Genomic DNA, 72,089 nt, shown 5'->3' with positions numbered 1-72,089 from the left:
GTGAGCTGGATTTTCCTGGGTCAGACAGAGTGGGGCCGAGCTAAAGAGAAAGCAGGGACCGAAGCTAAGCTGGGAAGCAGAGCTGTGCCAGATCCAGAGGGACCAGAAAAGCAGCCCAGAGAGAGCAGACCCTGTCCTGGGAGCAGAGCTGCAGCCCCAAAGCCAGAGGCACAGCCCAGAGAGAGAAGACCTGCCCTGGGAGGAGAGTTGCAGCAACCAGAGCCAGAGGGGCCAGAAAAGCAGCCCAGGAAGCAGGTCAGTGCTGGGAGCAGAGTCACAGAATTTAATGGTTGATTAAATAACTTGCATTTGCTTTAACTTGTATGTAATGGTCAGTGGGTCAGAGAAGTGCCCAGTGCAGAGAGAGTACCCCGGAGTGGGGACACCCTAGCCCCTGTCCTAGGTGACCACAGCAGGGTTGAGGGTCGAGCCCCCCAGGAATCCTGGGCCCAGCCTTGTTGGGGTTACGAGGACTCTGCCAGACAGGAGAGTGGAAGGGGAGTCCTCAAGGGCAGGGAGGCCACTGGGTCAAGGAAGTGGGAGCGAGGACTCAGATCCTTTCGCTAGCCCACTTCACCGGGATAGTGCAGAAGCCAGGAAAGTTCCCCACAATAGCGGGACTATTCCCCCATTTACATTTAGATCATTGAATATCTCCTGGTTAAGACAGGGTGATCTCTTGCCATACTTACTATCTTTTCTATGCTCAGGGATAGTTTGCTTTTGTGTCCTTAATAATGTCTCTGAAAAACTACCGTCTTCTATTTTTTCCCCTTCGACTTGCTTCTCATGGGATCTTACCTACCAATTCCCTGAGTTTGCTAAAGTCTGCCTTCTTGAAATCCACTGTCTTTATTTTGCTGTTCTCCCTCCTACCCTTCCTTAGAATCATGAACTCTATCATTTCATGATCACTTTCACCCAAGCTGCCTTCCACTTTAAAATTCTCAACCAGTTCCTCCCTATTTGTCAAAATCAAATCAAGAACAGCCTCTCCCCGGTAGCTGTCTCCACCTTCTGAAATAAAAAAAATGTCTCCCCTACATTCCAAGAACATATTAGATAATCTGTGCCCTGCTGTTGTTATTTTCACCAACAGATATCTGGGGTAGTTGAAGTCCCCCATCACCACCAAGTCCTGTGCTTTGGATGATTTTGTTAGCTGTTTAAAAAAAGCCACATCCACCTCTTCTTCCTGGTTAGGTGGTCTGTAGTAGACCCCTACCACTAAATCACCCTTGTTTTTTACTCCTTTTATCCTTACCCAGAGACTTTCAACAAGTCTGTCTCCTATTTCCATCTCAATCTCAGTCCAAGTGTACACATTTTAAATATATAAGGCAACACCTCCTCCCTTTTTTGCATGCCGGTCCTTCCTGAGCAAGCCGTATCCTTCTATACCATATTCCAGTCACGTGTATTATCCCACCAGGTCTCAGTGATGCCAACTATGTCATAGTTGTGTTTATTTACTAGCATTTTATGTTCTTCCTGCTTATTGCCCATACTTATCACATTAGTATACAGACATCTAAGATACTGATCTGATTTCCCCCTCACATGCCTCTTTAAGACTCATTCATCATGGCAACTTACAAATTGACAATTTGATAGACCAACCATACACAGGTGTTACATGAGAAGGAAAAGGAAAGTGCCCCACTAGTTGCGTCCAAATTACTCTTAAATGGTGGCTGAGAGCAAGAACTTCTTCATTTAGGTGTTTTGATAGGAGTGGAGAATAGATCAGTAGGTGTCTGGGCACGCAGTGTGCAAGGGAGCAGACTGGAGTAGACAGCTGTAAGGAGTGAGGAGGAGAGGGAATAGAGAATGAGAACTAATTTTAAATCAAGGAAGCTAAGTATGAATTAAGATCAAAGTCCACTTTGATGTTATATATCTTGAGTCCACATGTAAAATTCGCTAAGGTTCAGATCCTCAAAGGTATTTAGGCATCTGACACCTCTTGATTTCAGTAGGAGTAAGGAGCCTAATAACTTTGGGGATCTGGGCCTAAGTGCTAAAATCACCAGAGAAGGGTTTGATATCAGGAATGAAACAGTGATTGGAAGGCAGGCAGGTCAATGAGTCTTCCCACTGAAACAGAGGGTTTGATGGCCTTAAAAAGCTTGAGAAGCCCTGGGAAAACATATGGCTTATGGATCAGGACAAGAACATTCAGCAAATGTGTTAAAAAACCCTCCAATTGTGAGACTACACAATGCTGAGGGAGCAAGAAATATAAAACTAAATATCTGAGATTCATTAGACTCAAATGTCATTAAAACAAATGGGTTTCATATATGACATGGAGAAAGACTTACAGAGCTGATAGGAGAATAGCGGACGTCATCCTTTTTTCATTATTATTTTTTGGGCCATAGTTATTTCTTAGGCAAATAATGTCTTCTTGTTTCCTTATCTGTTGGGAATGGCTTGAAAACCAGCTTGAACCTTTGAGACACTGAGATCTCTGGGAACCCAGGTGTCTTGTAAAGGCCATTTTTCAGTATAAATTTAAAGGAAGTATAATGGAAAAGGAAAAGATTTGAATTGGCCAAAATTAAGATGGGCACTCAACAAGCCGTAACATCTAGATGCTTACAAAGATGGAGGATTTTCTGGCATTCACTGTGCTTCTTTGTGCCTCCCTGAACTACAGTTTAGTGATGTGATGGCTCCTGCCTGACCTTACACTCTACTTTTGACCTGTCTCCCTCTGTCCAGTCCTGAATTTCAGCACATCTCCCTGACATTTCTTGCCAGATGTTTCACCGCCTACTTAAACTTATGAGAAAAACTGAACTAATCTTTCCTCTGAAATGGTCTCCATTGCTCCCACTCTCTGTCACTGCTGACACCACCATCATTTTTACTCTCAGTCCAGTAACCTAAGGTTCATCTTCAACTCCTTTTTCTCTCCCAGCTCACACAGCTGTGCTGTTTCCATATCTTGCCTCTTCTCCCTCTAGGACATTTCTAAGATATGATCTTTTCTTCCTGTCCAGCCAACCAGAGTCCTCAGGAATGAAGAGGAGGTGATTATGGCCCTAATCACCTCATCTTCATTATTGCTGCTTCCTTCTCTTCCCCTCCCTAATACTGATATGACAACAAACTCCTATATTCAAATAGTTAAGCTGAGTGGTAGGTCGAACAAGGGGCTGAAGGGTATTTTGGGAAATCCCATGCCAGTACTGTCAACCAAAATGCTCAGAAATCATGAGTCAAAAAATCATAGATTTTTTTAAAAATACATTTTTGATCCTCTTTACTTTTTTAATCCTTAAGGGTACACTGGGGTCATATTTTCATACTTTTCTCTACACTCTAAGAGCTAGAAAATTACTTTTAAAAAGCTGTAGCAGATTCTCATGTTTACAGAGGCTGAAGCTGGAAATAAAACAACAATTATCATGAGATGCGTGAGAAAAAAAATCACAAGAATTAGCAACACTGCCACCCCTTTTTTTTTTTTTTTTTTTTACAATTACAATACTAAAAAAAATGCAAAAATGTATATTTAAAAAATGTGGCCAACATTTTCAAAAGTGATCCGTGATTTGGGGGTATCTGTCTTGAGATACCTTTACAGAGGCCTCACTTTCAGAGAGACACAGAGATTCAAAATCACTAGTTACTTGAAAAATCTTTGCCTGTATATATTTGATTATATCCCTCTCTGCTATCCTCTATACATAGCTTGGCATCTTAATCCCTGCCTCAAAGAATTTTCAATCTATTTTCCTCTGTTCACAGCACTCAGCACATTAAGGCTGTTGATAGTTCCTTTAATATAAATATATAATATTAATAAGTATGGTGGACAGTAGGTCCCCATAGTCCTGTCAGATGGTTGAAAATAACCTTTCCACTATCACAAGGCAATGCTAGTATCTTAAGTGTGCTGTCTGAAGGCACACTGAGATGCACTGTGCAGTACATCAGGCTCTACAGGAGATGCACAGCGAGAGAGAAATCACACAACCGCACCACGTTTCAACAGTGAACCAGATGTCTTACTTAAGCACATTTAACTGTTATGCTGCTAGGAAAAAAATCACATACTGCATACAGTTCAAATCTAGTGGTGATTAATTTACTTGCTTTTTTCCTTTCAATGTGGTAAACAGAGTGACACATGCAGGTAATATATGCTGCTGCCACCAAGCTGGGTTATAGCCAGAAAACATTAAGCAAGAACATATTTTGTATTTTGCTTTCATTTAGAATTTGCCCCAGCGTTTCCTTGGCAATATGACATTTTAAACAAAATGAATATCTATGATTAAAGAAGAAATGGTTTCTGTTTAATTTAGTTTTAAATCTGATTATTCTTTTCTTCTATTACACAAACTTTTCTTGGTCAAAATTTGCAAGAATAATTACTGTATGGTTCCCAGCTAAGGTAGTTTTTCTTTCTGTGAAGGCATATTATTGTTAAAAAAAATTATGCATGAAGAAAGCATAGACACACAAGTATGTATGGTTGGAACTGTAAATAAAGAGCTCCTATTTGGCAGAGTTTATATATCTGATATATACTAGCCTCTGCTAATATGATCATATCCTGTAGTCTTTACACAGTTAATCTGTGATCATGTGAAATACTGAGTAAAATCCTTCAACAGCACTGGAAATTGAGACAGCACTATATTCTGTATAGTGATATGTGTACATATGTGTGCATTTATTTAGCTTAGTTGTAACTAGGGATGTACTGAACCTCAAATTGTTAATCAAGATCCCAGTTAGAACTCTGTCCTAATTTCACTTCCATCTAGATCCAGGGTTCTGAATCAGACCATTAAGGTGTAAGTTCCAGACAGAAACTTTGAATCCAGACCCAAATGTAAATTCTTTCAAATATTGAAGATGGTATCCATGATAAACAAGAAAATATCTGTGTTAAGTTGCATATACTATATGTAGACTAGTAAACCTATTTTAGAAAACACTAGACAGTAGTTCTTCCAAATTGCTGCTGATTATTACCACTTACGAAGTATCCCACCTGAATATTGTTAATTTCACAGAGAGTGGATTTACAATTTTGAAAACAAAGAAAATTATAGCGTATTAGTGGGATGTCTGGTAGCACCTGTTATGGTTAAGGCTGAAACTCAGTTGCCATTATAACACACTCTCTTTTTATATGCTTATAACTCTCTTAAAAGTTCATCTTTAGGCAGAAATTTTCCATGCATGGTCAAATCCTTTCACAAACGTTTGAGTTATGGAAGAGTGGAAGAAAATGTACCTTTCCTCTCATAAAAAATTCTGAGCAGGCTCTTCTGAACAGAACTCTAGTAACAATGGCTGACATCTGATATTTAAATCTGCACATAGACAAAACCCTCAGTAAGCATAAGTACTTGTGCTTGATTTTTGGTAGAAACTTAAAAGTTATATATATATATATATATATATATATATATATATATATATATATATATATATATATATAAGATGGCATATTCTACATAATATATAAAGTGTGAGAATATGCCATCTCCTCATAAATAATATAAAAGGGAAAACAAGGATAGACTCTAAAAAGAACTTAATACTTACTGACTAAAATGCAGGGAGCTACAGCAACCAGATGCTGCTAAATTGAAGTGGTTAGTCAGCTGAAAGGCAGGCTGGGGGAAAAAACTTTCTATAGAAGCACAACCCTGCAGCTAGGGAGAGTTTATAGGAACCAGGTAGTTATGATGAATGGTGTTTTTATTATATATATATATATATGACTGACAAGAATTGTTTTTGGAGCATACTCAATGAGTATTTTTTCTGAGGCATTAGAAGAATCTAGTGAAATTCTTATCCATTTTGTGATGTTACTGCTCATGTTCTCTTTCTTATCTGATCAGGGACATGGGGCTGCTGGTCTTAGGTTACTATTAAGATAATTTACATGAAAAAAGTTTCAAGTATGTCACTGAAAGACACATAGTAAACTTCTCAAATTATTTTAATATTAGAGACAGAAGGAAAATTCAGTTCAAAGGGACATCAAACTCGAAAATCCTTCTCTTTTAAGGGCTCTCTGCAACTTCTGCTACCATTTTACAATGCTCTGCTAATTCTATAGTTTCATTTCATAATAAAGAACTTAATCATCGGCTGGGGCAAATCACTTTCACTCCACTAAAGTCAATGGAGCTATGCTGCTTTAAATTAATGTAAATCCTGTCCCAAAGCTTCTACCATATTCTGTTGTGAATATATAGCCAACACAATGTAATGCAGCAGAATCCCCACCCAATTAGCAGCAGGAAAGAAAGAAACTTACCCATCCCCATCAAATTCATCTAAATTAGGTGTACATTTCAAAACCAAAATAGATCCCCTATTCTTCACACTGATCCACATAGCCTGCTCTTGTGCACACCTGAAGATCCAGTGAAGCTAATGGGGCTCTAGCCAGATGCAGCAATCTGCTCCTTCAGGCTAGAATGAAGGACTAGTGTCCTAATTAGGACTATTTATGTGCTAACATTATGTACATGCATTTTTCTTCTTTCCTTACAACAGAAACCAAGGAAATTAAGTGTAAACAAATGACATTTATGCAACATTAGAATTGCACAGTAAAACTCACAAATTTACGAAACTCTAAAGTTTAAGGTTTCTGCTGCAATTTTAGTTCAGAAGCATTGCACATATCAGAAGCCACTTTACTCGCTAAATGTGTAGCTTTATATATTACTATTTCAGCTGTAAAACATATGGTATGGAATATGCAGAATGTCATCATTGCTAATGGAGCCTTAACTTTTATATTCCTGATCTTTGAGCCTGATTCTCATTTACACTAAATGTAAATGAGAACCTGATCCTTTGTGGTTTTAACTATTTAACTTAAGGATATTTTAATGCAGGATTGGGGGGTGGGGAGAAGAGTTTTGTGGGAGGGGTTGAGGGGAGAAAGGGATCAGTAGGGTTGGATTTAGTCTACTAATTTGATTATGATCAGATTTTCCACAGAATAACATTGAAAACATTATTCAGACATGATATTTGGCTGCGGGAAAGAGGAGTTTTAATTATCTCACTGTCATGTACAGTAATAGTGCATAATTTACAAAGCTGAGTCACAGCCATATTTTTTATTCAGTTATAATATATATGTCCCCAACATTTGAGTTAGTAGAGTTCAGATAGTAAGGTGTTATAGGACTCAGGGCTAAATTACCATTTTTGCTCTAGCCCCTCATTATCTGCTATCATCACACAGCCATCATCAATACTGCTGTCAGAACTGACACCAGAATCTGCAGCAACAGTAACAAGAGTATGGGACAGAGCCAACTGTAGAGGAAGGTCTATGTGTTCACCTTTATAAATGTCATAACTTGCATACTTTTAGTATTAAGACTTGCTAGACAATTCTGGCAGCATCAGAGATGGATCCAGCAATTTTAAAAGAGGGGAGAAGCTTAAATTCCTAGCTGCTCTTAAAGTTGAGCCAGGCTTTATAATGTGTTTCTAGAGTTTAGCCATCAAGATGAATATTCCCATATATCCTGTGATCGACTGTATCCAAACTAGTTTCTACCAAACAAGACATTGAATATATTTCTGTTGTTGTGGGCTGGTTACTGCGGACTGACAACATTAATTCAAAATCTGACAGCTCTAAATTCCAAAATTAAGAAAGAGAAAGAAATGGTGGAGTTAGATGTACAAAAGTGGATAGTTAGGCTTCAGGAACTGGGAGCCTAATTCCCCCTTCAATTATATTTGTATAAATCAGAAGCAACTTCAGCAATAGCAATTGAGCTAGATGAGTGTACAAACATGCGAGGAGAACCAGCCCCAGTCTATATAGTTTTACTTTATTATTAATATATGGTGATAATCACCCTAGTACAGAAGGCCTATGCAATGTTCTGTGCAAAGCCTTGTTATTGTATAGGCTTGTTTGTCAGCCTGAAGTAGAATTTTGGATTTGACTTTTTGATACTCTTATATCTTCTACTAATATGTGTGAACAAGGGACAAAGACACTGTATGTTGCTTCTGCCTGGCCAGATGGGTTTGTTAGTATAATGGGAAGAGATAAGAGATAGAGCAGCTAAAGTGTTACAAGGCATGGTGGGAGTGTAATGTATGAGCATACATTGAAAGGCTGCCTCAACTCCTATCTCAAGGCAAGGTCAAGCAACCAGTCGGCAGGGGCAAGAGGGGATTGGAGGGAAAGTATAACAATAAAAGGCCAAAGAAATGCCTGTTCCTGACATAGCAGAACCTCACTCCTTACCCCTCCCACAGGATACAAAAGAGGTGGGATGAAGATCCAAAACCCACGACCCCCCAAAATGGAACATGACCATAAATTGTAAGGGACGGGACTGTGGGCGTGCATTGCAGATATATTTGGGCCTGCTAAGAAGGAGGAAGTGGGAATGGGGAACAGGGACACAGGGAAGGCTCTGCGGCATCAAAGCTGGGAAGGGGGACAAGAGGTAAAGGCTCTGCAGCATCAGAGCTGGGAATGGAGCATTGGGAAACAGAGTCTGCAGGCATGTAGAACTATGGATATGCTTGTTTGGAACTAACCCCAATAAACTTTGCATTGCCTGCACTTCGGACCTTCTGCTTTCTGTCTGTGTGACAAGAACCAGGGGAGAGGGTGAAGGGAAAGCTCTCTAACAAGCCTCGCTTAGTCCTTTAACACAGAAGTACTTAGGACCATATTTTGTCCCTCTGCATTCAGGTGAATTTCACTTATACCCTTCACATTTTGAGTGTTACCACAGCTGAGATTCTAATGAGGGCCCTCAGAGTTCCTAGGCAGCATCTCTATGATGGGAGCCAAAAGTCTTCTCCTGAAACTATGTAGCTTTAGAAGTGGACTGACAGAGTAATGTTTGGCTCTGCATTAGGTTTGAGCTAGGTTTCGTGTGTTAGAGTTCAGATACGATGGCTCAAGTTTTTATAAGCTGTTTTTTGTGACATTTTCGCCATATTAAAGCCAGCACTAATTTTAAGTCTTTGATAAAATTCTACAGAGATACCTCTCAAATCTGGACGCAACTCAGAAACAGCACAACAGGGGAGGGTTCATGTTTGTTCACAGCAGCATTAGGTATTGTGTCTTCGCTCTCTCTCTGGTTCCTGAATTGATTTATACAAAAAAAATGTATATTGCCGTCTGAGACAGTCTCATATATGCAGAAAAGCAAGCCCCATGTAGAGGACAAAACACCTTCTTTCCCTGATACTGAAAGATGATGAGAGACCGTTGAAAAATTGGGATTATTATCCAAGTTTGTGACTAATAAATTCAAAACCAAAAATATTTAGAAAACAATACAGTGAAATGAAAATATTTAATTTCCCAACACTAGTTTTTTTCTCTTTTACCTCCCCCAACGTTTTCCAGTGGGGGGGGGGGGGCTAATAAGGGAGAGAAATAGGGGAGCCCAATATCTTACCCCACCATTTTTTTCTTTAAAATTTAAGCAAATTATTTATTATTATTATTATTATTATTATTTGCATTTTGAACTGATTCAAAGTTATTTATTTTTTTGGTTGGTGGATTGGTTTGAATTGTTTTATGGAAAATATAGGGAATTTCAAACAAATTCTTCAATGAAAAATGTGCAATGAGACCTAGATGTGATTTTTATATTACTCTTAAATCTTGTCAACAATATGATTTATGGTGAATCAGAAACACCTCCTATAAGAGTGGAATATTTTAATCCCCTTTAACTATTGTTTCTTCCACAAATATTGGGGTGGCCTTATTTTATTTGGTCGAGTTTAGTCTTGTGTGCTCTTGCTTTGTTCTGTTTTGCATTGCTCAGATTATTCTGGAATATCTTAATTAAATCTGAATGGAGTTATATGTACGTCATATGTTTTCTCCTTTCCTATTGTTGCCGGCACCCAGTGCCGAGAGGCTGAACAACAGCTTGAGTTGGTTCATTACCTGGTGTGCTACACCCAATTATCACAACGGGGTGGAGAAGCAGAAAAGTTTATTTGAAGCTTCAAATAGGTACAGGGAGATTTGAATCTCAAATCCTGTACACAGAGCAGGAAGTTACACAGGCTTTTATACATCCTTTTTCCCAGCATACTTATCCAATAGCAAGCTGCCCCAAGTATCCATATAGCCAGCCAATCCAGTTCCCAGCTAGTTCCCTGGTTCTCTGTAACATTTGTTAAACCATACATAAAGCTGCTTTATTCAGCATTGTTCTTCCATATCTGCCCTGTTTGGCCTTGCTTAGTTTCAGGCAGTCTGACTCTGCAGCATATTGTTGCAGATCCTCAGCATAACTGCTGTGTGTGCCTCCAGGCGGGGGGGCCAAGGATACTTGTGACTAGTATGCAGAGCTGCTGCGAGTGCCTCCAGGCGGGAGGGGGGGGCCAAGGACACCTGGACCTAGTGCGAGTGGGCTTCATCGACACTCATGGTCTTCCATCCCCTCGAGTTACCTAGTGGCCATGCCCCAGTGTCCCCAACACTATCATATGAATATGGAGAATAGGCCAAGACTGAATATTTGTTCTGTGGGAAAGTTCAGATCTATGCTGTGGTAGGAGTAATATCTGCAATCTGAAGGGGGGAAATGTACATTAGACAAATATAAATTATTTTTCTCTTTGAGTAATGTAAAATTTTTCAGCTCATGTATAATTCACATTTTATTGTTTGTTACTCTTATATGGAAAATTCAATAAAAAATTAATTAAAAATAAAGAATGCAGTGCCATAAAACTAGACTTGAAACAAATATGTAATCTCAGAGAGACATATTCTGTAAACTTGTATTCAAATGACTTACAATTAAGGCAAGAATAGAAATATTAAAACTGGGACTTTTTTCTTGTGTTATCCTATGAAATATTAAGTTAAGAGATACTCATCAATTTCACCATTTCCAGTTGTTGAACTAATAAAGTAAGTGATGTTCTAAAATATTGTGAAAAATTAAAAATGAACCTTCCTAAGGAGAAAAAATAAGTTAAAAAGAACAATTGCATAAATTATGCTATTCCAATATCATCCCTATAAAAGCTATCAGAGCTGAATCAGTAATATGCACATTTTATGAAGCAGGCACTGTGGGAACGATACTATAAATTGAACAGAAGGAGTCAAATCACTTGCCAAGTGATTAAACTATTGCAATTTATTATAGTTTTAATGTAATATTTTCCTGGGTATTAAAAAATTTTACAACATGTAATATAGCAATTTTACTCCTAGAGATCAATACTGACTTAACTATAATAACCTGTTCTAAGATTTATTATCTTATTTTCCATTGCATTTATAGTTTAAGCAAGGTTTAAAAAAATACCTTGACTCTACTTATTGTAAGAAATTCCATCAAGAAACTAATGTTTTCCCATTGGTAAATAATATTTCTTATGTTCTTTTGATATGGTTCACAAAGTGGGATCTGCTGTTGTTTCCACTGAAGTCAATGGGCATTTCCTATTGATTTTAACGCCAGCAGGCTTGAGCCCATAAACAATATTATATGAATGTTTATCTCAGTGCATTTTTTCTTTATTCTTGATGCTTTTAATATTATAAATATTTTATTATTTGAGCTAAGCCTGTACCTCCAAGTTTGGCCCTGGATCCAAAAACCATGAGTTTATATCTGGGGTTTTGGTTCAAATTCATCTTTATCACTGACTTTGTTTTGCAGTGTATAAGATAAAGGCCCAGTCCTGCAATAGTCTGAGCACCTCCTGCAAAGTACTAGCAATCCTTAATTATCATTGGTTAATGCAAATTGAAGGTGTTGCACATCTTATAAAATCAGGCTGTCATATAGGGCATGATTCTGCTACCTTTATCATGGTGATTAGTATCTTACTCTCATTAATTGAAATCAGTAGATGGCAATATCTGGCTCCGCGTAATCAATACTAGAAAAGAAATGTTCAAAGGGATGGCTGGTAGGACAAGATCATTGCACAATGCTTAGTTCCTTCTTTTATCAGCAATATCAAGCTTTAAATTCTATGTTTTTATTGAAAAATCTGGCTACCGGTTATACTGAATTAAACTCACACATTACTTGGGCAGCATTGTTGTTTCTAATAAAAAGTAATGCCATGTGATAATGTTGATTTTTACTTCATGCCATTTTTCCGAGTAACTTAAAAGGCCTCTTTGAAGATGGTTTTACCTTGTGGTCTTTTATTTATTTATTTTTAGTGATCTCTCTTTTTTTCTTGCTAATGCAAGAAATTTCTTGTTATGACCAACATCTCTGAGCACCAGTACAATTTACGTAAAGCAAACGATTAATGCCACAGCTGCCCATGTGGCCCCTCCATGGTCAGATCTCTCTCTTTTTCTCTAATACAGTGGCACAATTGCCAGGATGACACAATCACCTTCTTCCCAGGACCGTGCAGAAATATCTCTAAATAATTTCTGACTTGCATATGGGCTGCAGGTGGGAAAGGGAAGGATACGGTGGTGTTGAGGAAAATACATATTATCTTCCTACCAACCCAACAGATGCCCAGAAGTAAATATATTATTACACTGTGTAAACATCAGAGGCAATTCTCCTCTACACTGTCAAGTCAGACCATTTTAAAGAATTTCCAGGGGCAGCAGCCCTAACAGTACAGTTCCACCATGAACCTCATATCATTGATCAAATCTTTTATTTTGGGAGTACGTCTATTTTTTTTTAATATTAGATTTTTGGCAATTAACAGAGCTCTCAAAACCCATTGTGCTTGGTTATCCATTACACTCTTCCTTGGAATCAGAAATCCTGGAATAAAAAGATCAGATCATAGTGTGAAAGGACAGTAGATATTCAATAGTTCTGTATTCTTAGTATTAGATACCATTTGTCTAGGACTCCCCCTACCACCTCAAGAAAAAATGAAAAGAAAAGAAAAAAAGAAAATTTGTTTTCACCTTCCCAAATTTTATGTAAATATGTACCTTTCTCATGAAATCTCCAGCAGTCATGGCATATATATACACGCACACACCCCTTTTGTTGCCATATAGGTCAGATTCAAAAATCAGCTGTAGACTTTTAGTTTTTAGATGTAAATTCTCATCCTTGGTTATGTCGTATGTAAGCATTAAGAACCAGTTCCATAATTTTGATAGGCATGTGTGGTTACAGACTATTTCAGAATGTAGATATTCCAAGCACCTCAATTCACATGACATATTGTTTGAATTTAGAGATAGGCCTGCACCAAAACCATGGATCCAAACATCCACTAATTTTGGAAAAGTTTGGTTACAGGATTTCTGTTTGGCTCACAGAAATAGGGCCATCTGGGGCACATGAGGATGAATGGGTGGAAATGGGACTCACTTTTTGCTGGTTAAAAGTCATTGCTTGTTTGTGTGTGTGTGTTCTGAGTAACTGTATATTATCTTTACCTCCCCACACATATCACTGAGCTAAAATTACATAGGGAAAGGATATTGTAATGTTATCAATGTACATAGCATTTTTCCTAATGTTATCAATGTACATAGCATTTTTCCTCTACATTTCATATAGGTTTTTTTTGTTTGTTTTTTTACAAAGGTGCATTGCTATCTCCCTATACAGAATGGTAACAAATTTAGTGACTCGCACAACATCATACACTCTGAGAGTTATAAACATCAAAACTCAAGCTCCCTGATTCTAAGGAATGTGCTCCTCACAGTTGTCCATCTGTTAGTGTCTTCCTTTCCTTTTAATATTAACTAATGTGAGTCTCAGCTATTTCTGGAAAGAAGTAATGCAGTTCCTGTTGTAGTAAGAAGAGGAGAAATATATCAAGACATGAGAGAATCTGAAACCTCCTTTATGGTTAATTAAATTTTGAGTAAGGATAATTTTGGAAATATTGATTAATCATGTGTAGGTATTAATATCTGGGACGATTTTCATTGAGATGATTTTATTTGTTCCCCATAAGGATAATATCAAGTCTGTCATATTGAGAAATAGGTCTAAATTACAACACCAGTTCTGAAACCCTCCCACAACATTTTGTGAACATTCATATCCAAATCTGAGTTTCATAACTCAAGTCTACGTATACAATTGCTCTGTAACAGTTAATGCCTGTTCTAAGCCTCATCCTACTTCCAAAACACAAGCATGCCATGGGTTATTGTCTAAAGCTTCCCCTTGTCCTCTTCTTGAGTTTGTCTTCTCTTAACAAGTAACAAACATACATAAACCTTACCTGGAGTTTCCTTTTGAGATGGTGGTTAATTCTGGTCCCATTCCTTTCCTTTGCCTTATGTGACTAAGTTACTGCTAATGAGATTCAGTGGGTCTGGTTGCCAGGTCAAGTCAGCAGAACAGCTCAGCACCTCCCTCCAGGTAGTAAACTAGAACCTGACATTGTCACAATTTCTGAACTAAAACACATCCCTCTGAACTGTAGATGCAGCTCTGTTCCAGTTCTGAACCCTGAGCCCATTTCTAGTAATATGTAATCTGATGTGTCTGTTTATGGCTATAGGCTAAATTTAATGCGATCTTTTAATTTTGTAGCTATTAGGAGGCCTAAGTACTACAGTCTTTGGGAAGATAGTTTGAAAATCAATTTAATAAAATGGAATTGAAAAAAAGATACATAATATTGGTTGTATTTATGACTTTTGCTTGTTTATTTTGTACCCTGATATGATGCCATATTTCTCAGTGCAGTTAAGTTGAGTTTGGATAGTTACGAATATAGAATGTTATTAGCAAATACCAGCGCCTCAAGTATTGTATTCTCTACCTGCACTATATTAATCAGCTTATCTAATCTTGTTTTGGCTCCTAAGAGCTACATCGGAAGATTGAGCAAATCATATGAAAAATATTTCTTAACATACACAAATGCAAATATTATTATATTTGCAATTTTTTCTTGTTTACTTGCCATAACCATTGGAGGATTTGAGGTTTACTGGCACTAATGTAAAAAGTGAAATTGGAACAATAATGCTGGAATATTCACCAAATGCCAATGATGACTTGCATAGTTGATTTTGAAATTTGCAATTTGTTATTCACAATTTCCACTATGTTTGCTTAGCTTCATTAGTCCTGTGATATTGTTTCTGTTTCCTTGTTAGAGAACTTGTGTAACTAAACAGCTCATGTTGAGTAGCTGGCTAATTGTATATTAATTTGTAAAATTCAGTTTGCATTGTGTTAGCTACATAATTCATCCAGTCAGGGAACAAAATCAACACCAAATGCCTTATGCACTGTAAACAAGCTATGTCTGTGAATAGTCATAATTCTTGTTGTAGTTTCAAAGAACTATTGTTAGAAACATTCATCAAAATCTTCAAATAAAGTATACATTTGAGAGTTTCATGATCTGTTCATGGACAACTAGCAAACAGGAAAAAAAAAGACCAAATTAATGATTTATTGGCAGTGAATTTATATTGCAACTGTACTACACAGCAATTTCAAAGTGAAGGAATAAAAGAGGATAGCCATGTACTATTCTGCTTATTATAAGTAAAGATTTGATCATTCTAGTTGTTGAGTCTTTTCAAAGTCCTTCCTATACCTGTAAACTTTCCAATATTGTAAGTATCATTTCTCATCTTGATCATTTGTTCTGTAACTGACGGTACATATGTGAGTTACAATGGAACAGAACACCTCTAGCCCAAAGAAATGCAGGGTAAAGGTCCAAGGTCAGTTTCTATAGAACATTCCTGTGTATTTGAATAGATTTGAGGTATGTATGGAATGGGAGCAGTCACCCAGTCCCATGGATCTATGGGAAAGAGCACCACTTTACCCTCAAAGAAAGGACCCATCCTGTGTGGGTGCCTGTCCTGTGTGAAGTACTGTTGGCTCCTCCTGACATGGCAACACATCTCCAGCTTGTAGTTCCATGGGCTGAGCAGGGGAGGGTGCTGTGAAGAGAGGCGACTCCAAGCCCGTTTTAAAATATCCCTGAGTTCTCTCTATGCAGAGCTCCTGTAGAGGGATCCTAAAAGGTCCAGGAGCATTGAGGATATAGCTAAAAATGCAGCACTTCTTCCTTGCATGTATCCTTAGGAGTATGTTGTAGCTGAGTAGAGTCCCCTCCAATCAAACAAGCACAGGGATAAACCAAGCCATTGTCAATAGTTAACATCAGCTTAAGGATCAATGGATGTTTCTGGTGGAGAGGGGAGTGAAAGTCACTGGATATATCTTAAATTTTCCTTGCAATATTTATTTTACAAAAGATTACTGATATTAAGTTTTCAGATTCTCATGTCAGTTATGCTTACAGCTGGCTAGAAAATTGGAATTTTTTTCCCTGGGTATATTAATAGGAAACTCACTTTTTTTGAAAATTTCCCATTGGAAAATAACAGTTTTCTGGTGGGAAAATATGAAAAAAAAATGTGAAGAAACTGACTTTCCCCCACTTTCTTATAGTTTTTTTATATGTTGCCAGTTGATAGAAACATTAACAAAGTGTTAAAAGTGCATTTTTTATATTTTGCAACTGTTTTCGAAAAAGAAAAGGCAAAATATTACTTTGTGTGACTTCCTGTTTCTAAAAATTGAAAGTGTTTCTTTTCCAGTTAAATATTTTATTTCATTTTCCCCTCAACAGTTTTCATTTAAAAATATTTTCTAAAATCAAATCATTTTGCAAACAAGGGGTGTTTTGTGAAAAAAAATAGTTTTCAATAAAACTCTATTTTCTGATTACAATATTTTTGGTTGACCAAAACAAACAATCAAACATTCTGACCAGGTCTAATTTCACTGATTTATATCATAAGAGTTTCAGAGTAACAGCCATGTTCGTCTGTATTTGCAAACAGAAAAGGAGTACTTGTGGCACCTTAAGAGAGTAACCAATTTATTTGAGCATAAGCTTTCGTGAGCTACACCTCACTTCATCGGAGTTAAGGTGCCACAAGTACTCCTTTTATCATAAGAGTGTAAATCTGTGGTATTTCTATTGACTTTACTGAAGTGACTTTGGATTTACACTGGTGTGACTGAGATCTAGACCGGGATGAATAATTAATTTGTCAGTTTGGTGGCAGTTCTGAAAATTAGAACAAAAAAATTGGTTTGGGTCAAAACTAATCTGATTTTTTTTTTTAATTTTGTGGGAAGCAATAAAGTCCATTTGGGGTTTGTTTCAGAATGGGGATTTGAATCTCAGTCTACCATACCCCAGGTAAGTGACCTAACCCCTGGTTTAAAGATTATAATGGAGGGGAAGAAGAGCAGCAGCATCTCCTCCTTCTGCTTCTCTGGCCATTTTGTGAATGATAGGAGTTATTCATGTCAAATTCGCAAACACTTTCAGATTCACAGAAACTGCATTTTTCCTAGCATAGATTGATTTTTTTTATGAATAATCACCTCTACTGAAATTAGCATCAGATCCAGAGTCTGCTATGTTAATTGTGTTCTGTTTATGTATGTGTATACTTTAATCAGAGGTATATAGATAACCTACCCAAGAGGCGGTAGCTAGGTCGACTGAAAAATTCTTCTCTCAACGTAGTGCTGTCTACACTGGGGGTGATTGTTCTATATAGGCCGTCTGGTAATGAGGACCAGAACTCATGTGCAAGAGGATTTGAATTGTGAGACTGCAATACAAACCCTAATTTTTGTTACTGAAAAATGTATCACAAAACAGCACTCTTACGATCTAGGGATTTTGCTATCCAGATTGGAGTATTGCAATTTTATATTTATAGGCCTCTCCCAGAATATTGTCCATAAATTATAACTCATGTAAAATACAGTTGGTTAAGTACTTACTCCAACACAAAAAATTGCTCATATTTTTTCATCTTAGCTGCATTGCACTGGCTTCCTGTTTGACATTATATTGATTTTTAGCTTTTATTAACTGTCTATTATTGTTTATTAGCTAATGCTCCATCTTATCTGTCTGGGTTGATAAAGATCTGCTCTCCTGTTTGTTCATCACGATCCACTGCTGACTCTTAGCTGCTGGCAATAGAGTTTTAGCATTTAATGGATTAAAATGCTAAAATTACAAATCACAGAGCAATTCTCACTTATACCAGTTTTAAAAAGCAGACAGAAAAGCCCACTTTGTAGTCAGCTGCTAAATATTATTATATACTTAAACATGCAGAGCTTCTTACTCCTGTTCTAATAAAATCTAGAACTTTAGAAGCCTTGGAGAATTAAATTTTCTTGACAAGCATTTCTATCTCCTATTAAATGTTAACTGATATTATCTGATACCTATATGTATTTTTTTCATGCATCACAATATATAAGAGCCAGAAACACTGGGTGACACCTCCATTGCGAGAATATAGACTATATGTTTGTTAATGATTAGCATTATAGTGTTTTTGATCTGATATCCTACTGCTAGATACAATGTAACAGGATATTAACTTTTGACTTAAAGGAGTATTCAGCAACTACTTTAGAGTCTGCTGCAACTCCCAGTCTAACCTGTGGCAAAACTCCAGGTAAGGCCTGGTCTAAACTGAAAATTAAGTTGGCTTAGCTACTTCACTTCAGGACATGAAAAATCCCCCCCTCCCCCCCGAACAGTTAAACTGACATAACCCCCAGTGCAGACAGCACTAAGCTGATGAAAGAATTCTTCAGTCAACGTAGCCACTGCTTCTTGCGGAGGTGGATTACCTACACTGATGGGAGAGCCCCTCTAGTAGTGTCTACGCTGAAGTGGTGAAGCTGTGTCATTGTAGCATTTCAAGAGTAGACAAGCCCTAAGATTAGGTGTTTTATTGCCAGGCGGAATGGGGCCAGCTGTGTAGAATTTTAACTCTGATCTCAGACATCCTCATGGGAAAATGGCGCATCAAACAACACACAATTCATTAATGCATGGATATCTAAGAGACATGCATGTTAAAATTCCTGAAGCTGGAGCTAAGGTTTTGCATAACAATATGAAGTTGAGAAATGCACTATGAGTATTGTGTTATTGTACATGCTGTACAATGGATTTATTTACCAAGGAACCGCGTGTCATTGAAAGTGGTGTATGAAGGTGAAGGATGCTAAAGAAGGATACCTTATGTTAGGATCATGAAAGGGACATGGGTGGTCAGGCCTAATGGTCGGCATCATGGAGGTGACCAGCCTGGATGTTAGAGCAGAATGGAGCCAGAGTCAAGATTCAGGGCCATGGGACACCCCAGGGGCATGACTGAGAGCAGAATTGTGGGTCAGAGCCAGGAATGAGAAGCCTAAAGTGAGAGCCAATGGGTATAATGGAGACATGGTTGGGAAGCAAAGCTGGGAGTTGGCATCAGGGAACAGAAGCCAAATGCCATAGCCAATAGGTGAGACAGAGACATGGTCAGGAAGTAGACCCAAGGGTCAGAGTCAAGGGCATCAAGGATGGAGAAAGACAGGAACTGGAGTGGGCACAAAAGCGGACTGGGGAGGGTCAGGGGCTGGCTACGAGCAGAAGCAGACCCAGGAAGAAGGATCACGTACAACTGTATTGTACAACACATTAAGCAGCCAGCGAGCTCCTGATGTTACTGGGGTCAAGTAATAGTTTAGCTCTGCCCCTACACTCATCAGGAAGTTCAGTCAATGAGGCAGCCCCTGTTAGGATCAACTAAGCCCAGTGTATTGCTAGAGACTGACCCTGCTGCAGCAGACTCCCTGACACCTTAGCTGGACAATTCCTTGCTTTTCAGGGTTTGTGTGGCCCCATTAAGCAGTCTCAGCTATGTTTTCAGGTTTATCTCTTTGGCAATTAAATGTATTCTGAGCATAGTAAAGCACTTACTTTACTAAGTTACTTACTATCTTAAAAGACTGAAAAGTTGGGAAGTGTTGACCTGAATTGTAAAAGATATGATGGGAGAAAGTTTGACTTTATAATACTTTGCATTTATGCAGCACCTTTCATCTCAGGATTTCAAAGTGATTTGAAAAATTAGGTATTATCTCTATTGTACAATTGAGAAAACGGGGACACCAGCTGAGGGTCAGATCCTCAGTTGATGTATATCAACATAGCTCCATTGATGTTACTGAGAGCTGATTTATACGGTTTGGGGATGTGGCCTAGAGAAATTAAGCGATTTGCCCAAGATTTCACTGAGAATCATTGACAGAGTCAAGGGCTGAGCTCAGGTTTCTTGATTTCTATTGCCTAGTTTTAAGCATCAGACTACATTGTTTCCTTGCCTCTTTAGAGCTTTGTCTTCACTGCAGAGTTAACTCTACTTATAACTTTTGTGTTGCCCCTAACTTGAATCCCATCCACACACACAAATCCTTAACTTGAGTTTGGTAGTGCTTTTAAGTCAAGATGGCTAGCCCAATAGGGGATATAGGCTTGAACTCAAGTAGACTTCCCAACATTCCCAGTGGCTAAACTGGAATGGGTCTTGGATGGTTGCTATTCCTGGGGGGAGAAAGTCCTAGGATTGAGGGAGTTGCATAGCGAGCCTGCCTTGCACTCACCCTGCAGGGCTGGCTGGCCTCTGCTCTGGCGTTCTGAGCATGCACTAGGCTCAGTGAGGGGAGGAGCCAGGAAAGTCCCAAATGGGAGCGGGCGAGGGCTGCAGATGAGGAGAAAGTGGAGAGCAGGGAAGAGAGGGCTTCCAAAAGAGGAGGAGTGGAAGGTGGAGCAGATAGCAACGCCTGGAGCAGGGCCCAGCCAACCCCACAGAACAGGAGCCGCTGCAGCCAGGACAGGGGTTTTGTAGGTCAAAGCAGGACAGTCCCACAAAACCTGGGACTGTTGGGAAGTCTGCTCAAGTGAGCACAACTCATCATCTGCTAACATACTCACTGTGTCTTGTGGGTGCTGGCTAGCTCCACTCAGATTCTCCATTGCCTTCCCACAATTCCGCTCATGTGCCCAGAAGAACAGACTGATTGTCCCATAACTCACTGGGAAAGAATTCATGGAGCAGCTCAGCTTACTGCTGCACAGAAAACTTTGGAATATGTTCTAAGAAGTCTTATTGTCACATATGAATGACACTGTGTAAGGGATATATAGCACAGATATGCCTGAATTATTAGTAACTAATCATTCCTTTTGTTTCTCAGTAATTAGAAAAAGAATTCATCTCTCTTTATCCCAAAATAGAATCCACCTACAAAGTAAAACAATAAGTCTTTCGTAGCATGTGACACACTTTGTCTAAGGACCCACAATTGAGCCAAAGTCAAGAGTTCCTCTCCTTAAGAGTAGAAAGTAAAAAGACTAAATGAAAGTATTGTATGCAGTGTTGTTGTCGCTGTTTCTGTCCAAGAATATTAGAGAGACAAGGTGTGTGAGGCAATATCTTTTATCGGACCAACTTTTGTTTGTGAGAGAGACGAGCTTCTGAGCTTACATGGAGCTCTTGTTCTGGTCTGGGAAATGTTCTCAGAGTGTCACAGCTAAATACAAAATGGAACAGATTGTTTAGCATAAGTCGGTAACACATATTTCAAGGGACCATTCAAGCTGAAGTGGCCAGTTAACATCTCTACAGTCATGGAGGAAAAGGAGAAGGGGGAAAAAATCCCATTAGTGTGGGTAGGAAGAGGGTTTAGTGGGTTATAGATTGTTGTAATAAGCCATAAATCCGGTGTATCTATTAAGACCATGATTTTTAGTGTCTAGCAAAGTTAAGAATTTAAGCTCTCAGGCTCGTCTTTTTGAGGTTGGTGTGCAGGTTTTCTTTGAGGATGAGGATTAAGAGGTCAGGTATAGATTAATCACTTTGTGAAAAGTGTTCATCCGTAGGTAATAGGTATTTTCAGCTTTTATCATTTTTCTATGTGAGTTCATTCCAGAGCATAGTGATTGTCTGCTTTCATCCATAGTTGTTACTGGGGCATTTAGTGCACTGGATGAAGTACACCACATGATGTGATAGGCAAGTGTAGGACTCATGAATCTTGAAAGGTGTGTTATGGGGTGTTGTTGATTTATCTGACCCCTCAAGTATCTGACCTCTCAATCCTCATCTTCAAAAGAAACCTGCACAACACCTTCAAAAAACAAGCCTGTGAGCTTAAATCATAACTTCGCTAGACACTAAAAATCATGGACTGAATAGAGACACTGGCTTTATGGCTTATTACAACAATCTACAACCCACTAAATCTTCCCACCCCCCACTTTGTGTGTGTGCGCGCGCATGGTCATGTTAACTACTTATGCTAACCAATCCATTCCGCTTTGTATTTAGCTGTGACAATCTGCATACATTTCCCAGACCTAAAGAACAGTTCTTTGTATGTTTGAAAGCTTATCTCTTTCACCAACAGAAGTTAGTCCAGTAAAATAACTTACCTCACCCACCTTGTCTCTCTGAAGGAGAGTATTATTAATCACCTAGGAAAGAATCTGTTATAATTTGCATAAGGATAAAACCTCTTTCTCCCTCCAACTTAACTAAAAAAGAACTCCTAATGAACAAGCTCTGGCCACATCCTGTTTTCCTATGAAAAGGGGCCCATTGCAAATTGAGTAGGTCAAGAAGAGATGGGTGGGGAAGCTGCAAGTAAAGCAAACTAGAAATGTGCCTGTAAGATTGAAGGTCAAATTGGGGAAACTATTACCTCAAGAACACAAGCCATATGTTTTCACCCCAAATTATAAACTATACATTGTTACCTTGAATACCATGAATAATCTGTGTCCCCAGATTAAAATCTTACAGATCTACAGACTTCTATATGTGGAAAGTGTCTCTTATTTCAGTGTATATCCTAGATCAGTGGTTCCCAAACTTGTTCCGTCGCTTGTGCAGGGAAAGGCCCTGGTGGACCGGGCTGGTTTATTTACCTGCCGCATCCGCAGGTTCGGCCGATTGTGACTCCCAGTGGCCACGGTTCACTTCTCTAGGCAAATGGGAGCTGCTGGAAGTGGCGGCCACTACGTCCCTTGGCCTGTGCCGCTCCCCAGAGTAAAGAGGATAAGAAGTACTGAGATTCCATTTCAGAGATTGCATTTCCCCTTCCATTTCTCTAATATGTAGATTATCTTGCTAAGTCTACACTCTCTATTGAGACCTCAAGTAGAAATATTTTATATGTTAACAGCTTTATAAGTCCAAGCAAATTAGCCTAAAAGAGACTGAAAACAATAACTTTAAGCAATTGCTTTAATATTCTACATTTATCCCTTTTGGACCAATCCATTGAAAGTGTACTAACCAGACTCCTCAAAGTGCTTTAAAGACAAGTGCATCCTTGGAAGTGTGGTAAATATGTTAGGTACTAAAGAATTGTGAATTTATGTTCATAAGTAAATGTACCGGTAATAAGAATTCTTGGTAATTTGCATTGTTCCTTGATAACTGCTGAACCTCAACTCTTGTCTGTGACAATTGTTTGCATGACTGCATTGTGTGTGTAGTACACATCTAGAACATTGGTTGTATCTTCATTTGAGTGGTGAAATGTTGATTATATAGTATTGTGATTATGTGCCAATTCATAAATTATTGGTTGATTAAGAATGAGTATTTGTCCTGATTTGAGAAATACAATTCAAGTTAAAAGTTGACCTGGAAAGAACCCAGCATTAAAATGAGTAAGCTAATACTCCCTAGACTCAATAAAAAAGAGGTTATCCTATTGGAGTCTACTATATGTCGGCTATAACACTTATCCAATTGGCAAACCTAGTTTGTTAGATTTCAGCTTTAAAATCTAACTAGCATTCTGGCAAATTGACAAAAAAATTATCCCCTTTCATGCTTACAACACAGCAGCTCAAGTATTATTTTGCAGCACAGCCACTCTTACTTCAGCTAGAAGAGGGCCTCATCCCCCCTGATTGAACTAACCTCGTTATCCCTAGCCTGATTCTTGCTTGCATATTTATACCTGCCTCTGGAAATTTCCACTACATGCATCCGACGAAGTGGGTATTCACCCATGAAAGCTTATGCTCCAATACGTCTGTTAGTCTATAAGGTGCCACAGGACTCTTTGCCCTTTTACTTCAGCTAGACTACCTGGAAGGGAATAACTCAAGTGTTGATAACCTGAGTTACTCTTCAGTGAAGAAATACCCTAGGTTGGATTGGTTGTGCCCAACTAGACTACTTTAGCCATATTCTTTAGGGGTGCCTAGAACTTTGTGACCTTTTGTCTAGAGCTGAGTGAATAATTAATAATATTGTATCAACTAATATAAGTCTTGTCTACATAATGTGTAGATATCTATTTTTACTGACTTAACTATGTCAAAATACAGCACTGTTATTCTGCAGACTTACACTGAAATAACTGGAGGTGTGAATTATAACCAGTTTAGTTATTTCAGTTCCAGTTGCCACATAGACAAGACCATAGACATTATTTCTGCTTGCAAAAGATCTGATTTTCTCAAATGTATTTGATATTTAAATGTAACTGATGAATATCCTGTTCGGTGTTATACATTATGGACTGGTCATGAGCATGCATAATATTTGAGATTTTTGCTTATTTGTGATTAGTCATATAAGTCCTGTAGTATTATTTCTGTTCCCTGACTATATGAATCTATGAGCACTTTCAGCATGAATTCTTGCATATATTAATTTAAAATTTAATTACTGTGAACATTGTACCCCTAAAATTCCATTAGTTGAACATTTTCATAAACTACACACAAAAGGAGATGGGTGCATCTGAACAGTAAATTCATTAGAAACTAAACCAAAACTTATTCACCCAACTCTGTATTTGTCTTATTCAGGGAAAAATAGAAGAAATTCATTTTCCATATCTGATTTACACTGATTTTAAATCTGCTTTATTATATCTTGGGAGATACTCCATCAGCCTTGAAAAATAAGCAAGGACACATTTCAAATCTGTATAGTGGGAAAACGTAAGCGTATTACCATATTATGGCTCAGGAAGGACAGTCTTACCGAATGTTGTACCGCAAAAACCTTGGAAGAAATTAAGATATATAATGCAATGCAATACAGCACAGTAAGCACACATTAGACAGAATTAAGACCTGTTCATTAAAAGATGATACCTAGTGACTACACTCTACATATTAAATCCTTCTCCCCACCCCCAGAAAAAAAAAAAGGAAAAGGGAATTAAGACATTGAGAATTGGGAGGCTAGATGTAATGACTTAATTCTTTTGAATTTTAACAATACCTTTTAAAGCTTTAGATGGATGACACTCTTCATAACTTGACTGCAGCACAATAGCCCCCTGCCTTCCTCACTATGGCATTTCTTTGTCTGCTTTGAAACCGTTGCTTTATACTTACATGCAATTTGTGATTTAATTTAAAATACTGACATTATGTTTTATTATAATATACTATTATAGAAAATGGAGCTTTTAGATGATACAGCATTTCATTGACATACCATTGCTGTGACCGTGCAACTGATTGTTCTAGCCTGATTTTTTATGATGAGAAAAATACATTTACAAAGATTAAAACTATCCATGGATCTGAACTAAAACCCTGATACCATACAGCCCCAGATTTGCCCTTGTTCAAAAGTCCTCTAAAAATTAAGAGGGATAAAACCAGTAAGGTTCTATAGAAATTTAATAGGGATCTATAGAAATCACTCTTATAGCCTACAGAATTGAATTAAAATTATCACTTTCTTTGGTATTTTTAACCACCCATGAGATTCCATAGGAACGATAGAAAAATTCTGTAAGATGGATCAAAACCCCTACAGAAAGATTATATTTTAAATTCTAGAAGATTTAAGATTGAGGACAATTCTGAATTCTGATCCTAAATGTACAGTTAATAGCTAACTTGATCATGGATCAGACTAAAGCCTTGGATCTAAACACCGCTGAACTCTTAAGGATTTGAAGTCCAGCATGTTATGTGGTAGCACCAGACCAGGTCTAATTAGAAATGTTTTGAAAAGTGAAATCTTCACACTTTACAACATTTTTTCCTCAGCTTTTACCTTCTTCTTGGCAGAGGTCTATGTCTTCCATCATTTATTTTTATTTAAATAAAGCTTCTTTCACACTCCAGGTATATATCCTAATGATACTCCTTGATCAGCTACTGAACAACAAGACACTCCTCCACGAGGACAGAGTGGGACACCATGTGGTGCTGCCATTGACCTTGGAAGTTAGCTTCATTATGATAGGGTACACTTATTTGCTTCTATAGTACAGTGACTGCTTCAACTACAATCCCTTTTTTGCTTTATTCTAGTTACAGTACACAGCAAGTTGATCTGGAAACAGTGATAATATCACCTCTTAAAATGCTTATCAGCAGATTTAGATCAGTTTATTCTCACTTATACATTTTAAAAGGAACGGGGTTGCTGTGTTATCTTCCCAATATAATCCACTAAGAAAATGGGATTTAAAAAGTAGCAAAAGTGTGTGTGTGTGTGTGTGTGTGTGTGTGTTATGTAATAGTAGTTTGGATTCAATGGGATTCTGAGGAGGAGGCAATTCAGCCCTGTAAGCACTCTTTTTTTAGGGTGCGGGGAGAGTATTTTCCAATCAGTACTATACAGAAAATATTTCTGATTCTGTAGTAAAAAAAGTGAGATAACAAAAATGGCAATATTCACCTTTGCATTATTTAATTAAAAGCACATTACAATAAAGTCCTTATTTTGTGTGTTTATCATCTCTAATTTTTGAGAATACTGCTTTAGCTGATAGGTGTCACAACATTTCTGAGGAACTACCATTTTGATTTTAAATTGATATTAGGAGTGAGGTTTGGGCTCTCTAAATAGAATGGTAAAATTGAATCCAATTTACCTTTTCTATATTATCAAGTTTTCACCAAACCCCATTACTTGCAGTACCTGAAACAAAATGATAGAATTAAATACAAGCCTTTTTAAAATGTAAAATATCACTTTCTCTTTTATATAAGTGGCTTTCACTTATATATAAATTATAAATTATATAAGACTCCAACTGACATTGCAAAGACTTAAAAGCCAGAAACTACCACAGAGAAATCTGCAGCATCTTTGCCTTTGAAGTTCACAGGGGACCTTTCTCTTCAGCAGAGAGAAACCGGGGTTTGAAAAAAAGATAGCCTTTAAAACTACGCACAGCCTGGCAGCTTTTGAATACCTACCTATACAGAACCTTCTGAGGTTTGCCCATCACTACGCATTATTTACCGTTGTTTATGTAGGTAAATTCTCACTTGCATATTCAATTGAAGTATTAACTTTAGGATTCCTGGAAGCTGAGAACAGGTTAAGTAATGCCGTGACCTGAGGAAGGAGCTATGTACTGAAGAAGGAGAGTGAAAAGGCTGTGAACAACATTTCTTTGAAATCAGTCATACTTGTCTTATACCCAGTGTATGGAACTATGTTTAAAGTAAGGTTGAGTGAATAATTGACAGTGAATAATTTATTTGACAAATTTAGCCCCTTTTTCTACTCGTGGTATGTCCATGAGCAGCTCTCAATTTCCTCTGATTTATTCATTATGTAAATTTATCAGTGAGTAATTTTTACAATATTTTACTCCACGGATTGATCTCGAGCATTCCGAATTACAGCCAGGTCACTTTGCTATGGTTGGTGAGATAAGTCACATGGCATTACTTTTGTTCCCTGATTGAATTAACATGCCAGCGCTTCTAGCATGACTACTGACATTCCCCTTGAAATTCTTTAAATCCATTAAACTGGCTCACTGGGATATTTATGGAGAGTAAACAAAATAGGAGGTGTAGTTACGGTTCAAGTGAATTCATTTAAAAACTCAAACCAACATTTGCAGGCAATATTTTTCATTATTCATCTAACTGTAGTTAAAATAGTTATTTAAGGCCTACAGACTTATTTTTTTCAACCTTCTCTTTTGAGAATGAAATCATCTTAGCTTCATTGCCCGATGTTCCCAATGAGAATAAATAAGTTGTCATTTCTCTACAAAAGGACTTTATTGGGAGTTTGCCTTTAGGATCAGACTCTCCATTTTTAAGGCCTGATTAAAAGGAAGCATATTTCTTTGGACTTCGGATATTTGTCTGAATTTTATTCCTGTATCATTGGATTGTTTATTGTTCCAAGGCCTCATGCCTGCTGCACTTGAATATCTCTGTCAAACAAGTGCTTAAATATCTTAAAATTATTATATAGAAATATAGTAATTGCCATAGTAAATCGACTAGTCATCCATCTAAGCCAGTCAGATATGTTGGCCTTGTTCATAAATTGTACACCAAATGGGGAACTGACATCTCTGGAGGAAATAGATGTTCAAAATTAAAATCAACATTCATGAACACTGCTTTTGATGGGGAGGGGAGGAGAACATTGGCATTATGCCATTGCACCTGGAGAAACTCTTCAGTGTGGTTGCTAATCAGTTTCAAAGTACCCCTTTAAACTGTTGTGGCTTTATGGAATAACATTATCCATGGCATGTGGTTGGGGTGAGATCCCATAGTGTTTATTCAGGTAACCTAGTCAATGGGACAAATCTTATCATGTCTTCAAAAGGACTTTTGCCTAAGGACTTGAGGAAAGCCAAGGGTACAGTTAGAAGAATATAGGCTCAGTTTTAATTACAGCTATCAAAGGGAAAGAGAGAAAGTAGGGAGGGATCATTTTTGGATACAATTAGTAAAGAGAAAGGGACAGGGTCTTAAAGAAGAAAGAATCAAATTAGTCAATTCCTAATTAACTTTGGAAAATAGTGTTTTCATTACACACATTTTTATGTTCCCTGCAGTATGTCAGATCAGATATTTCCTATCAAAATTAACAGCAGGCAAGTTTGGAATCAAATCAAAAATAGAACTTTTTAAAAAATCCCAAATGTACTGAGGCATAGTAAAGTCATGACTCTTGACATATGGCCAAGCAGTCTATCACCTGCATAGTTCCAGTGTAATACAACACAGTATACTAAAAGCATTTCAATTATTTTTCTTGAGAAAGGATGCTAAATTAACTGTTGAATACAAATAAACTTTTATCAGTAGTTAGCAGATGAAGTTGCTAGTGAAAAGTGACAACAAATTGTTGTGATTTTTTTCTCTTATTACCGATGGATGGATTTGGACAGCAGGCATTCAAGCCCCAGTGCATCTCTGCTCCTGATTAAATGAAGCATTTTATAGGAAACTCTTATAAAAGTCCTCAAGCTTAGTCATCTCTTTGCAAAATAAAAGTGCCCACAAGGGGAAAAGATGCTTAACATATTACTCCAAAGCTGGGAAGTGTAAGCTGTATCCTATCTCTCACAAACACACAGTCATCATCTCCATATATATTCAGAATGTGAGCAGCAAGCTAAAGATATGATTTAAGTGAGGATGGGTGCCCATATGAAGCCCCATTAAACTCTCATTGAAGCTAGTGGAGACTTCCATTGATTTAGGGTATGTCTATACTGCAGCACAGAGTGTGACGGCAGTTTGAGTAGCTAGCTTGGATACAAGAGCTAGTGATGCTGTAGCAGTGAATGCCTCAGTGAGGGCTTTTAAAGCCCACCCAGCACCCTGGGTAATTACTTGCAGAGCTAGCCTATGGTGAAGCAAATCTGGTCATGACTTCACTAGTCCAGTAACAAAGATAGCTAGATTAAAGCTATTTTAGGTATGTCTACTCAGCCTGTAATCGCACAGACATATCCCTCATTGGAAGAAAGAAAGAAAGAAAGAAAGAAAGAAAGAAAGAAAGAAAGAAAGAAAGAAAGAAAGAAAGAAAGAAAGAAAGAAAGAAAGAAAGAAAGAAAGAAAGAAAGAAAGAAAGAAAGAAAGAAAACCAGGCCAAGCTAACCCAATAATCCTTACTGAGAGTGGATGGGAATCTGGGAGGCAGTGACCATTGGTTGGTTGAGTTCAGGATCCTGACGCAGGGAAGAAAGGTAAGCAGCAGGATACGGACCCTGGACTTCAGGAAAGCAGACTTCGACTCCCTCAGGGAACGGATGGCCAGGATCCCCTGGGGGACTAAATTGAAGGGGAAAGGAGTCCAGGAGAGCTGGCTGTATTTCAAGGAATCCCTGTCGAGGTTACAGGGACAAACCATCCCAATGAGTCGAAAGAATAGTAAATATGGCAGGCGACCAGCTTGGCTTAATGGTGAAATCCTAGCGGATCATAAACATAAAAAAGAAGCTTACAAGAAGTGGAAGGTTGGACTTATGACCAGGGAAGAGTATAAAAATATTGCTCGGGCATGTAGGAATGAAATCAGGAGGGCCAAATCGCACCTGGAGCTGCAGCTAGCCGGAGATGTCAAGAATAACAAGAAGGGTTTCTTCAGGTATGTTGGCAACAAGAAGAAAGCCAAGGAATGTGTGGGCCCCTTACTGAATGAGGGAGGCAACCTAGTGACAGAGGATGTGGAAAAAGCTAATGTACTCAATGCTTTTTTTGCCTCTGTTTCCACAAACAAGGTCAGCTCCCAGACTGCTGCGCTGGGCATCACAAAATGGAGAAGAGATGGCCAGCCCTCTGTGGAGATAGAGGTGGTTAGGGACTATTTAGAAAAGCTGGACGTGCACAAGTCCATGGGGCCGGACGAGTTGCATCCGAGAGTGCTGAAGGAATTGGCGGCTGTGATTGCAGAGCCATTGGCCATTATCTTTGAAAACTCGTGGCGAACCGGGGAAGTCCCGGATGACTGGAAAAAGGCTAATGTAGTGCCAATCTTTAAAAAAGGGAAGAAGGAGGATCCTGGGAACTACAGGCCAGTCAGCCTCACCTCAGTCCCTGGAAAAATCATGGAGCAGGTCCTCAAAGAATCAATCCTGAAGCACTTGCATGAGAGGAAAGTGATCAGAAACAGCCAGCATGGATTCACCAAGGGAAGGTCATGCCTGACTAATCTAATCGCCTTTTATGATGAGATTACTGGTTCTGTGGATGAAGGGAAAGCAGTGGATGTATTGTTTCTAGACTTTAGCAAAGCTTTTGACACGGTCTCCCACAGTATTCTTGTCAGCAAGTTAAGGAAGTATGGGCTGGGTGAATGCACTATAAGGTGGGTAGAAAGCTGGCTAGATTGTCGGGCTCAACGGGTAGTGATCAATGGCTCCATGTCTAGTTGGCAGCCGGTATCAAGTGGAGTGCCCCAAGGGTCGGTCCTGGGGCCGGTTTTGTTCAATATCTTCATAAATGATCTGGAGGATGGTGTGGATTGCACTCTCAGCAAATTTGCGGATGATACTAAACTGGGAGGAGTGGTAGATACGCTGGAGGGTAGGGATAGGATACAGAAGGACCTAGACAAATTGGAGGATTGGGCCAAAAGAAATCTGATGAGGTTCAATAAGGATAAGTGCAGGGTCCTGCACTTAGGATGGAAGAATCCAATGCAGCGCTACAGACTAGGGACCAAATGGCTAGGCAGCAGTTCTGCGGAAAAGGACCTAGGGGTGACAGTGGACGAGAAGCTGGATATGAGTCAGCAGTGTGCCCTTGTTGCCAAGAAAGCCAATGGCATTTTGGGATGTATAAGTAGGGGCATAGCGAGCAGATCGAGGGACGTAATCGTTCCCCTCTATTCGACATTGGTGAGGCCTCATCTGGAGTACTGTGTCCAGTTTTGGGCCCCACACTACAAGAAGGATGTGGATAAATTGGAGAGAGTCCAGCGAAGGGCAACAAAAATGATTAGGGGACTGGAACACATGAGTTATGAGGAGAGGCTGAGGGAGCTGGGATTGTTTAGCCTGCAGAAGAGAAGAATGAGGGGGGATTTGATAGCTGCTTTCAACTACCTGAAAGGGGGTTCCAAAGAGGATGGCTCTAGACTGTTCTCAATGGTAGCAGATGACAGAACGAGGAGTAATGGTCTCAAGTTGCAGTGGGGGAGGTTTAGATTGGATATTAGGAAAGACTTTTTCACTAAGAGGGTGGTGAAACACTGGAATGCGTTACCTAGGGAGGTGGTAGAATCTCCTTCCTTAGAGGTTTTTAAGGTCGGGCTTGACAAAGCCCTGGCTGGGATGATTTAACTGGGAATTGGTCCTGCTTCGAGCAGGGGGTTGGACTAGATGACCTTCTGGGGTCCCTTCCAACCCTGATGTTCTATGATTCTACTGGAGGTAGACATTGGAAGAGGAACAGGATTTTTAGATTATTTAATTTTATAGATTCCAATTCTACCTGGTAGGTTTAAAAACAGAACTGATCACCTGTGTAAATCTTTTCTAGTTCTTGACCTATTGGGATTTTATGTCTGTGGGTATCTGGAAACCCTCTATGTTCTATATGATGGATGCAAGACCCTGGAGGAAGTGCTCTTATTTTCACCTCTGCCTTGTTCATTCTGTAACCAGAGGGCCTGAGGAAATCTTGTATAACCTGAAAGACAATTGGTTCTAATATATATGGTTAAGTGAGACCTATAACATTTTTTTCCTTTGATATCACATCTATCTATATTTATGGTTTGTTTCAGAAGGTTATTGTGTATCCTGTTAACCTGGTATTCAGTTGCTAAGGCAAGTAGCAAGGGACAATGGGCACTCTTGTCACTCCACTGTTCAGCTTTAAGCCTTTCACTTGAACTGTGGAAGAACGGACTGATCATATGCCTCTGATCCATGACATAAATTCAAATCTGACTCCCATGTGGTATAATACTATAAACAGGACTGACCATTTTATTCTTATTCTAATGCATTCATAAAAGCCTCGCCTAATATTGAGTGAGATTGATCACACTGGCTTTTACCAGGAAACACTGAATGCAAGTGGGAAGGTCAAAGAGATCTCTTGCTGTTCAGTGTGGAGCATTTCATAGCAACTTGCAAAGGCCAAAGTAATTTTGTTGGCTATTTTGTTTTGAGCTGTTTGAAAAATGTCAGGCATTGCTCTGGAGGATTACTTCTTCCTCTATACAGAGCTGAGAGCCACCTGGGCATTCGTTATGGCATTGGTCAGAATGAAGTGCCATAGTTTTAAGTTATTTAAGTTTCCACCACCAATATGGAAGGTAGAAAACAAAATTCTAGCTATTTCCTCTTGTTCATTCCTCTTCTGTGTTTCTCCCTCTCCTTGTTTTCATTATCTCAGCTTTATTCCCTAGGATGATAATACTTTATAAACCCATTCTCCTCCCCTCTACTTTCCACACATGATAAGTGCAAGACACCTGCTTGTTTCCTTATCTTTGTCATTAATTTCAGGAAACAATTTCTTATAGTCTGAATGCCTTTAACTCTATTATATCTATCTATCATAGAATATCAGGGTTGGAAGGGACCTCAGGAGGTCATCTAGTCCAACCCCCTGCTCAAAGCAGGACCAATCCCCAACTAAATCACCCCAGCCAGGGCTTTGTCAAGCCTGACCTTAAAAACCTCTAAGGAAGGAGATTCCACCACCGCCCGTGGTAACCCATTTCTGCAATTCAGTAACCCATTCCAGCGCTTCTACTTATCAATCATTTGGAATAAACCTTCAGCAAGTAAAAGACTCCACGTCACATTATCCCTGCATCAGTATAAAGCACTATGAAAATACTGTTAGCTATTTACCATACTGTTCAAACAATCTTATTCTTAAAATCAGGCATAATCAACCATACTATATCTTACTGAGGGAACTCATTACTAGAGTTCCCAAAAAAATTAGCATCAGTATTGTAGGCTTTTCCTAAATATTGACCCATGCAGTAAAATTCACTGTTTGAGCACAGAATATAATTGTCAATAACCAACAGATCTTTATTTTCCTTCTATCAGGTTTATATCATCCACTAACTAAAGAGGGGAGATTTGGAATCTAGCCAATTTAGGATTTTTTTTTAGGAAAAGCACACACAATTCAAAATTACATCTAACTTTTTGATTGTAATAGAAAATTAGGGAATGAGCATTTCTGCTTCATTTATAGATATAACTTCAAGAAAGCATTACACCTCTTGCTGTGAGTAATTGTCAGTGAACAGCTTCACTTGGGGTGATGATTAGTAATCATCTTATTACATAGATTCAGGACACATGTAGTTGCTAACTAGATGCATTGCCAGCATATAAATTGAAGGATGGACGCCTTGAGGAAACAAGGACATACGTCCTCTGGGACTGGTTCACATTACAAGGAACTGCAGATGTTTCAAGCATGTTGCTCAGGTTACATTGCTATTTTGGATGAGCGTCTCTACATAGCAACAAATCAGTTGCAACATGAGTCTGTACATAACAATCTTTAACAAAATGGTCATTGGAATGCTTAAGGAACATTTCTACACTTAGATCCACATCATGGATCTCAAGTAGTAGGCTGATACTCACTGTGAGTGTAATAGCAGCAGTCTTTGCAAAATTGATTTTCTACACTTTGTCATGCTGAAATCCATGCAGATTCTAATTTTTGCTAACATCTACAACAGGGTGTGATTTAGTGAGACAAGGGAAAGTTAAGGGAAAAATGAGTCACTCCCCATTTTATCCCCACCTTCACACAAAAAAGTAGTGCTCTAGGAAAGACAATTAATATTGAACTGGAAATGAGTAACTTTAACTTGAAAGGAAGAATTTTCTCTTCTGATGGATCACCAATTAGAGAGCTCTATATTCCCAAGTGTGTCTTCTAAACTCAAGCTCCCAAAGCAAATTATTATGTAGATTGGAGACTGTGGCTTTTATTGGTAAGGTTTTAGCTTACAAAGTCTTTTTTTTTAATGCTTCTCACAACAAATTGTCACACTGGGGAAATATACCCTGCTTTCACATATGTTATGCTATGCACAGGAAAATCCTGCCCATTTTCCCAGACCATCACTTTGCCTTTCAAAATATTGCCTGTCATCTTGGAAAAAAATATCATAATTACAGTAGAATCCTGTTGCAAGAATCATTTGGGCAACATGCATTCTTTAATATTATCCACAGAATCACTATATTCAGATCCATATAGCAGTGAAAGTTTTTAAAATAAGGTATGTGCACAGATGCATAACCTCTACCTTGCCAGGACAAAACAAATTCTGCCAGGCATTTTAGTGGCAGGTCAGGCTGGTTATGATTGAATCTTATTGCCACTCTTTCAGGCTGCAACACTCTTGCCTGCAGGTGAGAGGGAGGTGTTTGAAAAGGTCTGAAATTTTCTTACCGATGGAAACAGCAGAGAAAATCAAAGCAATAATTTCTAATCTGATCCTTAAATACAAATATCCTGTGATCACTGTAAATGACAGGCAAACACACTGGAACCTGTAGGAAATGGTTTTGGGGAAATTAGGGTTTCCATATCACAAATGATCACTAAAAACAGTAATCACTAACACTGAACCCTATTCTGTGTCTGAAAGAGCATTTCGCATTTTCCTCATAAATGTCAGATTTCATTAAATAAAGAGTAATAAAAAAGGAAATGCCAAATTTTGGAGATGAGCAGTATGTATTCCATTCACTCATTTCTTATCTCCATATGTTATAACCCACAATAGAATATTAATAACAAGAGGGAAGGAACACAAGACAGAATAGGGAAATAATAGTTGAAGAATAAGAAGTTAAATGTATTCAAGTCAGCAGGGCCTGACAAAATTCACCCTTGGGTACTTAATGGACTAGCTGAAGCAATCTCAGAATGATTAGCAATGATCTTTGAGAATCCAGGGAGGATGGTTGAGGTCCCAGAGGACAGGAGAAGGGCAAAGAGGACCCAGGGACTTATAGACCTGTCAGCCTAACTTCTATCCTGGAAAGATAGTGGAACAAATTATAAGCCATCAATTTGTAAGCACCTGGAGGTTAATAGGGTTATAAGAAATAGCCAGCATGGATTTTTCAAAAAACAAATCATGCCAAACCAATCTAATTTCCTTCTTTGACAGGATTGCTGGCCTAATGGATAGGGGAAAGCGGTAGACGTGATATATCTTTATATCAGTAAAGCTTTTGATACTGCCTCTCATGTATTCAGTTTTCAGCATCACACTTTAAGAAAGATGTAGATATTTAAGAGAATTCAAAGGAGACCAACAAAAGAGCTGAAAGGTTTAGAAAACCTGACCTATGAGGAAAGGTTAAAAAAAAACCAAAAAACTGGGCATGCTTAGTCTTTAAATAAGATGACTGATGAGGGGACCTGATAACATTCTTCCAATATGTTAAGGGCTGTTATAAAGAGGATGGTAATCAATTATGGTCACTGAAAGGAGAACAAAAAGTAAAGAGCTTAATCTGCAGCAAGGGAGATTTAGGTTAGATATCAGGAAAAAAATTTCTAATGACGAGGATAGTTAAGTATTGTAATAGGTTACCACAGGTTGTGGAATCCCCATCAGGTTTTTAAAACAGGTTGGACAAACACCTGTCAGGGATGGTCTAGGTTTACTTGGTCCTGCCTCAGCACAGGGGGCTGGACTAGATGACCTCTCATAGTCCCTTCCAGTCCTACATTTTTATTATTCTGTGATTTTTTTATATACTCAAAACATGATCAAATCTTGCTGCATATTCCCTTTCTTTGTTTTCAAATCAAGGTCCTTGGTGACTGTAAAGAGAGGGACCAGCATAGTTTTGGTCTCATTTGTGATATTTGACTGCTTTTGAAAGTACTGGGATAATGTCTTGTGGAACAATATCCAGGTTTCCATTGTAATTATGACCAAGGTGCAAATAGCCAAGCAAGTTATTTAAACTATATAATGCTTGTGCTGTACTTTCTATTAAATGTACAGTCTCAACTAACACTCAAGGGTCTGGACTATATTTACTTGTCGCTTTATTTATTAAATGTTATGATGTTCCTGTGCCTCTGTGTCAACTATACTAGAGGGGCAGTTTTATAAACATTGCTATAGCTCTAGGTAATAATACACAATGGTTTAGATGTATTAGTTCCATTCCCATTTCACTCAACTTGTAGTTTTAGATTGCTGGGGGAGGGTGGGCATACATTTTTACAAACTAAAGGTTAATGAAATGTTTTCAGTGTTAGGTTAAATTGGTTGTATTTGTCGTAAAAACCACACCAAACTTCACAATTTAAAATCTACCAGCTTACCAACATTAAAATATATATTTAATTTAAATGACAAAAACCCTGAAAATATTTACATTTGAAATTTAAAACATAAAGCCTCGTGTTTCTCTGTGACGCATTGCAAACTATGTATTTTAGGTCTATTTCCTGGGTTTTAATATTCAGGGATACATCATCATCCTTGAAGTTCAAGAACAGAAGTAGTTCCTGCTTCAAGGACATCCCTGCACTTGACAAAGATGTTACTCTGGGCTGCATTGCTTCCATAAAGGCATCTCTGACCAGGGTTTGGATCATTCCAACCACAAACTGAATTTTCTGTTCCTTAATGTTCTTGGACTCAGAAGCCTTTTTTAAAGGGCTATGAGTTCTTTCTGGGAGTCCATCCATATCTCTGGTTCCCCAACTTTGTAGCTAAAGCAAAAATCTGACTGTGACAGACAGGCCAGCAGTAACATCCAGGTTAGCTAAAATCAATACAAGTCATTGGATTGGTCCAGAGAGATAACCATGGATAAGGCTATCATTTAGTCACAGAGATCACAGAAGTCACGGAATCCTGACTTTCAGCGACCTCCCTGACATCAGCCTGTGGCAGTTGGAAGCCGCAGATGGAGGGGGTACCCCACAGCTCCTGTCTGCCACAGGCGGTGGGGGTAGCCTGAAGTAGTGGGGAACCCAGCAGGGACCCCCAGAACTGCAGGCAGCAGTGGTGGGGGAACTCAGCAGCTCCCAGCCACCCCAGGCAGTGGGGGAACCCCTGGGCTCCTGGCCACTGCAGGCCCCTGGAACTGCGGGCAGCAGGAGTATCCCACAGCTCCTGGCTGCTACAGGAGGTGCTCCTCCCCTCCCCCCCTCAGCTCCCAACCGTGCATGGCAGGGGAGCCTGAAGCTCTGGCACCTAACCTACAGTGCAGGCACCCGCAGCTCCTAGCCGCCATGCAGCTGCCCCGCTGCAGGTGGTGTGGGGACCCACAGATCCACATTTTGTCACAGATAATTTTAGTAAAAGTCACAGACAGGTCAGGGCTTCCATGAATTTTTCTTTATTGCCCGTGACCTGTGCGTGACTTTTACTAAACATATCATGACAAAATCTTAGCCTCAATCATGAAACTTGTCTGAACTGCCCATTTTGATGGTTTGAAAATGTAATTTATGTACTTAATAGTTCCTTTCACACTTGATGACTCAGCATTGACATATACTTAAAAAGGAGTATCTTGCTTCTGTTATAATGCATCATTAAGCCCTTTATGATTTACATCTGTGTTCAGAATACATGGCAATTTCCAGCTGGCTAAAGCCAAAATAGGGAAACATGTCAACTCCATTGTTATGAGGATGAAAGCATTTTGGAATTCAGCGGTCCATTTCCCACTGATATCTGCAGTGATCCTCCCTTGATATCCAACATTTCAGACTCAACTATACTTTTCCAAAAGATCACTCAGGGATTTCATATTGTTCAACTGCTCTTCCACAAAACATTGAGAGTATCCAAGAAAATAGCATAGATTTTCTGTAAGTTGAATGGCCTTTGTTACCCTTTGAGTGGTAAGGTTATTTCTAGATCTGATATAATTACCTGTTTGGAGTTCATGTGTCCAAAGGATTGTATGCATCTGAGGGAGGGAATTCATACTTTGAAATGGAGAGAATGAATCCACAATCAGCTAAATGATGCAACAACCACAGAGCTATTTCACTAAGTCTGACAACTTTTTGCAACCAGAAACTTTCACAAAAACTTTTTGATTTTCCCAATTTTACATTTTTCAAAATGTTCAACTTTTTTGTTTTTTTCCCCCCATATCATTTTCATTGACGGTTTTAATTGGTCAGCCCTAATCACATGCTGGGATCTTTCAAAGTCAGAACATTTCAATTTTCCAAACCTGGCGATTTTGAAAAACAACATGTTTATAAACAAATTTGATAGGGTAGTTTTGAAAAATGAGGTTACTTACTTTGTACAGTAATTGGAGTTCTTTGAGATGTGAGGCCCCTAACTTATTCCACTGGGGAGCACATGAGGTCCATGAACCTGAGAACAGAAGATTTTTGAAGCAGTGTCCATTGGTCTATGCCTGAACCCTTCTCTTCATTGTGCTCTGAACCGAGGCCCTAAGGTGCAGTGCAGCCCAATCACCTCCCCAGTTCCCTCTAAATCTCAAATCATGTGTAAAGGATCCAGAGCAGAAGGGAAGGAAGGCAGACAGTGGAATACAGATAGGAACCACACATCTGAAGGAACTTCAGTTACTGTCCAAGGAAAGTAACCCCTCTCTCTTGCTTCTTCACATGGTATGTATTCCATATATGTGTATTCCGCTGTATGTGGCTGGCAAGCAGTGGCTCAGCAATGACCACCTAACATGACACTACTGCTTTGGGAAAACTCATGTCCTCTTGAATTGCAGTATTTGCCTATTCTTCCATAGTAGAACCCTGGCAAGCCATGAGTACTGGCTGTGAAGATTTCCATCAATTAAACCATCTTAGAACCTGCCAAGGTGGTCTGGCATACCCAAGTCACATGTGCCCCACTCCAAAAAAGAACTGAAAAGATACTTTGTACCAACAAAGAAAGCAGAATTTGTATTCACTCAGCCTGCCTCAAACTCCTTAGTAGTCAAAATAGCTACTGAAAGAAGCAGGCAACATCAGTCAAAATCCACCCCCATCCAGTAAGGAAGCAAAGCATTTGGACTTATTCAGGAGGAAGGTTTCACTTCAACCCACCTGCAGTTCTGCATAGCACATTGTCAGGAACTACTGTCTAAATATGATTTTGTTAATTATTCCAAGTGTGACACGGGTGGTTCACTACCCTGTGTCAGCAACTCCTTTCAGGCCTGACAACTCACTACACTTAGCATATGGCTGTCATAGAATTTATCTTGAAAGAATGTCATGTGAAGTATCAAATAAAAGCTGATGACATACTGGCCATTGATATCATTGTGCAGTTTTTGTATTCATGCTATATGAAGAATTGTTTATACCTATTGATACTATGCTTTAAAGTTTGCAACTAAACAGAGGGAGAAACAGGCTTCTTTCACGCAGGAGGAAAGATAGTTACATCTCTATCAAGTATAAATTAAGCATGGTAAAGCTGACACAAAGGAAGCACAATTTATATATTAAGTCATTAAGGAAAAACAGGTTGACGGGGAATGTGAACTCCACATGGCGCCAGCAAGCCAGAGAACAAGCAATGTGGGAGAAGAGTCTTATCTTGGTGCACACTTCAAAAGGGGACATTTCAAAGGCTGGCTGGATTATAAGAAGAAGGAAGCACCCCTTTGTTATCCAATTCACTGAGGAACCCCTTTTGCAGAAGGGGTGATTTGTGAATAAATTGGTCTTGGATTGATTAAAAACCAGCAAGCTCTGCAGAAGGACATTAAGGGTGAGAAACTATTTTAAACAAGGGTTGTAACCTCTTAAAATTTAGTCTTTAGAAAGCATGTGGTACTTTTGTTTTATTTATAACCATTTCTGTTTCCATTATTCTTACTGAACACTCACTTGAAGCTTTCAGAGTAACAGCCGTGTTAGTCTGTATTCGCAAAAAGAAAGGAGTACTTGTGGCACCTTAGAGACTAACCAATTTATTAGAGCATAAGCTTTCGTGAGCTACAGCTCACTTCATCAGATGCATATCATGGAAACTGCAGCAGACTTAATATATACACAGAGAATATGAAACAATACCTCCTCTCTGTTCTTTGTTAATCAATTTATATTTGTTGTCACCAGAGATTACAGTGCTGTGTTGTCATAAAGGACTTAATCCTGAGTGGCAACCTTCAAGCTGTGTGTACACTGTCTCTGTGGGAGGAGCTTACATAGTAACTACTGTAAGTGTCTAGTGACAGGGATTGTATATTACAGGGGAATGCATCTGGGGAGTCTGGGGACTGGTGTACACCAAGGGTTAACCGGCAAAGCAAATTAAGGGCTGACAGAGTCCTGAGGAAATTGTTTTGGTGCTATCTGACTGAGAGTGCCAGGGAACTGACACACAGTTTACCACTAGCAAATCTCTCTCTCTCCCCGAGGCAGAGGGGTAGCACAGTGACCTATAGCTCTGAAGACCTTGAGAAAGTGTCACACCAAGTTTGCAGAATTCACTGACAAACTTCTGCAGAAGGATAGCATACAGTTCCACGTGCTCATCAAGGAAGGTAAATTACTGCCAGATTGTCCCTTCAAACCTTACTCAAGGCGGCAGACACAGCTTCCTGATTGATGCAAATGGCCATTGTCATGAATAGAGTGTTATGGCTTCAGTCCTCCAGATGCCCCATGGAAGTCTAATCTGTAGTGCAGGGTTTCCCCTGTTGAAGGGTGTGACAGGATCCCCAGGGTGCAGCCTGGAACCATGGGACCACTGTGCCTCCTTAACTCTCCAGCCTGGGCTGTCTCTCACAATGCTTTGCTAGTGACAAGCAGAAAACCCTTCCAGGTGCTGTTATCACTCAGCACAACCACATGTGGAGCCCCACACCCAGCTAGATTTAAGGTGCAGTTTCAAAGTCTAACTTTGGTGGCTAATATGAGATGGTATTCTTTTTTAATCACACAAAAGTATCACAGAACTCATGAAGAGTCACATATCTCTCCATCAGACTTCTCACATAGCTGACATATTTTGTCAGTATATTTAAAAATACAGTTTGAAAACAATGACTGTGATGATTTGGAGAATCTGTCTATACAACTTGTGAAGTCTAGTAGCTAAGTCTAGCTATGAAGTTATAAAAAAATTGTTGTATTAAGGAATTCCTCTGTGTGGATGTGGAATCCACCACTTGCTAAACTGGGGTGCAGCACATACCTACAAGACCAGGGAGAGCTGTTAACCTTAATGACTGTTCTCTGGATCAAACAATAGGCAAGACAAGGGAGTGGCCTGAATGTGGAAACCAATTAGATTAAGTTTCTCTGCAAGAGATTGTAAGTGGAAAATTCCCAAACAGAACAAAGAGACAGAGATGAGAAAGCAGGAATTTAAAAATGATTCTTAGGGGAACAAGGGGGAAAAGGGACAGGAAGTTCTGAGCAGGAGAGAGGAAGAGATGGGAGGTCTTTTTTAAACAGGGGGAGCCTGGCTTAACTGCAGAATGCTTCAAGATTCTTCATAGAAGCCATGAGCTGCTGGAGAAGGAACTTTGACTGAAGAGGTCTCTGCCCAACCGGTGAGGAAACTGAGGCAGAAGCATTTGTATAGCTGTATTTATTGTTTTGTATAGACCTGTGCATTTCTCAGGCTACTAAGTAAAGTGCAATGATGTTTAGAATCCTGTAAAAAGTTTGTGAGTCTGTTAGCGTTCACTATTGCATACCCCTGAAGAGGCAAAGTGTAAATCAGAAGGCTCACAACTTCAGTGGAATTCTGGGGAACATGCAAGAGTTGGTGGGAGGCTTAAGGCAGAAGGCACTAGTTTCACGGCCAAGGCAGCTGGGGCCATGGGGTCCCCAGAGCCAAGAGGGATGTCAAAACATGAGGGTTGCACTTGGAGTGCATGCCTCAAGGCCTGAAACCAGGAAGAGTGGCTAAACTCTGCCAGCTCCAGCAAGCACAGAAAACGTAGCATTCAGCTTTTGGATCTTTGCAGTCTGGTGAGGGTCCAACAGGAGAAACTCGACCAGACCGGTAACACTTATTGATTGACTTAGTCAGTTCCCGGTATGCTATTACTTTGACATACTGAGTTTGCTACATCAAAGGATCTCTGTTACTATAGGAAGAGAAATAATCAAATTCCTTCTGTAACTCATTGACTCGTTTTAACAAGAGTGCACAATTTATTTCTCATACTTTGCCAGGAAATTTGCTAACTCAGTTATAGTAGACTGCCTCTTTTTTTTTGTAATCACGGCAATTCTACTATTGCTGTATGCAGTGTGTGCTTCATCACTAACAGCTGAATTATGAGGCAGAAGCACTTGAATTCATTAGAAACAGCTTAACTCCAAGGACCTTACAGTGGAAGAAAGCAGGGCAGTTTAAGAAGTCACAAGATGGGAAAAGATGCTGGCGGGGGTGAATCAACGTTTGGTGAGCTGGCTAAAGCAAGAGTGGGAACAAAATGAGATTGGCTAAGAGTGGTGCCTGTAATTGCATTTCATAAGCTCTGCCTGGAGTGAGGTAAGGATAAGTAAACAGTGAACTCAGAAGGCATACAGGGGCAGGAATCCAAGCTGGATCAGCCAGCTTAGTTTTGGCATTCTAGAAATACTACTGTAGCCATCAGCCACTGTAGTGGAATTGCTTAGAGATAACCACTCAGAAAGTGCCTTTGATTTATAGAATTGAATCTATGGCTCAAATGGTGAAAGTTGGATCTTTTCCAAAATAGACTGATTCCATTGGCACCCTAGGTCTAAAATGTGGCACAACTTTGAAACAAGAAAATATGCTGGATTACTTAGGGAGTGGAAGCCTATTGAACTCCAATAAATATTAGCTCTGAAGGCCCTTGTTCCCGAAGTCTGCATTTGCACTTGGAGGTACTTAGGATTGATCTCTTGCTCAACATATCATTCAGGAACAATAATATATTGACAATGGAATAAAATATGAAGAATGTAACTGATTTCACACCGGTGATATTGAAAACCATAAGGTGAACTTATTCTGCTGGATTTCAGAAGAGTTAGACCTCCTATATGCTGCTATTCTCACTCTTCTTTTTCAAAGTCAAACTATTGGGAAACAGAATCCTAATCTATCAGTAAACCAAAGGGGCAATTCTGAACCTGCAGCCTATGTCTGCTGCCATTATACTGATCACTCTCTCTCTCTTCTCTTTTCTGTCATCACTTAACCTCTGTTAACCTATGCTTTCTTGGATGCCTTCCTACCAGAATCTCACCTTCAGCATCTTCTATAACAGCTCTTTCCACCCCCATCTTTCAGTAAGTGTCTGTGTCCCTTAGGGTCCTTATTATCTCTCTTGCTGAACTGTATTCCTCTCATGATTTCAACTGCTTCTATGCTGACTACCAAATATACTGTTCTACTCTGACCTTTCCCCTTCTTTTCCACTCTAGCTGCATTTACTGACATCTCCTCTGGGATGCCCTAGCTCCATTACAAACATAGTATCTTCAAAACTGAACTTCTTATTTTTTCTCCTGATCCTTCTCCTCTGCCTCCCATCTCCACTGACAACCCTACCATTACTTTCTCCTGGACTCACACAGAGTGAGGTCTTTGGTTCTTTCCTTTCATTCTCCCCTCACATGTACTTTATTTTCTGGAGTGTCACCATTGTCCAATGATATGGATAGAGTTCTGGCATACTTGTAGTCCATTACCAACCCCGCTAATCACTCATTGCATGAGCTATGAAAGTCACTTTACATTTTTGTGCATCACTTTCTCCATCCATATAATGGGCATAATATAGTTTATGGACCTGGATTAAGACCTTTGGGATCCTACAATGAAAGATTCAAAACAAATGAAAAGCTTTCTTAGTCAATGCCATTCATGAAATTATTTAATAGTACAGAATCTCACTTGACATTGGATGGGAGCTTGAACTAAAATGTAGATCAGGGCTGTCATAAAAATAAAGGAAAGGGTAACCATCTGTCTGTATACAGTGCTATAAAATCCCTCCTGGCCAGAGGCAAAACCCTTTCACCTGTAAAGGGTTAAGAAGCTAAGGTAACCTCGCTGGCACCTGACCAAAATGACCAATGAGGAGACAAGATACTTTCAAAGGGGGAGGAAACAAAGGGTCTGTCTCTCTGTGTGATGCTTTTGCTGGAAACAGATCAGGAATGCAGTCTCAGAACTTCTGTTAGTTTGTAAGCAATCTAGCTAGAAATGCGTTAGATTTCCTTTTGTTTAATGGCTGGTGAAATAAGCTGTGCTGAATGGAATGTATATTCCTGTTTGTGTGTCTTTCTGTAACTTAACCTGTTTTGCCTAGAGGGATTCTCTATGTGTTGAATCTGATTACCCTGTAAGGTATTTACCATCCTGATTTTACAGAGGTGATTCTTTTACCTCTTCTTTAAATAAAATTCTTCTTTTAAGAACCTGATTGCTTTTTCATTGTTCTTAAGATCCAAGGGTTTGGGTCTGTGTTCACCTGTACAAACGGGTGAGGATTTTTTTCAAGCCTTCCCCAGGAAAGGTGTAGGGCTTGGGGGGATATTTTGGGGGAAGACATCTCCAAGTGGGCTCTTTCCCTGTTCTTTGTTTAACACACTTGGTAGTGGCAGCACAGGATTCAAGGACTAGGCAAAGTTTGTACCTTGGGGAAGTTTTTAACCTAAGATGGTCAGAATACGCTTAGGGGGTCTTTCATGGAGGTCCCCACATCTGTACCCTAGAGTTCAGAGTGGGGAAGGAACCTTGACATGGTGGCAGAGAGGTGGGATCATTTTGAGACTTTTTTGGGATCATTTTGAACCAGAAGCACAGCAGGATTTTAAAAGGTTTTTTAAAAGGATTGCAGCTGTAGATTCTGTGTCTCTGCCTGGGGGACAGAGCAGCAGGCATAACAAAGGTATTCTTCTTTTCTGAGCTGGAGTTTTCTCTACCTAAAGGCAGGAAACCTCTTGCAGGGAAATTCACACATTTTTCACAAACCTGAAAAGGTTTTTTTTGTTTTGTTTTGTTTTTTTTTTAAGCTAAGAGCAGCTAGAGAGTTTTCTATCTATCTGCCTGGAGACAGATATGTTAGAAAAGTCCTTAAAATAAACCAACCAACCAACCAAACAAACCTGTTGGCTGAGAATAGCTATCAGAGAACATAGGTATCATGTTACAGCACAGCAAAATTTTACAAGCCAGGTTTTTTGGTTTTGTTGGTGATTTTCTTTCTAACTCTCAGGTGTAAAGTTAGTTAAAAACAGAGAGGCTTGGATGACAGAAACCAAGGCAAAACACAAACTGGAGTTAACCAGACTGGAGGCAGCAAAAGAGGAAGAAAATGCCCAAGGGGCTGCCCACAGGAGAGCTATGGAGGCAGTGGAAGTGGCAGAAAAAGCCCAGGAGGCTGCCCACAGGAGAGCTATATGGAGGCAAGGGAAAAAGAACGGGAGGAGAAGAAAAAAAGAGAGGAAGCATGCACTGGAGATGGAGAAGGCAAAGGATCAGCAGAATATACTGGATAAACCTAACAATCCTTACCCAACAATCCACAAATGGGAGCGACTATGTCCACAGTATGAGGAATCCAGTGATATTGCTGAATATTTTCTCACCTTTGAGAGACTGTGCACACTCCATAAAATTCCTGAAGCTCACAAGATGACCACATTGGTCGCAAAATTGACTGGAAGAGCTCTGGACATATTGAATAAGATGTCTATTGATGAGGCTTCTGACTATAATAAATTCAAGGATTTGGTTTTAAAGCAATTTCAAGTTACACCTGAAACTTACAGAGTAAAATTTAGAGCCCTTAAGAGAGGACCTGGACTAAGTAATGTGGCTTATCTAAACCAGATGAAGGATCTGTTAAATAAATGGGTCAGAGGAAGGGGTGTAACTAGCTTTGAAAGAATGTGTGATTTGATGAGTCAGGAGCAATTCCTGAACATGTCCAAGGAGGATATAAAACAGTGTTTATGGGATAAGAAAATGGAGTCAGCAGAATGTCTTGCTTCTTATGCTGATCAATACGAGCAGACCCAGACCCCCAGAGAGGCGGGGCAAATGGGAACAAAATGGGTAGAGGGAAACTGAGTGTGGGTGGGAAGAAGGTCACTGCGTGGAGGGACACCGGAGCACAAGTGTCGGCTATCCATGCTTCCTTGGTGGACCCCAGTTTAATCAACCCAGAGATCCAAGTGATGATTCAGCCCTTCACGTCAAACTCTTTCAATTTGCCTACAGCCAAGTTGCTTGTCCAGTACAAGAGCTGGTCAGAAACGTGGACTTTTGCAGTCTATGATGATTATCCCATCCCCATGCTGTTGGGGGAAGACTTGGCCAATCGTGTGAAGCTAGCCAAGAGGGTGGGAATGGTCACCCGCAGCCAGGCTAAACAAGCCATCACACCTAGCTCTGTTCCGGAAACTTCTACCAGGACCGGGTCAGAGGTGATGGACCCGGACCCCAGGCCAACGTCTGCAACAGCAGTAGTGGATCCAGTCCCAGAGACCCAGACAGAGCCAGTCACAGAACCGGAACCAGCCGAACAATCAGCACCAGACCCATTGCCAGCACTGAATCCAGTACTTGCAACCCCAACAACAGAGAGCTGCCCCGAACCTGAACTGGCAGCAGCAGATAACCCTACACAAGAGGCTCAGCTGGAGCGTGAACCCCAACATAGTGCACCAGCAGAGAGCAGTTCACAGTCAACAGAAACAGCCCCATCACCTGCATCGCTTCCAGAGGGACAAAGCCTAGTTCCACCATCCAATGAGGAACTGCTGTCTCCAGCATCAAGGGAACAGTTCCAGACTGAGCAAGAAGCAGATGAAAGCCTCAAGAGAGGTTGGACGGCAGCACAGAGCAACCCACTGCCTCTCAGCTCTTCTAATCGATCCAGATTTGTTGTAGAAAGAGAACTTCTATACAAGGAAACTCTTTCTGGTGGACACCAGGAAGACAGGCATCCTCAGAGACAGTTGGTAGTTCAAACTAAGTACCGGGTTGTCAAGGTTCCTTCCCCACTCTGAACTCTAGGGTACAGATGTGGGGACCTGCATGAAAAAACCCCTAAGCTTATTCTGACCAGCTTAGGTTAAAAACTTCCCCAAGGTGCAGACTTTGCCTTGTCCTTGAACCCTATGCTGCCACCACCAAGCGCGTTAAAGAACAAGGAAAGAGCCCACTTGGAGACGTCTTCCCCCAAAATATCCCCCCAAACCCTACACCCGCTTTTCTGGGAAAAGCTTGATAAAAATCCTCACCAATTTGCATAAGTGAACACAGACCCAAACCCTTGGATCTTAAGAAAAATGAAAAAGCAATCAGGTTCTTAAAAGAAGAATTTTAATTAAAGAAAAAGTAAAAGAATCACCTCTGTAAAATCAGGATTGTAAATACTTTACAGGATAATCAGATTCAACACATAGAGAATCCCTCTAGGCAAAACCTTAAATTACAAAAAGACACAAAAACAGGAATATACATTCCATTCAGCACAACCTATTTTACCAGCCATTAAACAAAAGGAAATCTAATGCATTTCTAGCTAGATTACTTACTAACTTTTTACACGAGTTCTGAAGAGCATTCCTGATCTGTTCCCGGCAAAAGCATCACACAGACAGACAGACCCTTTGTTTCCCCCCGCTCCAGATTTGAAAGTATCTTGTCTCCACATTGGTCATTTTGGTCAGGTGCCAGCGAAGTTATATTAGCTTCTTAACCCTTTACAGGTGAAAGGGTTTTGCCTCTGGCAAGGAGGGATTTTATAGTTCTGTATACAGAAACGTGGTTACCCTTCCCTTTATATTTATGGCATGGGTAAAGCTATTAAGCTTAGCCCATGATCATCCTAGTGGCCATGCTTGGGTGAACAGAACCAAAGACTATTTGGGAAAGTCATTACACTGGGAGGGAATGGGCAAGGACGTTTCTACCTATGTCCAGTCTTGTGAGGCATGCCAAAGAGTGGGAAAACCCCAAGACCAGGTCAAAGCTAGGCAATGGCTAGGCAGCAGTTCTGCGGAAAAGGACCTAGGGGTGACAGTGGACGAGAAGCTGGATATGAGTCAGCAGTGTGCCCTTGTTGCAAAGAAGGCCAATGGCATTTTGGGATGTATAAGTAGGGGCATAGCGAGCAGATCGAGGGACATGATCGTTCCCCTCTATTCAACATTGGTGAGGCCTCATCTGGAGTACTGTGTCCAGTTTTGGGCCCCTCACTACAAGAAGGATGTGGATAAATTGGAGAGAGTCCAGCGAAGGGCAACAAAAATGATTAGGGGTCTGGAACACATGAGTTATGAGGAGAGGCTGAGGGAACTGGGATTGTTTAGTCTGCAGAAGAGAAGAATGAGGGGGGATTTGATAGCTGCTTTCAACTACCTGAGAGGTGGTTCCAGAGAGGATGGTTCTAGACTATTCTCAGTGGTGGAAGAGGACAGAACAAGGAGTAATGGTCTCAAGTTGCAGTGGGGGAGGTTTAGGTTGATATTAGGAAAAACTTTTTCACTAGGAGGGTGGTGAAACACTGGAATGCGTTACCTAGGGAGGTGGTAGAATCTCCTTCCTTAGAGGTTTTTAAGGTGAGGCTTGACAAAGCCTTGGCTGGGATGATTTAACTGGGAATTGGTCCTGCTTTGAGCAGGGGGTTGGACTAGATGACCTCCTGAGGTCCCTTCCAGCCCTGATATTCTATGAATTAATCTATGAAAGTCCCTCTAGAACCACTTCCCATCATTGAGGTTCCATTTCAGCGAGTAGCTGTGGATATTCTGGGTCCTTTTCCAAAAAAGACACCAAGAGGAAAGCAGTACAGACTGACTTTCATGGATTTTTCCACCCGATGGCCGGAAGCAGTAGCTCTAAGCAATATTAGGGCTAAAAGTGTGTGTCAGGCACTAACTGACATTTTTGCCAGGGTAGGTTGGCCCTCCGACATCTTCACAGATGCAGGAACTAATTTCCTGGCAGGAACTATGGAAAGCCTTTGGGAAGCTCATGGGGTGAATCACTTGGTTGCCACACCTTACCATCATCAAACAAAAGGCCTGGTGGAGAAGCTTAATGGAACTTCAGGGGCCATGATATACAAATTCGTAAATGAGCAATCCAGTGATTGCGACCTAGTGTTGCAGCAATTGCTTTTTGCCTACAGAGCTGTACCACATCCCAGTTTAGGGTTTTCACCATTTGAACTTGTATATGGACGTGAGGTTAAGGGGCCATTACAGTTGGTGAAGCAGCAATGGGAGGGGTTTACACCTTGTCCAGGAACTAACATTCTGAACTTTGTAACCAACCTACAAAACACCCTCCAAACCTCTTTAGTCCTTGCTAAAGAAAACCTACAGGATGCTCAAAAAGAGCCAAAAGCCTGGTATGATAAACATGCCAGAGAGCATTCCTTCAAAGTAGGGGACCAGGTCATGGTTTTAAAGGTGCTCTAGGCCCATAAAATGGAAGCGTCGTGGGAAGGGCCATTCGCGGTCCAAGAGTGCCTGAGAGCTGTTAGTTATCTCATAGCATTCTTCACCTCCAACCAAAAGCCTAAGGTGTACCATATTAATTCTCTAAAGCCCTTTTATTCCAGAGAATTAAAGGTTTGCCAGTTTACAGCCCAGGGATGAGATGACACTGAGTGGCCTGAAGGTGTCTACTATGAAGGGAAAAGTGATGGTGGTGTGGAAGAGGTGAACCTCTCCATGACCCTTTGGCATATGAAGTGACAGCAGATCCAGGAGCTGTGCACTCGCTACGCGCCGACGTTCTCAGCCACCCCAGGACTGACTGAACGGGAATACCACTCCATTGACACAGGTAATGCTCACCCAATTAGAGGCCAACCTTACCAGGTGTCTCCTCAAGCTAAAACTGCTATAGAATGAGAGATCTAGGATATGCTACAGATGGGTGTAATCTGCCCCTCTGGCAGTGCATGGGCATCTCCAGTGGTTCTAGTTCCCAAACCAGATGGGGAGATACATTTTTGCATGGACTACTGTAAGCTAAATGCTGTAACTCGCCCAGACAATCATCCAATGCCATGCACAGATGAACTATTGGAGAAACTGGGATGGGACCAGTTCATCTCTACCTTGGACTTAACCAAGGGGTACTGGCAGGTACCGCTAGATGAATCTGCCAAGGAAAGATCAGCCTTCAGCACACATGTCACGCTGTATGAATTTAATGTGCTCCCTTTCGGGCTGCGAAATGCACCCACCACCTTCCAAAGACTCATAGATGGTCTCCTAGCAGGATTGGAGAATATGCAGTCACCTACCTTGATGATGTGGCCATATTTTCAGATTCCTGGGCAGAACACCTGGAACATCTACAAAAAGTCTTTGAACGCATAAGGGAGGCAGGACTAACTGTTAAGGCTAAGAAGTGTCAAATAGACCTAAACCGAGTGACTTACCTTGGACACCAGGTGGGTCAAGGAACTCTCAACCCCCTACAGGCCAAAATGGATGCTATCCAAAAGTGGGCTGTCCCAAAGTCAAAGAAACAGGTCCAATCCTTCTTAGGCTTGGCCGGATATTACAGACGATTTGTACCGCTATACAGCCAAATCGCCGCCCCACTGACAGACCTAACCAAAAAGAAACAGCCAAATGCAGTTCAGTGGACTAAAAAGTGTCAGAAGGCCTTTAACCAGCTTAAAGTGACACTCATGTCTGACCCTGTGCTAAGGGCCCCAGAGTTTGACAAACCATTCCTAGTAACCACAGATGCGTCTGAGCGCAGTGTGGGAGCAGTCTTAGTGCAGGAAGGACCGAATCAAGAGTTCCATCCTGAAGTGTTTCTCAGCAAGAAGCTTTCTGAGTGAGAAAGCCACTGGTCAATCAGTGGAAAGGAATGTTATGACATTGTCTACGTTCTGGAAAAGCTACGCCCATATGTTTGGGGATGGCGTTTCCACCTGCAAACTGACCATGCTGCACTACAGTGGCTTCATACCGCCACAGGAAATAACAAAAAAACTTATTCAGTGGAGTTTAGCTCTCCAAGATTTTGATTTTGACACAGAACACATCTCAGGAGCGTCTAACAAAGTGGCTGATGCACTGTCCCTTGAAAGTTTCCCAGAATCAACTGGTTAAAATCATCCTTGAGATGTCGAAAATATTGTTAGTCTTTATACAGTTGGTAGTATATTTAGAGGTGCATGTGTCTTATTAACTCTGTTTTCTCCTAGAGCTCCAGGAAGAAATCACAGCCAGTGTTTTCACCCTATCTGTGATTTGGAGGGCGTGCCATAAAAATAAAGGGAAGGGTAACCATCTGTCTGTATACAGTGCTATAAAATCCCTCCTGGCCAGAGGCAAAACTCTTTCACCTGTAAAGGGTTAAGAAGCTAAGATAACCTTGCTGGCACCTGACCAAAATGACCAATGAGGAGATAAGATACTTTCAAAGCTGGAGGGGGAGGGAACAAAGGGTCTGTCTCTCTGTGTGATGCTTTTGCCGGGAACAGATCAGGAATGCAGTCTCAGAACTTCTAAATTAGTAAGTAATCTAGCTAGAAATGCGTTAGATTTCCTTTTGTTTAATGGCTGGTAAAATAGGTTGTGCTGAATGGAATGTATATTCCTGTTTTTGCGTCTCTATGTAACTTAAGGTTTTGCCTAGAGGGATTTTCTATGTGTTGTATCTGATTACCCTGTAAGGTATTTACCATCCTGATTTTACAGAGGTGATTCTTTTACCTCTTCTTTAAATAAAATTCTTCTTTTAAGAACCTGATTGCTTTTTCATTGTTCTTAAGATCCAAGGATTTGGGTCTGTGTTCACCTGTACAAATTGGTGAGGATTTTTATCAAGCCTTCCCCAGGAAAGGGGGTGTAAGGTTTGGGGGGATATGTCTCCAAGTGGGCTCTTTCCTTGTTCTTTGTTTAACACGCTTGGTGGTGGCTGCACAGGGTTCAAGGACAAGGCAAAGTTTGTCCCTTGGGGAAGTTTTTAACCTAAACTGGTCAGAATAAGCTTAGAGGTTTTTTCATGCAGGTCCCCGCATCTGTACCCTAGAGTTCAGAGTGGGGAAGGAACCTTGACAAGGGCACTCACAAAATTTGGACAAGCCTGGATCCAAATGCAATACCCTTGCATTTCCAAGTCATATCACACTGTAGTGGCTGCCCCCCAAGAAAGGATATGGTACCTACTACTACAGCTACATGGAAATAAGTTGTCTGCTATTACAGTAAGGTACTATTCATTTTAAGTAAAAGTGGCATAATCTAGCTACTGTTAACTGAAGCTTTAGCTTATGTGATAGAGCAGAGGTGGGCAAACTACGGCCCGCAAGCCACATACGGTCTGCAGGACCATCCTGCCCGGCATTTGAGCTCCTGGCTGGGGAGACTAGCCCCTGGCTCCTCCCCTGGTGCCTCCCCTCCCGTGCAGTCACGCCGCCACGCAGGCAGTGCAGCTTGCTCTGTCCAGGCAGTGGGGCTGTGAGGTCCTGCCGCTCTGAGCAGCATGGTAAGAGAGCAGCAGCAGCACTCGTGGCGGTGGGAGAAGGTTGGGTAGGAGGTCCCGGGGAGAGGGGGGCAGTCAGGGGACAGAGAGCAAGGGGTGGTTGGATGGGCTGGAGGTTCGGGGGGTGCGGTTGGGATGGGGAACAGGGGGGATGGATAGGTGTGGGAGTCCCGGGGGGCCTGTCTGGGGGAAGGGGTGTAGATAGGGGTCAGGGCAGTCCAGGGACAGGCAGCAGGGGAGGTTGGATGGGGGTGGGGTCCTGGGGGCGCCTGTCAGGGGGTGGGCGTGTGGATGGGGTCAGAGGGACAGGGAGCGGGGGGGGGAAGGGGGTTGGATAGGTGAGGAAGACCTAGGGGGCCTGTCAGGGTGTGGGAGTGTGGATAGAGTTCAGGGCAGTCAGGGGACAGGGAGCGGGGGGGTTGGATGAGGGTGGGGTCCCGGGGGGGGCAGTTAGGGGACAAGGAGCATTGGATGGGTCGGGGATTCTGAGGGGGGCAGTCAGGGGGTAGGAAGTGGGAGGGAGTGGATAGGGGGCAGGGGCCAGGCTGTTTTGGGGGCAGAGCCTTCCCTACCCAGCCCTCCATACAGTTTCATACCCCTCTGTGGCCCTCAGGCCAAAAAGTTTGCCCACCCCTGTGGCAGAGGTTTGAGTATTTGCGGCTGAAAGATCAGGTGCTCCACTGTCTGTTTTGTACAGGCATGAATTCGGTAAACTAGCTCTCCTTGTTTTATTACCCGATTTTGATGATGTGCTACAATTCAGTGTGTTTCAACCTTTTTGATAACAGGGTCCAGCCTGCTGCCTTCCTAAACTGTTTCAGGGAGATCTCAGGGGCCAGCATGGGTCCATGGACCAGTCACTGAGAAACACTGTGCGAGATCATTAGATTAGGAACTGATCAAAAAAATGTCCATCAATGTTTTCTCAATTAAAAAAAGGCTTTTCCATTAAAGGAAAAAAAATGTCTGGTTTTGTCCAAAAAATTGGAGTTTCTGAAAACCAAAAATCTTTCCGTTTTTGTTTTTTCAAGAAAACTTCCAAAAATCTGGGGTTCGTTGAAATTTTTCACAGAGGGGAAAAATATTTCCCAACCAGCTTTAAAGATTACTCTTGGAGGTACATTCACAGTTTTGGTATCCATGCATCCATTTTATTTTTTACCTGGATGGCATCTATCAAATTTTTAAATTAGTTTAGCAGATGAATTTTTGTCCCAGACTTTTCTAAAATCTTTGTATGTTCAGAAAAAAATAAAATCAAAGGTCTGTATAGAAGAACTCAAGGAGAGAAAATTAACCAGTAGTATATTTTTATATGTTCTAAATTCACTTAAATGAAAAATTAAACTGAATAACCTTTATATTAGCAGATGTAGCAGATGATTCTGATTCAATAACTAAAAGTTTTCCACTAACATACTTAAAAGATGAAGTGACTGAAAATTGCACTATGCAGTGATATTTATGGAAACTCAAGTCTGGTTCATATCTTGAGACAGATGCAATAAGATTGTTACTGTAAGATAAAGTCTATATGTGTTTCTATAAACTTTTATAATCAGCCTGTAAAGCAGTTTTTTTCCAAAGGTTGGCATCACTCAAACATTGCTTTGTTTCACGTTTTTGCCCACTGTGGTTCTGAACAGCTTTGACATTGTTTCAGAGGGGCTGTTTTACACTGGCAGAAATTCTTGAAACCAAATTGTTTTTCAATGCACTTCTAAAAGATGTTCATTTAAGGCAAACAATGGCTTGGATCATTTCCCCTGTTGACTGATTGACAATAATGCTGAAGAAAGGATTTGCTTCTGAGCTCGCTGTTTCACAGTCAAAAAGCTTGCCAAATCCAATGAATCTGCATTTGCACTTAACTGTTCCTTGCATTTTCAGTTTCTGTGTTACAGAATAAATTTAAGAAAGCAAACTTCAGCAAAAAGCTCCATCAAAACAGTACACAAATCATTATTGCTAAAGTCAGCTTGTTAGACTGTAGATTTAAAGTAATTTGCACACCATTGACCATGACACGTTGTTCAAGAGTTCTGCCTTCCAAGATTGTTATTTTTCATTCCGCATGACCTGAACACTTATGGGATTTTGAAATAAATGATATGATTCCAACACTGTAAGAGTGAGTATTATTTCTGGGCCAGTGTCACAATTTCTCACCCTGGGCACCATTCTGTCCTTTCGTACAATTGTGCTGTGGGAGAACTAAGCAAGGATGTTTTTTAGGATATGTCTACACTGGAATAAGAGACCAATGGCACAGCTGGGGCTGCCCAACTCAGTTAACTCAGGCTCACAGGGCTCTGACTGTGGGGCTAAAAATTTCTATGTAGACATTTGGGCTCAGGCTGGAGCCCGGGCTCTGGGACCACCCCAGCATGAGCCTGAATGTCTACACAGCAATTTTACAGCCAGGCAGTCTGAGACCCATGAGCCTGAATCAGCTGACACGGCCCAGTGACAGGTGTTTAAATGCTGTTTAGATGTTCATTAGGGTCTGATTCAAAATCATTAAAGCTAATCAGAATCTAGCTATTGTCCTGGACAGGCTTTGGATCAGGCCCAAGTGCTCATTAATGTGGCTAGCAACACTCCATAGCCCTAAGGGAGTGTACTCAAATCCTGGGTTCTAACTGGAGGCCACAAAGCTTCTAAAGGAGAAGCAGTAAAAAGCGTGGCAGGACATGTTTTCCCCTAACCCACTGTAAACCTTTTTGCTGTGACCTGTTGGGATTTAAGCCAATATTTGCTGAAGTATGGTTTCATTTTAAAACTAATGTTTCACCTTAAATCTGCCTCCAACCATGACCTTGATTGTGCAAGGAGCCAAATATCTCCTCCTGTGAGGAAGAGGCCTTAAAATCGATGAATTTAGATCTTAATACATTCTCACTTCTTTCTGGTCCTTTGTCTCTATATTAAACTAACTTAGATTCTCTTACATCAGTTTACCAACATATATCTTAGCCCACCATACACATTACTTATGAATTTGGCCCATTGAGACTTAAAATGTTTGTCCATTTCTATGTCTTCAGCACATTATGATCTTCTGCAGCTGGGATTTCCCCATTGCACCTTGACATTTATTAATGATCAAACCTGCCACTGAATTATCTGTTATAAAGAGTTTGCTCAATTAACACAAAGAACAGTTGTAAGCATTGCTTGGATGTAAGAATGAGGTGCTAGTGAAATTATTTAAAGAACTGCATTATAGGTCATTACTTTTGGTCAATGTAAAGTTTTTTTGTAAGTATCCTATGAGATGCTGCAGTATTTGGATGCAGACAGGGCATGTTAAAGCATATTAGTATAATAAGAGCTCAGTTTTAATATAGTGATTTTATTGTGGTGAAAATGACTTAATTGTAATTCTATTTTGGGATGTATTTCCTACTTTTGTTTTCTAATAAAGCACTCTAGAGACAAAAATACAAATAGTATTCAACTGCAAATGTGAGGAATTCACCAAAAAACATGGACATGTATCAAGGTTATGAACTTTGGTCCCAAAAAGACACCCAAAAAATCCTACTTCAAATAATCTCCTGTGCAAGGTTACAGGGGGCCAATCAATCAGAACTGTCAGGAGAAAAAACAAACACATAGTTGCAGCCCAAGTAGTGTGATAGCTCATAGGTGTCATTCTGAAATCCAAGATTTTAGAGGAACAATTATATTCATACAACTTTTGAACAGACTTTGTGGTCCAGTGAACAGGGCACTACATTAAGAGTCAGGAGTAGAACTGTGTGAATAACTGATCTTGAAATTCTCTTGCCATTCTAAAAAATTGAAAAAGAATGCTTTTTGAGTCAGTACAAAACAAAACAAAAATGTTGAACTTTTCGACAAACTAAAACATAAAAGGAAAATGTAACTTCAGGTCTAATGAAACATTTTGTTTGAAAGGAAATGTTTCATTTTGGTGTTGAACCTTTTCTTAACTTTTAAAAAAATGGAAGGAAATTTTCAAAATGAAGTCCTTTCAAATAGAAACGTACTTAGAAATGTTGAAATAAAACATTTATACTTTGGGGATTTTTTTCTTCTTTTTATATGAACAATCTGTCAAAAACAATTAATTTGCTAAATGTTTTGGTGTCGGTGACTCTGCATTTTTCACCCAAAAGAGTTTTGGTGGAAAACTTTCTGCCAGCTCTAGTCAGGAGACTGGAATTCTATTACTGGCTCTGACACTGACCTGCTATGTGATCTTGAGCAAGTCATTTTCATTCTCTGTGCTTGTTTCCCCTTTGTCTATTTAGATTGTAAGCTCTTCAGAACAGGGACTATCTCTTACTACACCTCTACCCCGATGATCATCTTGTCAGACCTCCCACATAACACAACTCATAGAATTTCAGCCAGTAAGTCCTGTATTGAGCCCAAGAACCTGGGAGAGTTGAAGTATGCTGTGCTGCTGCTTTAGCGTACGCTTTCTTACACCTCCGTTTAAATTCTTTTTCCTACTTACTCCCTGGAACTCTTCCAGACCCTTGACATGTAAATGACACCTATTTAGATTCCCCTACATCCACTTGGTGTTCTGTGTTTGATGTTGTGCAGTCTTAGTAGGACTCTGCCAGAATACCATCAGCAAAGGCACAGAGCCTCTATGTGATTGTGCTGGCCTTCAATGGACCAGGAGATTCCTGGGTTCCATGGACTGAATCCACTGCCAGTTCTGTGAGAGACAACCCATCTATCCGCCATGAAATGATACAATGGAAACTCTGTGAACCTCAAATTCTGCAAAGATGTACACATTTTCTTAACTTTATGTAGGGTGAACAGTCTCCAATAAGGTCAAGGAGCTATTTAAGCCTTTGAAAGATCAGGGCCTGGGTTTCATGGAGTTTCAGTTCTCTTGCATAAATGACCCTATTGTCCTTAATATTTCCTGGTTAATTCTTTATGAATCATTAGTGCCTTGGGAGCAGAGGGAGGGAATGTTAACCGACTCATTCAACAGTACAGCTGGTTTTTGCAGTAGAGTTTCAAGAAGTAAATGTGATGCCAGGTAGGAAAGCACATTGAGTCCCAGTCATCCCATACAAACACAGAACAAAACAGTACAAACACAAAAAACCAGTACAAACACAAAACAGTACAAATAGTACAAACAAAATAGTACAAACACAGAACAAAAAGATGGTCCTTGCCTCAAAGAGTTTACAATCTGAATATTATCATCACAGTTTAAGTGCACATTTTTTATAAATAGTCTATATGCTATTCAATATTCCTGGCCTTGGAAAAAAGTATAATGTGTTTTAAATGTCTCATTATCTAGTCGAACAGGATTTGATTAATTGGGTTTATTCCCCAGTCTATTACATTTAAAACGAAGGTCTAGAGTTGTTACCTGAACATAAATCTCATTTACCATGGCTAAAATAGAGCGAACCATATGCTGTCAATCCCAAATTAATGAAGCATCCAATCAAGTGTGGGAGATTTAGGAAATATTCAGTTAATTTATATATTTTTAAAAATTATGCGGTGCCGACTGCCACATGCAACAACTTGAAAAATTGGGGACTTCATATTTAAGGGTGGGAATGTCAAAGGGCCTAAGGTTGTTAGGTATCTAACTCACACAGAATTTCAACAGGCCTTGGGCACCTAGGCCCAGATCTTCAAAGATATTTAGGTGCCTAATTCCCATCAACTCACTCACTGCTTGAATTTTTGCAGTAAAAGTTCCCTACCCGCCTATGTTTCTGCCTTTGAGCATGTGCACTGTGGCCACATGCAAGGTATCTGGAGGCTTAAGTCCCAGAGTGATGCATGAACCAGGGGAATCCAGGCATTCGTCTACATACCTCACTGTGGGTCCTGACTCAGTAAACATGCTCAGAGCATGCTTACTGGATCAGGCCCCTATAAACGAGCTTATACAAAAATCAATGAGGGGGAGGTGGAGCAGCAACTCACTCATAACTTTTAGCCTGGGATTGAGATACTCACCAGGGAAGTGAAAGACCCTCAGTTTGAGTCCTCCCTTTGCTTGAGAGGGAGAAGGGACTTGAACAAATGTCTTCCACGCCTCGAGAGAGTACCCTAAGCACCTGGCTATAAGGTGTTCTGAAGTAGGCACCCAAAGTCTCTCCTGATGAAGCTGTTCCATGTGAATAAATAATTTTAAAAAGTCACTGGCCTAAAAGTTATGTGTGAGGTCCTTCTCCTCTTCACAAAAATGGTACAAGCACCTCACTCTAAGAGAGGGTTTGCAGCTGAGAATCCCAAGTGGAGGGATGTGCCTTCCTATAGCCAGGACTTCAGCGCCTATATCTGAGATTGAGGCAGGTTTTTGCACACACCCCTCAGCTTGGCATCTCTCATTGGCTAGTTTAGGTAAGGAGACGCCTCGTATGCTGGTTTTTTGTGAATCCGATCTGAGATACCATTCATTGGATAGGGAACCTAGGCACCGAACTCAGGCTTTGTGAATCCCAGTGATTTTCTAGTCACAAAATAGTTAGACTTGGTGATTGAGAGTCTCCATGCCTAAGCCCTGGTCTACACTAGGACTTTAGGTTGAATTTAGCAGCGTTAAATCGATGTAAACCTGCACCCGTCCACACAATGAAGTCCTTTATTTCGACATAAAGGGCTCTTAAAATCGATTTCCTTACTCCACCCCTGACAAGTGGATTAGTGCTTAAATCGACGTTGCCGGGTTGAATTTGGGGTACTGTGGACACAATTCGATGGTATTGGCCTCCGGGAGCTATCCCAGAGTGCTCCATTCTGACCGCTCTGGACAGCACTCTCAACTCAGATGCACTGGCCAGGTAGACAGGAAAAGAACCGCGAACTTTTGAATCTCATTTCCTGTTTGGCCAGCGTGGCAAGCTGCAGGTGACCATGCAGAGCTCATCAGCACAGGTGACCATGATGGAGTCCCAGAATCGCAAAAGAGCTCCAGCATGGACCGAACGGGAGGTACGGGATCTGATCGCTGTTTGGGGAGAGGAATCCATGCTATCAGAACTCCGTTCCAGTTTTCGAAATGCCAAAACCTTTGTCAAAATCTCCCAGGGCATGAAGGACAGAGGCCATCACAGGGACCCGAAGCAGTGCCGCGTGAAACTGAAGGAGCTGAGGCAAGCCTACCAGAAAACCAGAGAGGCAAACAGCCGCTCTGGGTCAGAGCCCCAAACATGCCGCTTCTATGATGAGCTGCATGCCATTTTAGGGGGTTCAGCCACCACTACCCCAGCCGTGTTGTTTAACTCCTTCAATGGAGATGGAGGCAATACGGAAGCAGGTTTTGGGGACGAAGAAGAGGATGAGGAGGAGGAGGTTGTAGATAGCTCACAGCAAGCAAGCGGAGAAACCGGTTTTCCCGACAGCCAGGAACTGTTTCTCACCCTAGACCTGGAGCCAGTACCCCCCGAACCCACCCAAGGCTGCCTCCTGGACCCAGCAGGCGGAGAAGGGACCTCTGGTGAGTGTACCTTTTAAAATACTATACATGGTTTAAAAGCAAGCATGTGAAAGGATTACTTTGCCCTGGCATTTGCGGTTCTCCTAGATGTAGTCCTAAAGCCTTTGCAAAAGGTTTCTGGGGAGGGCAGCCTTATTGCGTCCTTCATGGTAGGACACTTTACCACTCCAGGCCAGTAACACGTACTCGGGAATCATTGTAGAACAAAGCATTGCAGTGTATGTTTGCTGGCATTCAAACAACATCCGTTCTTTATCTCTCTGTGTTATCCTCAGGAGAGTGAGATATAATTCATGGTCACCTGGTTGAAATAGAGTGCTTTTCTTCAGGGGACACTCAGAGGAGCCCATTCCTGCTGGGCTGTTTGCCTGTGGCTAAACAGAAATGTTCCCCGCTGTTAGCCACAGGGAGGGGGGAAGGTTGAGGGGGTAGTCACGCGGTGGGAGGAGGCAAAATGCGACCTTGTAATGAAAGCACATGTGCTATGTATGTAATGTTAACAGCAAGGTTTACCCTGAAAGAGTGTAGCCACTGTTTTATAAAATGTGTCTTTTTAAATACCGCTGTCCCTTTTTTTTTCTCCACCAGCTGCATGTGTTTCAATGATCACAGGATCTTCTCCTTCCCAGAGGCTAGTGAAGATTAGAAAGAAAAAAAAATGCACTCGCGATGAAATGTTCTCCGAGCTCATGCTGTCCTCCCACACTGACAGAGCACAGACGAATGCGTGGAGGCAAATAATGTCAGAGTGCAGGAAAGCACAAAATGACCGGGAGGAGAGGTGGCGGGCTGAAGAGAATAAGTGGCAAGCTGAAGAGAGTAAGTGGTGGGCTGAAGACAGGGCTGAAGCTCAAATGTGGCGGCAGCGTGATGAGAGGAGGCAGGATTCAATGCTGAGGCTGCTGTAGGACCAAACCAGTATGCTCCAGTGTATGGTTGAGCTGCAGCAAAGGCAGCTGGAGCACAGACTGCCACTGCTGCCCCTCTGTAACCAACCGCCCTCCTCCCCAAGTTCCATAGCCTCCACACCCAGACGCCCAAGAACGCGGTGAGGGGGCCTCCGGCCAACCAGCCACTCCACCACAGAGGATTGCCCAAAAAAAAGAAGGCTGTCATTCAATAAATTTTAAAGTTGTAAACTTTTAAAGTGCTGTGCTTAAAGTGCTGTGTGGCATTTTCCTTCCCTCCTCCACCACCCCTCCTGGGCTACCTTGGTAGTCATCCCCCTATTTGTGTGATGAATGAATAAAGAATGCATGAATGTGAAGCAACAATGACTTTATTGCCTCTGCAAGCGGTGATTGAAGGGAGGAGGGGCGGGTGGTTAGCTTACAGGGAAGTAGAGTGAACCAAGGGGCGGGGGGTTTCATCAAGGAGAAACAAACAGAACTTTCACACCGTAGCCTGGCCAGTCATGAAACTGGTTTTCAAAGCTTCTCTGATGCGTACCGCACCCTCCTGTGCTCTTCTAACCGCCCTGGTGTCTGGCTGCGCGTAACCAGCAGCCAGGCGATTTGCCTCAACCTCCCACCCTGCCATAAACGTCTCCCCCTTACTCTCACAGATATTGTGGAGCACACAGCAAGCAGTAATAACAGTGGGAATATTGGTTTCTCTGAGGTCTAAGCAAGTCAGTAAACTGCGCCAGCGCACCTTTAAACATCCAAATGCACATTCTACCACCATTCTGCACTTGCTCAGCCTGTAGTTGAACAGCTCCTGACTACTGTCCAGGCTGCCTGTGTACGGCTTCATGAGCCATGGCATTAAGGGGTAGGCTGGGTCCCCAAGGATACATATAGGCATTTCAACATCCCCAAAAGTTATTTTCTGGTCTGGGAATAAAGTCCCTTCCTGCAGCTTTTGAAACAGACCAGAGTTCCTGAAGATGAGAGCATCATGCACCTTTCCCGGCCATCCCACGTTGATGTTGGTGAAACGTCCCTTGTGATCCACCAGAGCTTGCAGCACTATCGAAAAGTACCCCTTGCGGTTTATGTACTCGGCGGCTTGGTGCTCCGGTGCCAAGATAGGGATATGGGTTCCGTCTATAGCCCCACCACAGTTAGGGAATCCCATTGCAGCAAAGCCATCCACTATGACCTGCACATTTCCCAGGGTCACTACCCTTGATATCAGCAGATCTTTGATTGCGTGGGCTACTTGCATCACAGCAGCCCCCACAGTAGATTTGCCCACTCCAAATTGATTCCCAACTGACCGGTAGCTGTCTGGCGTTGCAAGCTTCCACAGGGCTATCGCCACTCGCTTCTCAACTGTGAGGGCTGCTCTCATCTTGGTATTCATGCGCCCCAGGGCAGGGGAAAGCAAGTCACAAAGTTCCATGAAAGTGCCCTTATGCATGTGAAAGTTTTGCAGCCACTGGGAATCGTCCCAGACCTGCAACACTATGCAGTCCCACCAGTCTGTGCTTGTTTCCTGAGCCCAGAATCGGCGTTCCACAGCATGAACCTGCCCCATTAGCACCATGATGCATGCATTGGCAGGGCCCATGCTTTCAGAGAAATCTGTGTCCATGTCCTGATCACTCACGTGACCGCGCTGACGTCGCCTCCTCACCCGGTATCGCTTTGCCAAGTTCTGGTGCTGCATATACTGCTGGATAATGCGTGTGTTGTTTAATGTGCTCTTAATTGACAAAGTGAGCTGAGCGGCCTCCATGCTTGCCTTGGTATGGCGTCCACACAGAAAAAAGGCGCGGAACGATTGTCTGCCGTTGCTCTGACGGAGGGAGGGGCGACTGACGACATGGCTTACAGGGTTGGCTTCAGGGAGCTAAAATCAACAAAGGGGGTGTCTTTACATCAAGGAGTATTTCAGGCTGGACTTCACGGAGGGTTCCAATAAGAAATGGTGCACCTAAGTTATCGTTGTTATTGGAACAAGGAGGTTAGCCTGGCCTCTGATTGATACATGGCTAGATTTACCTCTCTGCACCTTCTCTGTGAGTGACTGCAGTGTGACCTAGAGGAATGAGTCCCCTAGACAGGGGAGGAGGCAAATGAGTACAAAACAAATCTGGTCTATTTCTTGTTTTGATCCACTCCATCTATCTTTTACATCTTTGGCTGGCAGCAAACCGTGCAGAAGGACTGCATGCCATCCACATCTCATGGCTGCTCGGCAGAAGATGGTACAGTACGACTGCTAGCAGTCCGTATCGCCTGCCCGCTCACCATAAGACGGTTCAATAGGACTGACTGCAGGACTAAAGAGAATGACCTGGTCAAGTCACTCCAAATTTAGTCCCTGCGCCCATGTCTGCCCAGGCGCTCCCAGCCGACGTGGCCAGGAGCACCTCGGACATGACGATGACGGCTACCAGTCGTACTGTACCATCTGCTGCCACAAGGCAAGGGGTTGCTGCTACTGTGTAGCAATGCCATACCGCGTCTGCCAGCACCCAGGAGACATAGGGTGACGGTTACCTGAGCGGGCTCCATGCTTGCCGTGGTATGGCGTCTGCACAGGTAACTCAGGAAAAAAGGCGCGAAACGATTGTCTGCCCTTGCTTTCACGGAGGGAGGGAGGGAACGGGGGGCCTGACGATATGTACCCAGAACCACCCGCGACAATGTTTTAGCCCCATCAGGCATTGGGATCTCAACCCAGAATTACAATGGGCAGCGGAGACTGCGGGAACTGTGGGATAGCTACCCACAGTGCAACGCTCCGGAAGTCGACTCTTGCCTCGGTACTGTGGAAGCGCTCCGCCGAGTTAATGCACTTAATGCACTTAGAGCATTTTCTGTGGGGACACACACACTCGAATATATAAAACCGATTTCTAAAAAGCCGACTTCTATAAATTCGACCTTATTCCGTAGTGTAGACATACCCTAAATTCCTGTGTGAATTTATCCACAGGCCCCTAATTACCTTAAACTCCCTGGAAAATCCCAACCTGGAGCAGATTACTGCTGTTGTTTCTTATTTAACAAGTAATGTCCATGAAACACTTCCAACTGTTTTTACCCACAACCACAGCTGTGAGCTTGGAAAGTTTTCTATCTTCAAATAGTCAGTTAAGTCTTTGCTGTGTATTCTATAGCTTAGTTGTGTTGTATAGAGCCCTTCTCTCCCTGTCTCCCTCAGAGTCAATTTTGACTATAATTCAGAGAATGTTTTTCTTTAAGGGTAGAAGCACTTTAGTTGGTTTTAACAAAGTCTGCTATATTTTTACACCACAGATTGCAGACATATGATTGAAGGACGAGGCTAGAATCTGTCAAAAGCATTATTGCTCGCAAAAGGCTCTGCTTTCTGCAAAGAAAAGTTTACTTTAATTTAAACAATTTGCCATTGTTTTTCTCTACCAAAAAAGCAGCTGAGAACACCGCAGACAAGTTTTTTTGATGGAGGTAGATGGATTGGATTGTGCTGGTTTCCCCTATTTCTGCACTTTTAATGCCTGTTATATTCTGAACGGTTTTCTTTTTATTTTCAAATGCATTTCTGTGGTTTCTGGCATCTCATTTTAACCTGTCTGTTTTCCTGCACATACTTTCCCTGGCAGCTGACTTTCTATTTGTATCAGGCAGTGAGGCAGATAATGCTGACCATCAAAAGTTTGAGATGTTGCTTCATCATCACTCCAGCTTCATAACTGGTGGATTCAATAACAAAGCTGGGTGGGAACTGTTTTTTCCATCCAAGGAAAATATAGAAGATTTTGAAAATGTTTCCTAACAAAATATGAAAAAAATTACAGTTCAGGTCAAATGAAACCTTTTGTTTTGGTAATTTTGATATGTTTTATTTCTATTTTGACCTTTTTAATTATCTCTATATTTTTTACTGTAATTTTCTTTTTTAACAAAAAGTCATTTCAATTCAAGTGCTTTCTTTTGGAAATGTTGAAACTTGACCTTTCAAAAACTTTGTTATTCAACATTTTTTCGAAAGAGGAAATTCATCAAAATTGGCCCTTTCTATCAAAAAGTTTCAATTTCAAGAAATAGACATTTTGCAATAGAAAAAATATTCTTCTGAAATTCCCAACTAGCTCAACTTGGTAGTTTGTTTGTGTTTGCTTGTTTCTTTAAAGTGGGTGTTGAGAGTTCTCTTTGCTAATCTAAATCTAGACTACTCCTTCACTTCTGTGGTATTAGAGAGACAAAGTGGTAAGGCAATATCTTTTATTGGACCAATTTCTCTTAGTGAGAGAGTCAATCTTTTGAGCTTACACAGAGCTTTTCTTCAGCTCTATATAGCAGAGAAGATATAAAAATGTGTTTCTCTCATCAAAAGAAGTCGGTCTGATAAAAGATATTACTTCACCCTCCTTTGTCTTCCAATATCCTGGGACCAACATGGGTAAACAATACTACATACAATTTCTTTGGTATTAAAATGGAATCCTGACTGACAAGCTTTCTGAGGTGGAGGGGGTCATATTTCTTATATTAATTATGTAAGAATGAGTTCACTGAATAGATAATAGAGCACATCCTTATAAACCTAACATTGCATTTTGTTTTTTTGTTTTCTTCGTTACAACTGCCTCATCCTGGACCTGATCTTGACCAATGCTAGTGCCCAAAACTCTAGTTGTTCCAATGAGAGTTTGAAGTGTTCAGCACCTCTCAGAGCAGGCAGCTCATTTTACAAAACCCTCCCCACATCTTTTTTCATCCAACAAGGTTTTCATTAATCAGGCAAGCTGAGATACACAGTAATTACAAAATAAAAGAAACCAGGCATGCACCCATATAGTGTTTTGACACAAACCATTACAGTGATAGTTTGAGTAAACTATTCTCTGTAATAAAAAAGACAAGTGTCCAGTAAGCCTTTCAAAGCATACAAAACAATGAAAGTTTACTTTTCCTAGTGGACAATAACTACTAGCTTTGCAAATTTTGAACATGATATGTAATTAGGAAGTTAGCATTATTTTTAAAGCTATGCTAAAGTATAAACAGCTGTCGACAAATGTCCTTTAGAAAAAGCTTAAAATAACTTCACAAGATTAAAAGCAAATATTTGGTGTTTCCTTAAACAGGCTACCATGATTGGCATAAACTATCGGGTTTATTTCTCCAATATTCACAATCTCATATCTTGCTTTTTAAAATCAGAATTACTTCCTGTTCAAACGCAGTAGCTTTGTAGCCTATCACATCCCACATATGCAATTCTTACAAAGACAGAGAAATTCAGGAAGCAGGAGGGAACAGGGAGAATATATTTTGGATTAAGGGTTATCTCATTTTGCAGGCTTTTCCAGCAAGGGGAGAGTGGGGTGGAATCAGAAGAAAATTAGAAGCTTACTTTGCCAGAAGCAAATTAGATAATTAAATTTTCTTCTTTTTTTTTAAGTTTACATTTGTTCAACTTCACTAACATGCACTTCTTCCAGGTCAAATAGGAATTCAGAACATTTAGCTTTAACAGAGCCTCTGGCTCTTAATGTAACAGAAATTTATGTTAGATTAACCTGTCTTTATCTCCCACTGGACCACAAACAAATAGAAAGGATATTATCATTTAAATATAATATTAGAAAGAGAGAAAAATGACAATTAAAATTCACTCTACCCCAAATCATAAATTAGCATGGCAGAGCAATAACTTACCATATGTTGCTTATAATGAAACAAATGAAAATAATCTCTCTTTACAATCTGTGGGCTTCATTCTTTAATTTACATCAATATAAACCAAGAGTATCTCACCTGATATCTAAGAAGTTACAATAGTGTAACACTAGAGTCAGAGGACAGTTGGGGCCTGTGCCTTCTTTCTGTAGTAAAGTGCTTAAAATAAAGGGAAATTTGCTCTTAACTAATCTTTATTCTATCAGTGGTCTAGTTATTGGTATTTTGCAAATGCCATCATAATGTCAAAATATGTGTTCTTGTGTGAAATTGATTTTTCACAGGATCTCAAATTGAATGTTATTAAAGTAACAAGTAAAACTTTCTTAATGTAAATACAGCCTTAGTCAAAAGATGCTGCCCATCTCTGTTTTAACCATTTATCTGTCTCTTTAGTCTGCAGAAGTATGCAAATATTTCTTAACTATGTGTGGCTGATTGACAAGAATCTGTCAGCAATCCATACCTGACTTAGACTAGAAGAAGTTTATGGGAATTATAAGAATATGTGAACCTGTCTCATTTAAAGTAGAGGGTGAGCTGAATTCTGATTGATGTCTCCAGCTAGGACAAAAAGCTTGATTATTTGCAAAAGCTTGATTATTATGATTGAACCAAGAGCAGAGGGCTTGTGGAGTGGGGGGAGGCTTAGTTTGAAATAAGACCAGAAGTGGGAGTGGTGAACAACACATGCATGAGTGTTTGTGCACCTTGAAAAGTGGTTGAAAGAAAACACTTGCGCGAAAACAGGAAGCAAAGCCATTGTCCAAAACCAGCTAATCCAAACCTTCATGGCTTTGAGAAACATACAAGTGACTTTTCATAAGAGATGGACACATCCTCTTCTGGGAGTATATTTGTGACAATACCTTCCTGGGGAACTTAGAGCAGAGGAAGATCAAAGCAACCTGAGAAAACTAGAGGAGACAAAGTGGGAGGAGGGAGGAGATAGCAAGATATGATCTCAGTAGTTTAACCAGTATCAGGCTGCAGGGCTAAACCATCAGGGGACACAGAGCCAGTCCTAGAACTATTGGCGCCCCAGACAAGAGGCATCTTCGGCACCCACCCCTCTCCATTTGTTAATCTTTTGAATACTTTATTTTTATTCCATTTGTAGCCCATTTCACAACTTCAATGCACAATTTGCAAGAATTATTTATCCCTGTCATATAAGATGATAAATTTGCATGCTAGGATCTGTAAATCTGTATTTATGCCATATATAAGCAAAGTAAAAAGATTGTTTCATCTAAGCTTATAGAAACTTTATAATTTTAAGAATAACTGAAATGTACTATAATCAAGAAATTGAAGTGTGCACCAACATTGCCAGTATTAAAGGACCAGTATTAAAGAGTGTTACAGTAGGTGACAGCCTTACAACTTTAACTTTAGTCCTGTAGTTCAGAAGGTCGCTTTTCTCACCTTTGCCCTCACAAACTGAAGCACAGCGTCAGAGAAATCCAAAGACTGGCCAATGGCATTTTCAAGTGATGAAATAACAAGTGTTCAGTCTCTCATTGGCTATCATCGATCGAAGATACGTTTTAATGATCCTAAGCGTAAAAAACTGCACTCACCACTCGTGACTGTGACTGGCAGCATGAGCAGAATCCTTAAAGCTGTCCACACATTAGGAAAAGTGTCCTTCAGCTCTGCATCACGAATGAATTGGAGAACTTGGAGTGGAGAGTGTGTCCTATGTGGCAATGTCCATTGACTGAGTTTTTAATGCCTTGCTTGCCTTAATTTGGAACAGTATATCATGCCAAACCACAAATGAGAGCAGAAATTTCAAGTCAGTGATCTGGTTTGGCAGGTTTTGCACCTCATATCAGATTCCAGTCTTGACTTTTCTCGACTTTGCCATTTCCATCAGGGCATCATATGTTGCTGATGCCAGCATCAGGGTATGTTGCTGGCCTTTGCAGTACTCCAAAGAAAGATACCGAATCTAAAGAAGATGACGCTGTAGCTGACACAATCAGGCTGAGGGAATGGCAGCCACAAGGCACAAAGAAAGTTCTTGGATTCAGTGCAAGGATCCTTGCTTGGACGCCACTGTTTCTTCCTTCATATTTGCACAATTGTCATAGCCTTGCCTATGGGAATCCTGAAGTTTTATTTTATTCTCATTCAAAAAATTCATAAAACAGTTCGGTTAGTTCTTTTCCAGTAGAGTCATCCACAGATAAAGTGTTCCTTTACTTGGATACAGCCATCCTCATTGTCAACAAATCTTACTGTAAATGACATCTTTTCACTATGACTAATGTCAGGAGTGCAGTCCATTATTATGGCGTAGTACTTCGCTTTGCCAAGAACCTTTCTTGCCATAAGGTCAATCAACTCATTTTGCATTGTTTTGCTGCACTAATGGTCCATAACTTCTTTACAAACTACTCAACATATATTTTCACGCATGACATCGTCATATTTCCCAAGGAGCTCTAGCAACCTGAGGAAATTACCATTCCTTAATTTCAGTGAACAACTTATCTGATCAGCCCTAGAAAGCCAAATTATTCTTTGCAAGTAAGAGGGTAATTGAGATCAGACGCTTGAGCATGTTCCACGAGTGCTGGGTTCTATGTTAATAATATACTGGTTTTCTGTGTCTATGCATTTATTCAGCTTGAGCCTGGACTCAAATTCCTTCAATTTTGAGTAGGCCATAAAATGGCTCGGTGACTTTTCATGTTGGTTCAGAGTGTCAGCTGAGGTATGACAGTAATTGTATCCAGAAAATGCAAACAACAATTTGGCATTCTTGTGAAATATTTTGCAACAAAACCAGAATGCTTTGTCAGTTGATTTCAAGTAAACTAGCCAATGCCAATTCAGTTTCTCACCATTCTCAAGCACTTTTTTGCAATGTGACCTTGAGAAGTGTCTCTTCTGCTCATTTACTGGAAATGTAACATCCTTGATTTTGCCAAGCCCGTTCAAAATTGATCAATATTGGCAGAATTTAGGATCACTGGCCATAAAGGAGAATCTGATGTATCCATTTGTGGTCTGCAATTTTTCTCACTGCTGTTTCTGTCATCATGCGAGGCTAATTATTTCTTTCCTTTTCATGTAAACTAGATTTTTCATTGTCATTACTCTCCTTTTCATGTGACCCACATTCTTCTTTATCATCATTCTCATTTTTGCTGCTGGGAAAATTGGGTGATTCTCCATAACTTTCTTCACATTTCCATTAATTATCTTCAGGTAAATTTGCTAATTCCTTAGTAATAGGACTTCTATCATTTATGCTGCGCTCCTCAGTTTCTTCTGAACTGGGACAATTGTACTGCCTAAAGCCCAGTCTATGTTGTTCTGTTTCATATATTTTTCCCTCAAATTTTCCCCTTGCTGCAAACTAAAATGCAATTGAGCTTTTTTGCTTCCTAAACTGATCTCTGAAGCCTTCTTTGGGAGCATCTTTTATTTGTTATGGGGGAAAAAAGAAGTATTGGGTGATCAAAGGTCTATGTTCCGCAGTCTTAGAAAGTCATCAACATTACATGTGAAGCATGGCAAATGAAGTAACAGGATTTCTTTTATATTGTTGCATAGGTGGTGGATGAATAGATATCTCTGGCATCTCATTAAATATGTCCTTTATTAGGCGTCTGGGTCACCTGTGCCTAAATGTTGCCCTGACGGGACAAATGGACAATCTGGAGGGAAAGACTAAACTCTGGACAATGAGATATATTGCTTATCCCCTGTTAAGATGTGACTGGTATCTCAATATAACAATTTTTACCAAGTTTCAGTCTAAATATGTTACGTACAATGTCTGTTTTAAATATTATTTCCTTACTTTGTTCTTAATAAATCTTGTTTTCCTGCAATTTAAGTGATTTTAGACGGTTTGGGCATAGGAGAGGTGAAACAACCTTCAGGTTCTATGAAAAGATAATGGACTGTTTTCTGGAACTGACATACTTAGGATTCTTGGTACAGACTAAAGGAGTTATTTCTTACAAGACATGTAGTTCTCAGAGCTGTGGTTGGTCCTCTGCATGCACATAAAATGCTTAATGAACACAGAGAAGAAAGTTGAAGAGACCTATGGGCTCTTTTTTTGTGCCCCAGCCTTGCTTATTATTTTATGTGGTTCTTTATTTTCAACGATAGTCTTTTTGTCAACTATGGCTTTTATTGCATACTTAATCTCATTAATTGGAATTTATTTTCCTATCTATTGCCATTTAGTATGTCTATCATGGTTCTCTCTCTTTTGTCCAGCACTACCAGTAGCATTAGTATCCACATATTCCCCATAGTCTCATCCAGCCCGGGTGGTCTGACACAGTGGGACAGGGAATATAAACTGCACCTTATAGAAGGATGGCAGAGGTCATGCATTAGCATATGCCAGTAATGCCACTGACTTGCTTTGTGCCCTTGGGCAAGTCATTTAATCTTTCTTTGCCTCTGTTTTCCCTCCCATTCATTGTCCATCTTCTCTATTTACACTGCAAGCTCTTTGGTGCTGGGGCTGTCTTTCATCATGTTTATTGAGTCATAGACTCATAGAAATGTAAGACTAGAAAGCACCTCAAGAGGTCATCAAGCCCAGTTCCTTGCACTGAGGCAGTAGCATGTAAACCTCGACCATCACTGAGAAGTGGTTATGCTACCTGTTCTTAAAAACCTCAAGTGATGGGAATTCCACAACCTCCCTTGGAAACCTATGCCAAAGTTTAACTACCCTTATTGTTAGAATGGTTTTCCTCAAATCTAATCTAAATCACCGTTAGTGCAGATTAACCCCATTATTTCTTGTCCTGCCTTCCGGAGACATGGAGAACAATTAATCATAGTCCTCTGAGTAACAGCCCTTAACACATTTGAGGACTTTCAGATCCACCCCGATCTTAGTCTTCTTTTCTGAAGACTAAACATGTCCATTTTTTTAACCTTTCCTCATGGTCAGGTTTTCTAAACATTTTAACATTTATGTACAGTACCTATCATAATGGAACCCCAATTT

This window comes from Lepidochelys kempii, chromosome 2, assembly GCF_965140265.1.
Source record: "Lepidochelys kempii isolate rLepKem1 chromosome 2, rLepKem1.hap2, whole genome shotgun sequence".
NCBI classification, from domain to species: Eukaryota; Metazoa; Chordata; order Testudines; family Cheloniidae; genus Lepidochelys; species Lepidochelys kempii.
The sequence above is the reverse complement of the archived record's forward strand: the minus strand, read 5'-3'. Positions refer to the sequence as shown.